The sequence below is a fragment of the Pogonomyrmex barbatus genome, unplaced genomic scaffold, assembly GCF_055798465.1.
Source record: "Pogonomyrmex barbatus isolate J1 unplaced genomic scaffold, ASM5579846v1 scaffold1, whole genome shotgun sequence".
NCBI lineage: Eukaryota > Metazoa > Arthropoda > Insecta > Hymenoptera > Formicidae > Pogonomyrmex > Pogonomyrmex barbatus.
The window spans coordinates 6,965,275-7,027,577 of NW_028297098.1; the positions used below are offsets into that span (position 1 = coordinate 6,965,275).

The following is a 62,303-nucleotide window of genomic DNA, read 5'->3' on the forward strand; positions in this document are numbered from 1 at the left end:
ATTTGCTGATATGTGCCGTAAGAGGAACTCGGTATATTCAGAAATCGATGGAATCCGGCAAATAAATACCATCGATGCATATGTTATTTGTATATGTCTGCTTCTTGTATCGATCGATAAAGCGAATTATTCACCGAACGCTGCACGATAATTAAATCATTTATTGATAAAGAGATTGACTCTTGTACTTCCGGTATTCGATAAAAAGTACAAACAAAAAAGACATCAAAAGAAATATTGTTGTCGAAGCAAAGTAGAGTTTAGAATAATAGCAAAATAAAGCTATTAGGCATGTATTTCTTAATATCAAGGCTGTTATAATGAGCGCGACTGAAAGCTGATTCACTGAAAGCTGCCGGGGACGGTCGTATAACGAGTGTACAGCATGTCTCAAACTTCTCTACATTTCCTTTCGGAGATCTACAGATGCTTTCATCGATAGTCGGAGTTGCTTAGCAAAGAATATCGCTGCATCTTTTTACAATTCCTTTTTTTTTTTAAACAATTGTTATTTACAACAATTGTTAATCAATTTCGATTTATTATTTTTCTTTGCAGTTAGCTTTTAATGAAGTTATTAAGGTTAAAATTATCAAATTATTAATTCAATTAAATATTTTAAATCGTTTAAATATTGACGAGGAAAAATATAAAATGTATGTACAAGTAAATTAAAATTCTTTTTAATTCCCCGTTCTCTCAGAGAGTTAAAGAAGGATTTACTGAAAACTGCTTCAAGGATTTGTACACGAAAAAGAAAAATCGCGCGACAGCATGTGTACCGTGCCCTTCAAAAGCACGCGTCGCGCTCGTTTTCTTGCCGCGTTCATATCGTCTCGTCCCTCTTCCTGCCTCCTTTCCTTCCGTTCCTTCTCGTTTCTCCGCTAAAGCCCCTTGGCATCGTTCTCATCGAGTTATTATTACACAGCATAGGGTCACTATCGTCGTTACTCCCGCGGAAGGTTCTCATTCGTGAGAGGCGCGTCGCGTCGATCGGCAATAAAAGATATCCGAACTCCGGCGAATAAAATCGAAAGAGAACGAGAGAGATAGATAGATAGATAGATAGATAGATAGAGAGAGAGAGAGAGAGAGAGAGAGAGAGAGAGAGAGAGAGCCTCATCTTGCAGATCAGAAGTCACCTTGACGATGGCATTCAAAATAAAACCGGTTCTCAGGATATACGAAATTGGGTCCCTGTTTTGATCAGGCGCCTCTTAATCAATGTTTATTTCCACATTTATCAGGCAGGAAAAATGCAATGTCATTACGCGGCATTATCAATACATATAGATTGTGTGGCCCACCGATTATCTATAATATATACTTAAACATGATAAGTGCGATAAATAAACTTAAAATAAGCCTGACCAACTAGTTTATAATATAATTATATAAGCGAACAGAAAAATAATATTAAAAAACAATATAATACACGTTTTTTTCAATAGCATTTGACTTTTCGGTCTTGACTCGTTGGTTGGTCGTTAATTCGTTTTATGTTAAATACGATACTTCCCTACTCGTTTGCGATTCGAAAATAAAATTTTACGTAAAATTGTTGTTACGTTTCCAATTTGCATGTTCTTTATGTTGTCAACGCTTGTAAAACAGTTATAAAAGCGGACGAACCGTTTCTCTCTCATTTACGTAATATTCGTTTTAACGATGTTGCACGTGATAGCGTTTACGGCGAGTCTGAATAAACTAAACAATTAACGCAAATCGAGAAAAAAAAATATTTTTTTTTTTACAAAGGGAATAAATTATAAAGTACATTTGTATCGGAAAATAAATAATATTGATATTTAAAACATTGCGGAAATTTTATAATAAATTGTTAAATAAAAAACACCGTGATGCAATCTTGTGTATAAATAATTCATCTTTAGATAACAAGGGAAAATAACGTGGGGGACGCATGAAAACAGATTATTATTATAATATTTACGAAGTTCCTTCCATCATTCTTGGAATTTTCGAACGATGTGATTTCTGACATGATCAAGGTTTCATATTTCCGGGACGAGGGATTTTTCCAGTCGCATCTCTTATAGCCGTCGACGTTACAAAGCAGTTTCGTCGATATCGGCATAATCATCCACGAGTTCATAACTCGCGAATCACTGTCTTCATTAAAGTTTACGACGCGCGCCTTCGACGGCCTAGGTTTACAAAACTAATTACGGGACGAGCGCGGAATGTCAAAAATCACGCGACCTCCCGCGTTATCGTGTCGGCAACGACAACAAAATAATATTGTAATTTCGACACGGGGTATTAGATCCCCGAAATTGTCAACAATTGTTGTGGCGAAACGATTTTACGAGTCCAACGAGTGCGTGTATATCCCGCTCTTATGCTCAATGAAAATAACAACAAAGATACGAGCTAAAACGCTGAGAGAGAGCAACTTTAATTATATTAAAATCTCATTACGTTAAATTAATCCGATCCGACCAGAAATCGAGAGAATTTCGGTAGATTCGGTTATCGATTTGTTTGTACGCACATTTTTTAAATTTCTAATTTTTTTACAATTAATATGTAAAATAAAAATTATTATATTGAGATGATATAAAATTGAAAAGAAAGTAACATTTTAAATAATCCCGAAGTGAAATTTTCATTTTAAATGTCTTAATTCTCCCTTAAGAAAACAGGAAAAAAAATTCATATCAAGTTTTTCTTTGTAGTAGATAAAGAAGAAGATAAAGTAGCATATCAGTGATCACACGTGACAGAAAATCGAAATCTAAAATTGTAATAATATTAATTCACATTACCGATCGAGCAAACAGCGCCGTCTCATCGGATTCATTTTTGCATTTGCATGCAGTTTCGCGCAGATAATGCAACGCGCTATTGCAGTCACGATTTCCCAATCGTGCACGGTTGGAAAAGTGAACGTGCGGAGAGGAAAGGAGAAGAGAAATATATTCTGTCGACTCTGGGATTTCTCTCTCTCTCTCTTTCTCTCTCCCTCTTCCTCCCCCTCCCCCCCCCCTCTCTCTCTCTGTACGCGCATATGTACGAGAGATACATAGAAAGAAGACAGAGAAGAGGGGCATATTCACGCTCGCACGCGACCTACGCATGCGTCCGCGCACGCATACAGAGACACGGGCACGTACGGCATACATGTTATAGATTTCGATATCGCATTATTATTAAATTCTAACGTAAAGAAAAAGAGAGGAGAAGAAAAATATTATTGAGCGGCCGCGAGCGAGCGGCTCGCTCGAATCGCATTTATTCCTCTTTACCTTACGTAATTGTAAAATTAAATCAGAGCGCTCGCGTCGTAAAATTAACAGGTCGCGATAGGCACGGCGAATCGCCATTGAGAAACTTCCCGAAGCAAAGGAGATGGTTATCTTGTTTAGTTGATATGATGATTATCCTATATTTCTTGTTTGTTTGTATTTTTTTTTTTTTTTAATCTACTCGCTCGAACCAGTCTCTCGTGTGTAACGTAAACTTGGCTCGAGATTTTTATAAATTTAAAAACACTACTTAACTCGCATTAGCCTCGGACTCGAATTAATCCGCGCCATTAACGACAACACTGTTAAACAACACTCTCGAGGTAATGACGTTTACGTTGCCACGTAATGTGAAAGAGTGAGAGAGAGAGAGAGAGAGAGAGAGAGAGAGAGAGAGAGAGAGAGAAAGAGCGAGAGAGATTCCATGGATCATAAAAAAGAAATGTAATTTTATGAATTTCATTAGGAGTGGTCCCATCAGCTTTGTCGCGCCACGTTGTTTAATTTATATTATTTTCTTCGTTATTTTTTATTCTAACTCTCCATGAAGAGATTAATCTCGCCCCACGCCAGCCCCGCGCGACTACCCTCTCTCTTTCTCCTGAAGCGCGCCCCTCTTTTCTCATATCTTCTCTCTCAGCCCAGATCGACTCTCTTTCCGAGCATCTTTCCTCTCACCTACCCGTTCCATCGACTGGATTCAATTCACTTTTCTCCGAAGAGCAACTCTCGCTGAGCGACTTCTCGCCTCGTTTATTTATTTCTTCCGGCTTGCGCTAGGCGTTTCCGAATATGAGTGAATTCGTGTTCAACAATAAGAAAGAATGCAATAATAATTTACAATAATCTAATGTTTCTCTCAAATACGTACGCATCGCAAATTCGTTATTGATTTTCAAGTGGACACATTTTCTAAACCAGCTTTTATGTATAATCAGAATTTCCAAATTAATATAAGATGAATTATGAATGAATTATATATATATATATATATATATATATATATTAAGATAAACAAAATTAAACTAATATTCCAAGCAAACACAAAATAAAAATTTTTTTCATTAATTTCTAATTTCTGTAAAAATATATAAAAATAAGTGATATTAAAACAGTATCTTATCATTTTACGTGTCGCGTAATAATCTGATTTCGATAATAACTAAATATATTATATAAATATACATAGTCTAGGTGTATAATAAAATTTCGGACTAAAATAATAACGTCGAGTAATGTTACTTTTTTCCTCGGGGAATATTTTAAAACACATTGAAAAGTGTATAGAGAGAAAGAAAGAACAAGAAAGCGGAGCGAAGTGGAGGAAATGCGGATACGAAGGGATCGGAGACAAAAAGCTGTTCCATAGATGGTGGCTGTGTGTATGTATACGTGTATCCCAGGCGACACCCTAGGGACATCGTGTTAAATAAACTGACATTCAAAAAGCAAACAGTGGTGACAATTCGAAGGCAGGCGAAAATCACAAATCTCCGGAGATGTTTTCGTAATGAATTTAAATTTAAGTTCGAGTTCCTTCAATGCAAAACTATTTAGCATCGATGAACGCGCTGAACACACGCGGATCAATGTCACATCTCGGCGCGATGATCGAACAGATCTTGTAATCCAAGCGCTGTTTATTCTTTTCGTAAGCGTGCGCTAATCCCCTTCGCGAGATAACGATATTTGTGCAGCAAGTTAACTGCACTCTCCTAGGCGTAGCCAGCGCCGTGCAAACAGAACCGAATGCATTTCATTCCATCGTTCCGTCGACTGTCAACCCGTCGATAATGCATTCGGGGAATCGCGGGATTATATGTGCCATCCAGTTTCTATTAGACCGTAAGAAGTAACGCGAGTTACCCGCTACCATTATCCTTTTTTCCCCCGGTGACGAGAAAGAGAGAGACATAGAGGTGAAAAGAGAGAGGTGAGAAAGAGAGAGCAGGAGGAGAGGGCGGGGAGGGGGGAGAAGTGATTTCCCGCTTCGTAGATGCTGCACGATGATTGTATCTCGTCGCATCGCGCAAACGTCGCGCGCGTATTCACAGAATGTTATGCACGCGTGCATACGCGTGCATTACTTGCCTTTTTCTCGCACGGAGTATTCTCTCGCGGAGTATATAAACGCGCGGGCGCGTGCGCCACGCGACATACATACACACACAGAAACGTGCGTATGTGTGCACGTGCACGCGTATACGTATACGTCTGGAAACAAGCGCGATATATTTCGCGCCGGAGAGAGAGAGAGAGAGAGAGAGAGAGAGAAGCGGTTAACGTTTATATTACATCTTGCAAAAAAGCGACCGGATCGATAAAAACCTACCCCTCTCTTCGTAAAACGCGTATTATTTTTCAGAATAGTTCAATTTACCATTTCTCTCTCTCTCTTTCTCTCTTTCGGTCCCGTTCTTCCTTCCTATTTCTTTTTCTCCTTCTCGCTCTCTCTCTCTCTTTTTTTTTTTAAATAATAAACAACGGGGATATTTTATCACTTTTTTGTTTGTGCTTGTTTTGCCGGGCCCCGCGTCGGATAGGAGGAGTTGACGATCGATAGAATGCGCGCGAATGGCGGACAGGAATTTTCGGAGGCATGCAATAATGCAATGCGATTGAACGTTTTATTATCCTGAAAATACAGTCGTCGTTGCTCGTGTTCCGCTGCGAGGCGACGCGCGGCGCGGCGCGGAACGATTATCATAACTGTCACGATGGTATAACAGATACGTTATCGTCGATTATGCCCGATTCATCCGTACGCGAAAGATGGGCAAACAATTTTTTACAATGCGATAATTAATAATAGCGACGGAAAAGAAATGAGAGATCATTATCAGGAGTGACACGTTTCGTCATCGTTTCCCGTCACCGAAAATTCCCAGCTACGCTTTTGCGCGATTAAAAATCTAAGAAAAGATAATAGACCACCTCCTATAAATCAGCATTATTATTATTATAAATCACGCCACATTTCCGCGGCAAGGCTAAGCAAGAATGGCGCATATATGTACAGTTGCATCAGAATAGAAGGCTCGACGATCCGTGTCGCAATTCATTGTTCGTAACGCTTGAAATAATTTTGGAGATGACAACGTCGCACACATTTACAATTTGCGGACAATACTATTTAATAATGCGCAATTGCGTTATCATTATCTTTAAATAAACTATTATTCTTAATATCAAGAATGCATATTCGCGTCACTCAAGTGACGTCAAGCCTGATAAATCACGATTAATTAGTAATGCGCGCGTTTTTATTGTGAGATATCGATTTCTCACGTCTCATATTAGCACGTATTAGTGATGCCGATAGATGCGAAAGATGCGATTAAGGTCTCAAATTATTATTATTATTATTATTATTATTATTATTATTATTATTATTATTATTATTATTATTATTATTATTATTATTATTATTACTACTACTACTACTACTACTATCAATAGGACAATGCATTAAAAAAAAAAAACTTATTTCATATTATAAAATGTACATTACATCTCTAACACAATTGTCCGGTGTGCAACGTGTGTCATTCAGATAAAACCGGTTTTTGTTGTGCGAGAATCGAGGGGAAAAATTCGCGGCCGAACATCATCGTCGTGGCATCATTTACCAGATTCATCTTGTCTGAATTATTTGTTAAAGTTCATCGCGAATCGTGATTCTATTAACAAAACGCCATACACACACACACACACACACACACACACACACACACACACACACACACACACACACACACACACACACACACACACACACACACACACACACACACACACAAGAGGAGGGCACGGCTCTAACAAAACCGGCTTGCCTTTTCGCAAAAGCTTGGTACAATAATAGAATACATTTTCCATTGGTCCAATTCCCAGCAGTAATTACATCGGGCCTTTCTATCGGCTTTGCCACCGTACATCGTCTTCGTGTGCTCTCATCCTCCCTCGTCGGCGTCCACCCTCGCTGCACCATTCTCGCCCTCGTCCCGCCTCCCCTCCCCCCCCTCCCCTCGTCCCACCCTCCCGAATCTCCACCGTCAAAGCAAAAATTGCTTCTGTACACATTTTCGGTGAATTCTCGCACTCTTTGCTCGCGCGCGCGACAGCAACAGGGCTCGTTATAAAAATAAAGATTTATTTCGGACGCGAGTCCGAAAGGCGTACTTTCGAAAGTCGAATCAAAACGTTCGATCAGTCGATAGCACTGTTATTAAAGCCGTTGCCGTGAGACGACGTTAAGCGGGCACTGCGAAATGAAAACTTAATTAAGATTAATACGGGGAACATTTATTTAACCAGCAACAGGGTGAAAGGGGGTACCTTCGTCCGGGGTATCGATTTTAACGGCACGCGCGAGGGGGCCTGTCGCCGTCAATCCCTCGTGAACGAAATCGTCGGTCGAACAATTTTCCCCACTTGACCCGATTCGACGCGGCTCCGACTCTTTACGCGGAAAACGCTTTGGAAATGAGTAAGAAAAAATAGTGAGACGGACGGAATCGGCATTGTCGCGCGATCACAATGCAACCGGGTAATTGACTGCGGAGCAATTTTGTAATTGTATGCAAATCCGGGAAGCTTGAAATTATTCAATTCAGCTGCATAAAGTTTCTCTGTGGGCTTCGTTTCCATAATTATGTTAACAAGATAGGCAAAGCTGCTCTAAACAATTTATTCGATCATTTCGTAACCGATGATTGAAAGATCTCGCAATTGTGAGGAACATTTTTTTTTTATGAATATCCAAAATAAGTATATTTTAGTCAGGAGAGCGTGTCTGAAGAGAAGATTAATTCGTTCTGCGAGATAACGTGACAGATTTTTACAAGTAATATTTTTCAAGAATATTCTTTAATATAACGTTTCAATAATTATCTCATATATATTTTAAATATATTTTTAATATATTTTATTATATACTAATTCTAGAATAATATTTTTTTGAGTTTGTTTTGTTTCTATTTTTATCTTAAAATAATTACAATAAATGGTTTCAGTTCTCTTTTGTAATAGAAAAATCTTTTAAGTAAATACACGCTTATCTACTAAATAAATGCTTATCTACTTTCGGCTATTCATTTGCCGGAGTTCCTTAAGTAACTTGGAAAAGTTTTGTGCCGTTAACGATTTGATGCATAACTCGGAGTAAAGATTTCCAAGTTCTTGATTTTACATTTTCGTGCTAAACATTATTAAATAAGGTAATTTTATCTAATACAGATATATCGCTTATTAAAATATAAATATTTAAAGAGTGTAAAAAAAATAATGCGATTAATTGCACACAGGCAATTAATCAAGTTTCGCAATAAAACCGAGTCTGTGAAAAAAACAAAGAAGTATTCTTCATAAATCGCGAGTAAACAAATGTGGAAATTCCGAAAACTTGGACAACGGCGTGCTCGATGAACGCGGGATTAATCTGTTTTCCTGAAAAGCCACTCATCGCGTTTTCACTCCACCAATTAAATATCGCACAGCCGTTCGTTGAAAATGGAACCAGATAATGGATACAGTGTCGCAGGTCGATACCGCGCAATCAGGACACAGAAACGCGGTATTCTCCTCCTCCCCCCCTACTCCCCCTCGACCAGCTTACATAACTAATATTCTGTTACAATGGAATACGGCGTATTCGTCCGCGCATCTCTCGGCATAGACGTCGATTTTGAGTCATGTCTAAAAATATCAATTAGACGCGTGCATATTCGGCTGCCTATTGAGCGAGATTTTTTTGTCGGGGAGGTCATTTCGATCGCGTGATACGTTTGCTCGCGAATCGATAGATCGCGATAAAATCAACGAGATACCCGATTCGAGGGCCGAGGAAATTTATTGCCAATTACTTTTTGCCTTGTGTACGGATACCTCACTCCCCGGTGACTACCTGCCAGACTGCGTTGGAAACTGCTGATGAGGAACGGGACGAGGCGAATGGAGGAGGAAAGAGAGGAAATCGAGAGCAAAGGAGAAGCCCGATGAGACGACGATGTAACGCTTATAACGGCTAGACTATATTCGGCTGCTAAATATGCACCGCGCTTTCTTCGCATCGCCATACCAGAAATAAAGAAATAAACTCGATCGGCACGTGTGCCGCGATATAAATGCACATCGAAATCATGACGATTTAGAAGACAATACGTTAAACCTACAATATTTCTACATAATCGCTACAAAGTATTTCAAGCACGCAATAACAAGATAAAATATAAGATTATCCTGAATTCATGGAACTTTCTATTTTCGAAATATTAAATATTTAAATGAGAGAGAGAGAGAGAGAGAGAGAGAGAGAGAAAATTGAATTTTTCATAAATCAAAATTTATAATAAAATTTTAGATAATTTAAAAATAATAGTTTATAAATATAAAAGTTGAGAAGTTGATTTCGTTATTCATACGTTTCCAACTGAGAATTATCTTGACAGAAATAATTATATATATGTAAAGAAATGTATTTACTGGTACATTGTGAATCCTGAATATTTCGTATAAATGTAAATACGTAAACCTTGTAAAAAGGTAATTGCGCTGAGAAGATTATTATAATCTATCACATTATTATAATCAAGTACTTATTCACATATTTAGCGAAATGGCGAAATCTCAGGTCGGACAATGATGTAACGACCGTTCCTGAACTTCTCACAGTTCCGTCGATTTCTCCTGAATTCATGACATGTATCGATTAATCGCCAGAATACGAGAAGGCTTGTGCTACAAAGTACACAGTATTTCATTTAGTACTTCAGTGCGAAATGCCTGATTTTACGTTTAGAGGTATTACGCAAATGCAATTTCTTACGCGACAAGTAGCAAGCAAATTTCGCAACAGTATCGTCATTCAGACACGTACATAAATATACATCTCATCCTTACTCATCTCGTCATTGACTTTAATTTTAAAGACTGAAAAACAACCGATGAGAAATGAAAAATAAAATGAAATATTAATGCTCGGATAAAACTGTGGAAACATTAACGTTATTGATTTTAAAATAATAATGCGTTATTAATGTAGAGATAATATTTATAATAATAACAACGTGGAGTAATATTTTGTAATAATAAATCATTACAACATACAATTATTTTCCATTTCCAATTAAATTAATTTAAAATAATATTTCAAAAAATTATAATTTTATGATATTCTCGTATTATATATATATATATATATATATACATATATTATTACTTCGTACCATAATATTAATTATTGAAATTGTACGTCCGCGGATCTGATGTTTTGTTACAAACTCCAATATCTATTCCATACCCGCCGTGTCTACATTTCATTTTGCCTCGATTCTGAAGCGCATAATCGTAGAGCTCGTTGAGTGAAGTATTTTGTACATATACAATACACACGCGGAAGACTCACCGACGAAATTCGTGAGAAAGCAACGAGGAGAGAATGTTGCCAAGACTCATTAAGGCCGTTTTAGAACGGGTGACGATATCGAAGTGGCAGAGAGAGCGAGAGAGAGAGAGAGAGAGAGAGAGGGAGAGAGAAGAGAGAAGAGAGAAGAGAGAGAGAAGAGAGAGAGAGAGCAGCTCGATAAGAGTGTACGTGTCAAGGCTGAATAAACATTAATTCGACTGTACGATGTGCCGACCGATGAGGCGACGTCGGAAAAGAATAAAGAACAAATCGCGCTTTATCGCCGTTTTACGCGAACAAACATACGTCTAATTGCGGAAAACCGGCCGAGTTTCACTTCTTCTCCGCAAACGCGTGACATATGATTTAGCCGAGTGGCGGGCCATCGATTGGCTCTGACTCAAGTATGTGTCGACGGGTACGTGCAAGCAAGGAAATACAAGTGTTGAGACGCCCGGGATCGATAGCATTGTAAATGTTTTATGGCTACAACTATGTGCAGCATCTTCGTAGCTGTATATCGCTTTATCCTGAAAATAAAGCGGCGTATGAAATTTAAAATATGATAAAAGCAGTTTAAAAACGCGTTTCCGCAACGCTCCGGGAAAGTTTGAAAAGTTATAATTTTTACTTTTTTTTTTTTTTTTATTTACTTCTTTTTTTTTTTTACTTCGTTACAGGACGACGTAATACGTGATACGTTTTGTCGATCGATTTATGTCGAAGGCGTTTTACGAGAGGAGTGCTCGGAAAAACATTTAAATCGCCTAACGAGCACGAGCGTGTAGGCACGAAATTATATCTTATATTATTTATCGATGATTCGACACTCGTGATAATGCAGTCGGAAACTTTCACAGATAACGGAACGCACGTCATAATTCATGTAGATAAAGAAGAATTAAGTCAATATACGATCGCCTTCCTTTTACATTACTAACGTGCTTTTCGTTTTCTCCTCCTTCTTTTTTTTCCTTTTTATTTTTATTTTATTTTCTTTTTTTTTGGGGGGGGGAGGACTTTTTTGTTTTGGCCGATTGAAACAAGCAATGTAATCGTACGGACGTACACTCGCGTATAGATGTACAGTCTGATCGGCAAGTATAGCCGAGTATATACCTAGGGGCAACTGTAATTTGTTATTGATCGATCAAAGAGGGAATATCGTAAATAAAAAGCATCGCACAGGGTAGCGTCCGCCCAATAATGAAGAACGATCGCCGTATGATGCGTATATAAGGCATAAGTATCCAAATAACCGCGATACTTTTGTGAATTAATTATAAAAAAAAAACTTTACGAGGTATCGTTAAACAGTCGCTCGCGATAAATCATAACGTAGAGATGTCGAGACATACACACTTGAATATTAAGTGTGTAGAATACAATTTGATAAACGTGGGTAAAAAGCGTATGGATTTTACAGCGCAATAAAATTACGTCTTTTGAAATAAGATCTTTTATGAAACGTATAAGCGCGCTAATGCAGGTACGTGGCAAACGAATCGGAAAAAGAAGGTGGAACGGTAAGTAATATGAAACGAAATGTGTATAAAAAGATTTAACGAGAAATGTAAAAGGAATTATATTACGATTATGACCGTGGAATATCAATGCGGGAACAGAAATGGATGATGACATTCCCATCCAGGTGAGCGACTGTCGAACATGGCGGGAAAAAAAAAATTATATGTTAATTGTCTCATTAAAAACGAAAAAAGAGAGAGGGAGAGATAGAGAAGAAACAATCTGATGCAACATTAATGACGAAATATTATTCAATCCGATGCCGCATTACAATTTCCAGCCGACGTGAATATTATCAAGACACTGATAGAATCGGATACGAAGTAATAAATAATGGAAATAATAATTCTCTAATAACAGCGCGGCGGACTTTAAATAGCAATGACGCGTCCGTGTAATTGCGAGGACGATCATAGCGAGTTAACGTGACTAATGACTCAAAGTGGAAAAGCATTTGGTATCTTTATCTTTGTAATGACAAAATTTCTACACGGCCCCGAATCTAGATTAAACTGGCTGTTAACAAATGACCGATGGTTTCATATGTGCTTTCATGATTATTCATCTGCCGGCTGCAATTGTATCGCGGTAAAATTTACCAGCGCCACCGTTATGTTTGCAGCTATAATCACGATAACTGCACCCGCGAATGTTGGCCTTGCGCGCGCTACATCCGCGAAACTAAATGAACAAGCGAATTAATTTCAACGCGCGAGTGGAATCGATAAAAAAAAAAAAAAAAAAAAAAAAAAAAAAAAAAAAGACGGAAAAGCATGATAACGCGCTTATTAGAGAAGGACGTTTATGTAAACCGCTACATAAATATTTGTAGAGCCAAGAGCAAAGTGCTCGTATATTTATCAGCGCATTTATCGACGTGTAGATATTTCACATTGTGATATCCAGTATTTAATTTATTTTACGATACGATGTTTATAATGTAAAAAAAAATTACTTGTGATATTTATGTTTAATTAATAACAGGCTCCGGTCAATATTATTCATGAATAACCTTCGCAATGTTATTCCACGTTGGGATTATTATTTTAATTATACACGATAAAACATTTTTTATTAATTAACAATATTTAACCGGTTAATCTATTAATTATTTATCTCTCGGGAAAAACTACTCGGTATAATATAAGTTCTCGCCTACGTTGAATTGATTTCATAACTTTCTTGCTTAGAATCGCGGTCAGCCAGACTTTCTGACGTGACTGTATCCCCTCCCGACTAATTTTACCGATTAGAATTTTAGCATGATGTACAGTCCGCTACAGAATTTCCGTGAGTGTTAGCGGCTTCCTCGACTGGTAGTTTTCCCTGGCAATGCGGTGCCACGTGGCACAATATCTAATCGCAATGTATTCATTAACTCTATTACATTGGACCTAACGTCTGCGCGGCCCGGCGCGGGAAATGCAGGCTCTTTAATGTTAATATTATTTCATGATGTTCGTAAGACTAAGAGATATACACAGACGCCGCATACGGGCGAATCTAGCGAGGCGCGCATAATTTGCTATTCGGGCCGACAATGTTTGGAATTTTTCGATGTTGATGGTTTCGAGTGAATCATCGCGCGCCCGTCCGTCTTGTTTCGCGCCGGCGCACGTTATCATACTCTCTGAATAAAAGATTCTTATCGCCCGCTCCTTATTTTGACGAGAATCTAGCGTGCGCTCGCGAACGCGAGTCTAGAAGGAGAAATCTGAGCTTTGCACCGATTAAACAGTTTAAAGAAGGGAGGAGGCAAGAGGAGGTTAGGGGGGGAGGAGGAGGAGGAGCATAACCTTGACGTCGCTGCCGAGGCGACAATTTGATGAGGAGAGTATGATACGGCTTACCAAAAATCCCGTATTTACACAACAGCTAAAATTATATCACGAACGATGCGCCAGATTTGCTAGTTAAGTGCCATTCAAACGACAACGTTCAATTTTGATATAACAAACGATTCCTAATCTTCGATTAATTAACCAGTGTCGACGGACGACTCTCTCGCTCTCTCTTTCTCTCTCTCTCTCGCTCTCTCTCTCTCTCTCTCTCTTTCTCTTTCTCAATCTCTCATAATGCAATTCAGGCCGTGAGCTCGAGGAAGCTTCAAAAGTAAATTTCATTAAGGCAGCAGTGGGTACTTCCGTTTAATGTCGTTAGCTAAGAGAAATGGAAAATAAAAGAGGTCGAAAAAGACGAGAAACGAGTCAAAATCAACGTCGAGGATTTAGATTAACGGCGTTAATATTTACAGACATTGACGCGATGCTGCGATGAAAAGGCTGGAGAGAGATAAGCGAGAAGAGGACAGAGTAGGTAGGGAGAGGGTGGGGAAAGCAAGGCAGATTCTATGGATGGATAATGGGTGGCACAAAAAGATCAATAAATGCACGCACGTCCGTGCGAGCTATAAATTCGAATAAATACGCTGGGTGAAACTTTTTCCATCAACGTGATTAATTTTGTTTTTATTCTATTCGCTCCCAGTTACTCTGTATTTCAATCAAGAAATAGCAGCTTCGTAATAACACATATACATATGTACACATGTATAAATTGAAATATATTTTATTTCATATTTATTTCATTATTTGTGATGATTTATCATTTTTATAAATTATATATTTTATTTTTTATTTTATTATTTATATACTATATTATTTATTAATTATATATATATATAAAAAATTATGTTATATATTATATGCTACATTTATTTTATATAATTTTATATATTTTATATAATATTATATAATTTAAATTAAAGGTAATTCAAAGGGCACTAATTCACTGGCATTATCAATTTTGCGAATGAATGATTTTTAAGCACGGTGAACTGATATGCAGATGTACTTGCAGCACATGCAGCCGCATCTCGGGGAAGCCCTCTTTCTTTTCACGACATAAAAGGGTACTATCGTTGTATCGTTTGTTACGCGCATCGTACTTTCGCGTTCTCGAACGCTCGCATGTTAGCTATTGTCATCATCTGGGACACCTGTCCCAGTCCCCGGCCAGCTGAATTTGATTCGCCCTGTACAACTCGGCCTGCACGCGCGCACCACCATGCGCGCGCACACACACGAATGCACACGGATACACACACGGGCGCGCGCACAAACGCGATCCCAATGATTTCACACAGAGATACAGGCGTGTAAACATGTCGGATATGCGACTCCACGTAACAGGCTATGTATGCACGCGCGATTACTGGATAAATTAATATAAAAAAGAATACTTGGAAAACAGAGGGACAAAAAGAAACTCGTCTACGTGCTACGCCTTCACGCTAATAGGAAGGACAGTTTCCGCATGCAGGTGCAAATACAATCGCGCGGGCGGCATATATATATATATATATATATATATATATATATATATATATGTGTTTTCTGCAGCGTGTATCTTCTGATGTATATATTATAATTACAAATTTAAGCGGGAATTAGCAATTTTCTAGCTAAAGCGGAATATTGTCGGCTGTCGCGCACGTTGAATGTATAACATTTAATTATACACATTATTATAATTCTGATTTATGGAGAAATATAGAAACGAAGAAATTTATCATTCTCTGGCAAAACCAATAATAATTCATGAATAAATGAATAAATGCAAATACATTATATTTGCATTGTTTAAATAACAATAATAATATTGGTAAAGATAACGATATACAATTTTATCGTGATAATAGTGTAATTTGGAATACGCGATGTGGATTAAAAAGAAACAAAAGAAAAATAGAAGGGAGGCTTGAAAGAAAAACGCGAAAGTTTATTCGCTTCTTCCGCGCGATTAGCGCGACGAAAATATTAAACTCGTGTTCGAAACGTCGCGTTTGATGTCTCTGCTTACGTGCGATGAACCGTGATACTCGAGCGTTAATGTTGTGATATCGCTCGAAAGCTCGGTGCTCGATACAATTTCAAAAACAGAATCGACATCGCGATTAAAGTAGCGTTAGGTAACCTTGCGCGTAAATAAACCGCGAGAAAACGTTCTCCGCGACTTTATTACACTCGTGAAGAATATCCGCCGCGTCACTGCGCGAATTTCGAAACATATATATATATTTTCTATCGCGAACCGGTTACCGTTCTTTGCCTGATCGTTAAGGGGGGGGGGGGGGGGGGAAGAAAATGTCCGATTTTTATCGGCGACATAATATGATGTCGTATTTGTCGCCGGGCATGTCAGAGTGCACAATGCGCTAAAATCTAGTATTTTTATCGCCTCTCCCGTGCAAGGTGCACATCGATTTTGTGCCGAGTGTGAAAACACAAAGGGGAGACACAACAAATCGTCGGGGGCTATTATTTTTCTACGCATTAGTTTTACGATCTCCGGCGAAACGATGCATCTCTCGTCTTAGTAAATACGTGACATTACGAATGCAGCCGCGTGACCTTCTTCTTCGCGACATTTTATTTAATATATCTCGCAATCCTTTCGTGAGCTAAACGTGAAAAAATAATCGGGGTGAAAGGGCTCGGCTCGGTGCATAAAATCCTGCCACACACACACACCACACACCACACACACACACACACCACACACACACACACACACACACACACACACACACACACACACACACACACACACACACACACACACACCATTTATCCGATTTTGTCGAAAAATTTGTCGGCGGCATGGAGAATTCGGGCGAATTAGACGCGACGATGTAAATCACCACCATTGTTTTCGATGCGCGCAAATTTTATTTCCGCGCACGATTCGTTTGCAGCTCCGATCCGATGCAAAACCGAGCGAAAGCAAGGACAACTTGAATCGCGGCGCGATCGTCTTCCACCTTGGAATTTGATTTCGTCGTAGAATTCGTTCGCGAGAGACGATTTCAGGCCGGCACTGCTCCATTGTTCGCGCGAGTGAAACACACGAGTGTAACCCACATCAGCGATGAATATAGAAATCGTTAAAAGGTAACATACACAGGCAATATGATGTTATCTCATATACGGTACACGTTTACCTCGACTGCGGCTTAAAACAAATTATTATTATTATTATTTAATAGATTTACATACATAACGTAATTTAATTTAATTTAATTTAATTTAATTTACGTAATGTGTATCTATTCTCTGGCAAGATTCCCAAAATCCAATTTCGCCGCACTCTCGAAATAGATAAATAAGTGATAACGTAAATTGAATGCAAAACCGTCGATGTAATAATTGCGCTACAATTTCGCGATTCCTCGTTTATCGATTTAATTCTCAAACATATACTTTCAATTCGTCCGCTAGAACGCGAGCGATAGGCGGGGAGGGAATCAAGGGAGTCGGGGGCGCGCGGACAGCGAGAAGGGGGGATTTATAGAAGGAGGAAGGAGGGGGAGGGGCGAAAAGAGTTCAAGCAGAGCACCACGCACGGGGGAGAGCACACTGAAAAAAAAACTGCACCCCCCTCAGAAAATCCTGTCACGCGCGCGCGCGCGCGCGTATGCACTCAGCAGTACCACACAACACACACACACACACACACGCGCGCGCGCACACACACCCGCACAAGACATATTTATTCGTATGACATATATTGTCAATGACTTGCCGTGCGTATTGCAAGCAAATAACCGGACCAACGATATTCCGCGTAAAGTAAATAAACACGATGTATGCTCCGACTCCAAGAGAGAAAAACGATGTATCGTGAAAATAACACTTTCCTCGCGATCAACTTTTTCCGTGGACTGTACATGCCTTTTTCGACAAAGCACTACGAAAACATTTCTTTTTTTTCCCACCCCCGCTGCCACCGCCACCACCGTCGCCGCCATCGTCGACGTCGTCGTCATCGTCGCCGTCGCCGTCGCCGTCGCCGTCGCCGTCGTCGACGTCGTCCTCCTAGACGTAGCTGCGATTTTATTCGCGAGATGATCTTAAAAACACCGGAATTGGATTTGTATGCGCGCCCAATTCGATACACGATGCGCGAAACGCGGCATATTATTCTGTCCGCAATAACAATGTAACCATTCTATCGATTCGACTCTTGGACATATGACGGATAAATGCCTCTCTACTGCCTCTCTATTATCTTTTGTTTTTTTTTCTTTACTCTCTTCTTTTTTTTTTCCCTCCTGTATTCTTTTTATACCGAGTCGACATTTGTCACACGGCGGGCGCGATATTATCATTCGGTGAAAGCTGATTCGCGAATAAAGGAGATGAGGAGCCGAAAACAATGCAATTTCTCATTAAATAGTCGTTAGGACAATGCGAGTTGAGGTGGCTGCGTTAAATCGGGTTAAGGCACATCTATAAATACCTCACTAACTGAGAATGAGAGGGAATGAGAGGGAGAATGGTATGGTGTATAGTCGGCACGCGAGAGACAGAGAGAAGGGGAGAGGGAGAGAGGGAGGGAGGGAGGGAGAGAGAGAGAGAGAGAGAGAGGGGGGGGGCACAAAGTGAAGTAGGCAAAGCAGGAACGTGAGACAAACGGAGAAAGATACAAGAGAGAAAGACCGAGTAAGTAGAGAAAGAGAGAGTGAGGGAAAGAGCGGGAGAAAGAGAGAGAAAATACCGAGAGTGACAGAGAGAGGGAATAAAAGGCAGAGTCGGCGGGAGACGCGCGAGCGAGAGATAAGGACGGAATCATAAACTTGACAGAGAGGCTCAAAAATGAAACGGAGATGAACGGATAGACGATGACGGCTTAAAGAAGAGAGAGATAGGTAGGAGGATGAGGAGGGAGGGAGAGAGGGGGGGGGTGGACCGGGAGGGAGAGAGCGAGAGGTAACCAGTCTATCTAATAGTATGGTACACATCGAAGATACACATACAATGGTATTCGTTGCCAGATGTCTAACTACACGATCATCTCCCCACCACCGCGGCTACCCCTTCCCCCTCCCCACTCGTCACCACGCTGTCACTTCTGCATTACGGTCGAGCGAGTATTTGCCGAGGTAAATCTGACGGTTATGTGGGAGGAGAAGGGATGAGAGGGTACGAAAGAGCGCGGGGGAGGGGATTAGAAGCGGGGGAGCGGGGGTGATTATAAAGGAGGAAAAAAAACACTGAAAAAATGGAGGAAAAAAAAAAAGAAAAAAAATTGCGAGAGATGTGGATAGAAAGAAAGAGAAAGAGGCAGAAGAGAGGGTTAAACGCGAAATTCATTTGCGGCACAGTGTTGACGGTGGGGGGGGGGGGACGGGAAATTCGTATCCACTGTATATGTATATGTATACCCGGCTTCCATTCGGCTCTCACCTCTATCTTTTCCATTTCTTTGCTGCACGAGTGTCACACACTATTTCCACAGTCATCTAGGATCCCTTAGTGCACACACACACTGACGGCACATAGCGCGCGGATAATATATATGTATATATATAATGTGTATATACATATATATATATATATATATATATAATATATATAATATATATATAATATATATATTTATATATATCACATATACTATCTCACGAGAGCACGGTGTGCGTGTATCAGAGCGATATAGGTTTGACGCGCTCGGACCAGCGACTCACGGTGCGGCGCACGCCGCTGTCCCATCAAGACTACTTTGTATTTACTCTAATTATGTGACGTCACGTATACACCACTCGCCCCACCATCGCCCGGCGGAGGCAGCCGAGCGCCGGCGAGCGCGGCCGAAGACCGGCCGAGAGCGTGGCGACGGCGCGCATGGCGCGGCGTCCAGTCGGCCGACTAGTCACCTGTCGTTTCTCCTCGGGCTCTCGACTCCGCCGTCCGCGGCGGCGCGGCGTCCCGTTCGGTTCTCCGCGTTCGCAGTCGTTCCCGCACGTCGCCACGCGTCGTGTGCTGCGTACCGTCGCGTCGTGTTGCGTCGTGTCGCGTCGCGTCGCTCTCTCGCGATGAGCTAAAACGCGCATTCGCGATGCCGCGCCGCACCGCTCGGATGAGACGCGTGCGATTCCGACGATATTCGGCGTCCTCCCGATTCACGATCTACGTGTCCGTTTCCGTTCGACAGCCGCGACCCGTGCGAGTCATGCTGCGCCGAAACGTTTTTCGGGAATATGGAGGCAGCGAGGGACCCTCGATGACTTTCCGCGACGTCTCGGCTACGTGAGTGCAGTGCGCATTCGTTCGCAGCTGGTATCGCGAATTTTACGATCGGTTTGTTACGAAATGATGTGTTCGTCGTTCTCGCCAGTTCGTCGTCGGAGCCAGCAGTGGTGTCGCAAACTGTGAAGCGCGTGAACTATATGCGTCACAGGATTATCCTCGGACGAAAGGGTAGACCTACATCTAGTTCTGTGAAATCTATATGAGTGAAGTTGCAGTATATGAAATTGCAAAATAATCTGGTAAATATATCGGACAAAACACTGACTCGGAGTGACTTGATATATCTAGCTGTATATCTCTCTCATTTTCTATTTCGTATTGGAAGGAGAAGGAAATGTCGATACATCAAGAAGAGACACGTGGCTGTATCACGCGTCAGTTCACGTTAAATGTCAATTAATACGCGAGTTTTTGCAGAATAGGAGGAAACATGTGTAGAATAGTGCGCGACATTTAACATACTCGTCTGTCAATCGCGCCGGGAACTTGGTATCTGAAAGTCAAATTCTGCATTTCCGGATAACAATATTACATATGTAAATCTGAATCATAATAATTAGCAAGTTGCCACGTGAGCATTCTTAAACCTTTCCGTTCAATTTTTATTGCGAAAGGAAAGTGCGTTCGAACGTGCGTGAAAAGAGAAAACATTCAGACGCTTCCGTCCTGCCGTTTACAATCCGTGGAAGAAAGTAAAAAGTCTGTCCGGTCAAATTTATTCGGTCATGTTTGTCAAATTTTGTTGTTGGTCTTTCGTCTTTGATTTATTTGGCCGAATCGATGTGCCATTTCGCAAAGCGAAATTAACAACACGGTAGAAGGTGCGTAGGGTCCGTCGCCCGGCAAATATCACGCTGCGATTAAGCGATACGAAAGAGTGTGTGTGTGTGTGTGTGTGTGTGTGTGTGTGTGTGTGTGTGTGTGTGTGTATGTATGTGTGTGTAGTAATCAGACGCATAATAAACGACACTATCATTAGAAAAATCATATTTGTTTGTCCCATTTATTATCCAAAGCTCTTGTATCCAGTTTTCCAATATCGTCCACACTCCTCACAAAACTACCGATACTCGCGACTGATCTTCCCCCTCGCTCAGACGACAAAAAGGAAACGGAGGAAGAAGAAGATTATTACGTCATCGAACATTGTTCTCTTCGCGATCGCTCTCCGTAACAACTAAATCCGAGACATAGATCCGTTTTTCACATCGGCAACTTCGGTTACTTCGCTCCTCGCAACTTTTATAAATTGTAGGACTGAGGTTTCATTTTGCGGTTGTTCTAGGTAAAGGTATCTTTTCGTTTCTTTTTTCTTTTTTTTTTTTTTTTGTTGCAATAGAAGGCAACGTGCACGAGAAGGAAAGAGGAATGACGTATGCACTTATAATACGCAATCGGACGCCACTTCGGGCGGAGTTTAGGTTTAGGCCTAATTCGCGAGACACACTGAATTAATACAGCGCTAGGATTAGCATACTACGTACAGGCTGGTATAGTAGCGTGTAGTAATAAGTTCGTTGTTCTTTATTTTTTTTTTCTCTTTCTCTCACTCTTTCGTTCTCTTTCTCTCTCTCGCGCGCGCGCTCGTGATGATCCCCGTAATGACTTTCCGTCGCGACGATTTGACAAGTGGGCAGAAACACACCGGTGCAACGACGCTGTTTTAAACGCTGACAAATATGCTGGTTCTGGTGTAATTTTAAAAGGAGCGGGATCCTCAAGGAGTCTTTGGGGATGATCGTTTTGTCGGATGATCCCTAACAAATTAATCGTGTTGATATTGTGCGTGACATACAGGAATCTCTCTCGCGTCTTGGAGACAAATGAATTCGAATTTAAGGATTGCAGCTAAAGCGAAAGGAAGTTAAGTGGTTCGTTCACTTAAACCTTTGTGTGACGCGCAGGTACAATGAGGCCATTGCGAAAAGCTCAATTGTGCGATACGTACACGTATGTCGTTTTTAACGGTACCACCGTCTAATCTCTCTTGCTGCTTTTTATCAGCGTTATAAAAAATTGCGACTCATCGCGGCACGCTCAAAAGACCATCAACCGCGATCGTATAGGGATAGCTACATCGCAATTGCAACTGCGACTGGCAATCGTTGAGCGAGAGGCGGACGAGGGGCGGTGAAAAAGTCGTCGCTTTTACGTCACGTCGTTGCGCAACGAGTAACGTCTATTAACAGCTACAAGTTTTAATTGACAGGATCAAGTATGGCATATGAGACTCTTGAGTTTTCCGTAATGGCCCAATTCCTCTTTGTCACCGTGACTCGTAAGATTCCGCTCGGTTTCGTATACGAAAATCGCGCTTGCGGAGCAAATCAAGGTAACGAGCGGTCTCTCAACTTCGCTCAAAACTCGAATTTCTCGAGCTCGAGATTTGGCGTATTGGTTTGGATTGATTTATTTTCGTATGTTCAATTCGCTGTACCGCTGAGTTGTCGGAGGAACTGAGTGAACGGTTACGAAAATAGACACCGTGTGTTTGTTAACACCCGAATCGCCACCGACGACTTCGATCGAATCGATTGCTCGCGCAAACATTGAATAAGCTCTATCTCTCTGTCTCGTTCTCTTTCTCTCTCCTCTCTCTTTCTCTCTCTCTCTGTCCGATTCGGAATCGACGTCGAGATAACGCAACGCGCAAAAGATAAATGGAGTTTGTCGAGTCCTAACGCGCCGCTAACGATGGTTGATCCTCGCCTAGACTAGATTTGGTACCACGACCAGGGTGTAAGTGGATTGAGTAAAGTATCACAGCTGGCCCCCGGCATAATATCAAAATCAAAAATAAACGAGGGATTTTGGGGAAGGGGGCCTTACGCGGAGTCACGCGCTCGTCCCAACTCCGTTCCCACTCGGAACCGATTTCTTACACGTTACCCGTCTTGTATTTATTGATAAGTCACCTATGAAACGTAGAAAAAATTATACAAATAGTGGCTATCTAAAGATCTCGGGGTCCCTCGGGAACGGAGCCGAGCCGATCGGACTCCCCTTTTGCGCGTTATTTATATATGTATAATCGTTATTATTAATAATAATATTAATTATGCTCTATCGTTATCATTAATATTATCATTATTATTAACTCGCACGCTAAGGTAATCGCTGTGACGGTGCGTAATAAAACGTACAGAAAATTATACTCGTTAATTTTCCGCGGTCGCGAAGCAAAGCGTTTTTTTTTTTCTATAACAAAACTGTGTCTCTTGGTATATCTATAATATGTAAATTATGAAATAATGTGTACATATTGAGGAATATCAGATAGATATCAGCGTGACGAATTCCTGTCGAAAACGACTCGCACATAATTTGTATCTGCACCGACACAGCAAATTACTTCTATATGTCGAGAAAAGCGTGTCGAGATCGCACGAGGCTTCGTCATATTTTTCTCTCGAGATTCTACTTTATACATGAAAATTATAATCACAGTTTGAGTCACCTCGCAGATTTTCGGATCTTCGCATTTGATGAAAACTAGCGCGCTCACAGCTACTCGTGTCGATTTAGACTTGTAAACTCATGAAACAGTTAAGTCTAACTCCCCCCCTTATCTCCCCAGCTCGCACAACAAAGTCTATTTATATTTTAAATAGCTAAAAATCAATACGTAAAATTTACGAGATTTATAGAACTCGATAACGATGTAGAAAACATCGATACAAAATTTCCTAATAATTATACATCGTCATCCGCCACATATGTATCTATATTCTTTACGTCATAAATAATGTGACGTCAGACGAGAAACACGGAACAAATAGATAAAACGCATATAGACATAAATCTCTACATGATAATTCTATTTAATTTATTTAGAAATATTTGAATATATTTATATATATAAACAGACGCGTTTCCGAACGCATTTCTATGACGCATCATTGATAACATCGACGATCTCTTTTCCTCAAATTATATATTTATCAACGTAATAGAAGAACGATACAAGATAGACTTTAACGTGATATAACATTGGCAACCCAAGTGTACGTAGCTATTCAGTACCTGAGATTTTCACGTTTTGGAAAGAGTCTGATATGAGGAATCATACGGGGAACTTTTTATCTTTCCACGTATGAAAATATTGAAGCCTCGCACGAACGCGGTGCCATATAATGTTGAAATCTCTTAAAATATTTTCTATCTTTGACTCTCTCTCTCTCTCTCTCTCTCTCTCTCTTCTTTCGTTTCTATCGCTCGAAGAAGGCAGCTCCCCTCACACATACGTACACATGTCGCTATGTACAACTGAAAATCCCGTACAATACGCCTGGTGCTGTTGTTTTGTAAATGCCATATGTTCAATGTATATTCCTCGATAATAATTCAAAAGTAATGTTACATCATCATTCGCCGTGAGTCATTATTATGTGAATATAATTCATATAAATCATCTACAAATGGACGTTTATTTCTATCGAACTAAGCAGATTTCAAACAACTGTTAGGAAGGATATATACAGCAAGTCCTGCGTACCATTTCTATCTAAGAAACTTTCGGCACTCGGTAATTTCCGTTCGGTAATTTTCTTAAATACTTTGCCGTTTGTCAAATGTTCCACGGCGAAGAGCGTGTCTTCGAGCAAACAAAACGTGAATTATGGACCGTCGTTTATCGCATAAACGTTCTCTAGAAATTTATTCGTCGCCACCGTTCGCAGCATCCGTCTCGCAAGAGCCGTTAACTTCCACAATGTCCGGCGTATCTTCGTTTGTTGTGTCCCCCGCGTTATCCTCCGCGATGTCTATCCTCTCTTCGGATTGTTCCTCGATAGTTTCGAGAATTTCCTCCTCCTCTTCCTCTTCCTCCTCCTCCTCTTCCTCCTCCTCCTCCTCCTCTTCTTCTTCTTTCTCCTTCTCCTCCTCCTCCGCCTTCTTCTCTTCCTCCTCCTCCTCGATCTCGTCTCCCTCAGACTTGTCGACGATCGGCTTGCCTTCCATACTTCCCGCGGGATCTCGTATCGTTTCCTCGCTCTCCTCCTGACCCCGTAACGCCGTTATTACCCTCTGCTCGATTGTGAGCTGTCTCACGGCGTTCTCCAAGTTATCCCTGAGAATATTCGCGTCGTTCTCGTTCTTCTGCCACGTGAAAGGCATAAAGATCATTCGAACGAGTTGGTAAAGCCGTTTGAAGCCCAGCTTCTTGTACAGACTTTGGCTAGCTTCGTTTTCTGGACGTATAACTACAAACGGATAATACCCTTTCTCGGTTACGCGTTTTGTCAGGTACCTGAAATGTCAGACATACATTTAATTAAATATCATGCGTCTTAACTTCGACGTGTACATAACAATTATCGCGTAATATAACATTTAATTGACATAAATAAATCAGGGGTATATGTATATTTATAAAAATAACTACAATTCTCGGGTTAACCGTTATTATTGGCTGCGAATGCTATAATGAAAAAATATTACAAAGTTCGAGAGATATATAGTATTACGAGAGCTCTTTCCTACCTTGCTAATTTCGTCCCATAACCCTTTCTACGATATTCCGGCTTGGTCTGCATGGAGAACATAGCCCCGTAGTAAGATTGAACCATCCAGGCGGCCAGGCTACCCTTCTCGAACACCCCGGCCGCGGGTAGGGTTCTGATAAGTCTAAGGAAAACCTCGTGACACTCCATGTCGTTCGCCGGATACAATTCGTGGATTCCCTCGGCGTGTTCGGCTTTGAGGGGCCGCACCTGGACGTCAGGATCGGACATCTCGTCCGGCTTTTCGCTCTCCTGCTGCTCGAAGCAGGCGAAGACGTCGCCCACCACCGTTTCGATGATACCGGTACCTTCGTAGAGGCGCGTTAATTCCTCGGCGATGTCGTTATGAACGAAATTAATGTACAAAGGTCTCGACCAGTCTATCAGGATGTCCTCCTCTCGAAGAAGGCGAAGCAGCTCCAGCCGATCGTTCGGGCAGAAGACGCCGACGCTCTCGTACACCAAACCGTGGGGCTGAAATCACGACAGAAGGCAGAGGCGATTAGCATCTCTGTGGTATCGAGGGAAGGACGACACGCGTCATGAGCGATCTCGGAGTTCATAAAATCTTTACGATCTGTTTACGGCTGCCGCCATAACTCACACGCGGCATTCCGTAGGATATCTGCGAGAGCTCGGGGACAGATTAGATACTTGGCGCGTCCATGACACGTGTCTCATATTTAAGGTCGAACGATGAAATTACAGTCCCGGGGTTTCACCCTGTATGTTTACGTACGTGTTGAAAAACACTCATGCGGAATAGCCGCTTAACGTCGAAATCCGACGAGTACGAAAGTGCGGATCGACGCGGCGCGGTGCTAAATGTCAAAGGATGCAGTGCGGTTCTTGGCGCGGTGTAATTCGCGAGATAATGCTTATGCATACCCGATGATCAACGAACGAGCGAGAATTTATGGTGCTGCGGATGCGGTAATTAACTAAAAAGCATAAGCGAAATCATCTTCGAGGAGGGAATCGAAGAGCTGATATTAAGTCGCGATACGCGTCAGCGACGACAATGGAGGGAGGAGGGGGGGAGGCGAAAGTCTGGCGAGATGCCAAGCCTATGGGATGTGGGCCAACCCACTCTTGCACCCTGAGCTACTGAGAAACGGCGCGTCCGGAAGCACCAATAATGAATTTCTAGTATTATTTGCATCAAGGATATTTTTTTGACGTTTCATAAATTCGCAACACTGCTACTGACAATGGCACTACATTTTCTAATCGAAATAGTCCAATCAGCTTTATTGTATTTTTTTTTTTTTTTAACGATCTACTACGTTTCTCGATGTAAAGAGTCAATATGTAAGAAGTACAAAAAAGTTGCGGGTATGAAATAAATCAGATAAATTGGAGGAACTTTTGGAAATACGAAAATGTAATTAAGAGAGCAAGCGGGAATGTTATCTCAAGTAATAAAATACTATTAGAAATCAGAACTTTGTTTAAGATTGCATCGGAACAAACTTCCTTCTCCCTTAAATCTCAAAGTAGAAATTTAATTTATACTTACAGATAATGTCATTCCGGGAAAATGTAAGCAGATTGCATGTTCGGGCCAATCGTTAGCTACGTAGAAATGAAATTCCCAGACTCTATCTCGCATGTAAGTTAATACGGTTTGTTGAAACTGCAAGAAATATTATAAACATCAACGAAATGTAATCTCTTTTTAATTAAACAAATATAAATTATATTACACGACATTGTTAATATAAAGAAATATTTTCTATGTAAAAATATCATATGAAGAAAAAAGTAAATTTTTTTCAAATGATCTATGAAACGTGGAATTGAACATGACATTTATATGGGGATGAATAGAAGTTTATTTATATTCGTATATATTAGCCTCAGCAAAAACGTATCTAAAATGAAAGGGTAGATATTTTTGAGAAAGTTGTCACACACACACACACACACACACACACACACACACACACACACACACACACACACACACACACACACACACACACACACACACACACACCATATAGAGAGAAGATAGCAGAGTATCTAACCAAAGGCAATGCCCGGTCCGTTGAACCTTAAGATGACCACTCAGTGCCACGTTTGATATTCTTTTATGTAAAGTTCTCTTTCATTGACGATGTAATATACAAAATACACCGTATAAAAACATCTTGAGATTTTTAGGATACTTTGTTTTGATAAAAAAATTATAATTATTGTTTATGAGCTGAATTAGAGGGTACAGTTACTCCATTCAAAGTAAGTGTTAAACGCTAACTGCGTATTTGTGTCACATCCAACAGTTCCTTAATTGGATACACCGGATGAAAATAACGAGCGAAACGAAGCATACATAAATCTCACCCAAGAATAGAGCGCGAGTAGCCAGGCTAATAGTTTAAGAGATAAGAAAGAGCGATAAAAATAATTGCACTTTTGCACGACAGCTACTTTTGATTTTCCGAATTATCGAGTTGACGTCAAGTCTGATGATTATATCGTTTTACTCTTAAACAGATTACGTGTAAAAAACTTTTTTATGAACGAAAATAAAAGTTGTTTTTATTTAATAATATTTAGAGAGAATTTATTTATTATTAGAAATTTAGTATTTTAAATATTTGGAAATATTTATATAACGAAGTGCAAATATTGTAGAAACTATAAAATTTTAAGTATTATTTAATAGCATAAGATAAACGTGAATCATCGATTATATTAGATAAATGGTTCATATATAAGGTGACGTTTATGTATAAATCATTTTGTGAATCATAAATAAAACCGCAGTGATTAACGATATAGCAGCATTATGGCCGTAGATCATTACACCAAGTCATCACTTTATGTGCATTCTGCGAGTAAACGACGAAAGAGATTCGTGACAAACTGACTCATATTTCAAAGCCCAGTCAATTTCAAAGCTATGTGACTAGGTATGTGACTAGTGAAAATCGTATCAACCTCTATATATATATATATATATATATATTTCATGCTATTAATTTATTCTTTAATTGGATTCATCTGTGCGGTATTTTTTTTTTTTTTCACGTTATATTTCTCGTCGCTGTGTCGAATACATAAACGATCCTCTCTGCTGACGTTAGTATATTCCGACTCAGAACATCGCCTAGATTTCCATCTCATCGATACGTTATCTTTCTTGCAACCTCGATTTTCTTCGCGGTTCATGCCTTATTCGCATGCATTCCTTCAGGACTGTTAAAGCGGATGGAGCTTTCGGAGTTACGCGTCTGTAACGCCGTAACGAGTCTCGCGTACGATCGTCGTCGCAAAAACCTGCCGATGACGCGATTGCACGCGGCCGACACGCACGCGGGGGTTCCATGGGAACCGCGAGAGGGAAGAATCGACGGCTCGCCGTTACACCATTGGATCGGAGCCGGCACGAAAATGATTGTGCGCAGGCCTTGGCAGTTTATCCCGGAATAAACCGCAGACACTGGTTCCGTACAACGTACAGGCGGAAAGGTGTTCAGGGGGTCAAGGTCGCGTGTCCTGACGCACACGTAATGTCGTCGCTTTTTCGTCGCCGCACGTAGCGAAATCGATGCACTTTGCATGCGGCGTATCGTCAAAGTTTACTGATGATTGATCGTTACGATAATAACGGTGGTGTCCATGCGATCCGCCGATCGCGGCGCGCGTTTCCTTCGGCTCCTCTTTCTCTCTTCTTCTTTTTTTTTTTTTTTTTATCCGGAGAATTCTGACTGCTTTCGCCCACCCACACATTTCTCGCTTGTTTTTCGATAAATAATTTGTTAGGCGAGCCGCGATTGATTCCACCGTTGACTGGTTCGGTCTAATCCACCCTCCGCGCCGCGCGAGACGCGAACGGGGGAGAAAACATGTGCGGCGGAAAAACCGCGAGACAGCCCGTTCAAATTGAACGATATCTCTTTGCGGCGCGGCTGGTACCTCTCACTGTGATGATTGAAAAGCGTACGCGACCTTTCACATTGAAAACAAGAGCGTGCTCTTGTACTCGCGGTACGAAAATATCTAGGGTTTTAGCGTGACCATTTATATAATCGAATCAATAAATTGATAATACGAATACTCCGTCCGTCTTCCCTCGAGGCACGTAACGCCGCGGCTTTTACCTCCTACCTAAATGTGATTTCAATTTTGATGATAACGTTAAGGTCGCGGGGCCGCCATTGTGTGCTCACACAATTATTGACATTGATAGCGACAGGTACTCTCTCCGTGTTCTCCTCTCGGAGGAACCTGTCGGAAGGGGCGACTCCGTACTAATCGCGGATGCCATAGTAGCTCGAGCGAGGTCACGAGATCGGCACTGCGGCGACTCGCGAATAACACTAACACGACGACGACGACGATGACGACGATCGCGGCGTGTGCAAGCAGTGACCCTGGCCTTGATTCCAGCACACCTTACGCCACGATTTTTCGATTAGGGTAGCGTGATAACGCGTCATAACGCGTTGATCCTCCTAACAACCGGGAGAAATGAAGAAAATTTATATGCGAGTTGGTACTCTCGTAATCCGGCAGTTACATCGGAAGGGAAGAAATGAGACATTGCTCTCAACATCGCCGAAATGGACTACCCGGCAATTTTACATAGGAAGTAAGAAAAAGTATAAACTATATCCCTAAGACGAGATAATTCAAGTTTTATTGGATGTGGAATGTGTTAATTTAAACGATCAAGTTATTTTTTTTATCATGGTATTAACACATGGAGGATACTTGTTTTTAAGATTAATGAAGAAGAGAGTGATGTTGATATTTATCTTGAAGCAGAATAAAAATAAAAAGGCGGAGTAGCATAAGCATATACAATTATTCCTATCTATCCTACGTTAAATATATGCTCTTTGTAGTTTTACATGTGTAAAAAAAAGGTTAAGTACATACATATTCGCACACATACATATATATTACTAAGCTTTCTCTTGAAGAAAGATATTTCTCATTGTTAAAATAAAAAGCAGAGATTTTTTAAAAAAAAATTTAAGTAGCGGCTATTTATTATAATATATTAAATAACCGAAAGTTTAAAAATATTGCCAATAATTGATAGAAGAAAGCAATTGGATATCCGCTATATTTTTATTGATTACTCCAATGTATGGTTTAAATTATATGATCATGGACCGATCAGATTTCACCAATGTTTGGACATCTCTTGAATATCATGATATCGGGATATTAATTTCGCGACATAAAAGGTACGTGCAACGCGTACAACGTTAACTTTAACCATCACAACTAATCGGACTAGCTTGCGAGGATTACGAGGCGGCTTGGGTATCGCTTCCTTCATAGCGATAATCTTATCTCATCAATGCGGGAGATTGATTCCTCGAGAGAGAGAAAGCCGACCTACCCCGCGGTTACACCAGCGCGATCTCTCGTGAACCCCGTGTCTGAATGAAATACCAAAAATTGCGAAGACTCGAATGACAAATCCAAGCTCGATGTGTTTAAACCGTCCATGTGTTTAAACCCTCCATGTGTTTAAACCCTCAAGGTTACATACTCCCTTTATAGAAGTTTACATTTTATCCTGGACTGGAAGTTTGCTAAATATACGCGCTCACGGCGTGTGCTGAGTTATATCGATTCCGAGACATTGTTGTTACATCGAATAAAACGCGAGACGGCGATGCATGGGGTGCGGGAGCGGGAGCGTTCATTACAAAGGTTGCAAAATAATGGATTTGACATTAGTCTGGCTCCGGCGCCGTATGAATTCGCATCGCCTTTTATGGCTTTAATTGATTATTGATCGGCAAAATAATCGTTAGTCCAATTTAATGTTCGAAATGGAGACTGAAATCGTTTACAGAGGGGGAGGGGGAGGGGGGGGCTAATTTGCACGCCGAATGGAATAATTAACCATCGTCAAGAACAACACGATCTTTCTCTCCTTCTGCTTCCTTTTATAAATATAAGAAAATTTAATATTCCATTAGGTCTTTAGAGAGATGATTTTCGAAAGATGTAAATGATGAAAGACAAATTAATGCTCGAAAGTAAATTCGAAATTACAAACTTGTCAAATATAGGGCGTATAATTATATTAATGTAATTTTAATGTATATATATATATATATATATATATATATATATGTATTTAATGTATATATATATATATATATATATATATATATATATATATATACATCAAAATTACATTAATATAATTATACGCTCTATATTTGACAAGTTTGTAATTTCGAATTTACTTTCGAGCATTAATTTATCTTTCATCATTTACATCTTTCGAAAATCATCTCTCTAAAGACCTAATGGAATATTAAATTTTCTTATATATATATATATATATATATAAAAGACACACACACACACACACACACACACACACACACACACACACACACACACACAAAATAACTTAAAAACTTTAAGTATCGTAGTGAGAAACGCAATATACTATTTTTTTCGATAATTCTGGCAGAAAAATATTATTCATATATAAACGAAGTCTCCTGAAAAGAAAAACTTTTGCTATATATTTTCAACATATTTTTTCATCAGGAATCACTCCCTTTTCGGTTGTTAGTTCAGAGATCCTATATATATTCCCCTACGTTATTCTCCCTCTTTACTGGACGCTGGGAACTTTTACTCTTCCGTAATACTTTTTCCGCTTTCATCAACATCAAATTAGAAGTTGACGACGCTTTATAGCTTCTTTGTCGAACGTGTTAGTAATTTCTGAGATAATCGTGTAAAAAAAAAAATACAAAATGACAAAATGCAATATTTTAAGTATAGAATTATTTTATAATAAATAAAATGAGAAATACATAACACCTTTCCTAATAATTTTTCCTGTCGCGTTATTATTGTTATGAATAAAAATGCAGATATGTACAGATATGATGTTTTTGTAAAAAAAGTAAATTTGAATTGTACGAATTTGCGAATAACCGAGACATTTACATTATTAATTGTAACAACAGCAATAACACGCGGGATAATGATACATACCTTCAACGAATCAGGCAAGTATCCCGTAAGAAAATCTAAGAGTTTAGACAACTCCTCTTCAGCGACTAGACGAAAATTCCGACCTCGTTCTACCGCCTCGGGGCACTCCATGCTGAAACTAATTACCGAAAGATTACTGCGTAAGTGGCGTGTAAACTTTCAATTCTTTTTATGAACGCCGGTGATGTTCTCGGGAAAACAAAACTCCGATTATCTCGAGATTGATTTCGGAAGCAGATAATTCCAGAGCTCCAACCCCCCCCCCCGGCGTAATCGATACTAATTTAATTTTTTTTCCTGGGGATTAATACGTCACTTTCCAAGGACGTTAAATCTTGTGGCGATACCGTACTCTGATCTTGTACTTTGGGAACACGTGAAAAGAGTCGTGTGGTATTAGCGGAGGCACGCGACGTGGCCTGCTTATCTGTTATCGTAACGTTGGTTTCAGTTTCCACGGATTGTTCGTTGATGCATATCGGCAAAATATTATGTATAATCATGAATCGCACGAGCGGTTTGACGAGCTTGGCGTTAATGCATGTTATTAGCGAATGATCTATAACTCGAACTTTTCAAGGCCTGGCACATTGTTTGCAGCGATTCACACCAGAGACTGGCTAGACCTTAAGCTAATCCTCTTATCCATAATTAAACAGTTTAAACTATCCTAATGCTATCGACAAACTGTGATTCTTAATCGCACAACTTATTGTAAGGCATTTGACGAATCACGACCAAGATACATATTTTGTTACCGACACGCAGCGACGAATGTGGATAAACCGAATAGAAATCCAAAGAAGAATCTTCTTCATAGAAATGAAGAAAAAAATCATTAAAAAGCTAGTTGTTTTTCCTATTTTACGTGATTATTACACAGCGGCCGCATTACAATTTATATTTGTGTTTATCAAACGATGGGGACAATGCGAACAATGCGAGACATGCAATTTACGTGAATATATACGCAAAAACTGCCGGCGTTATTTATGTATACGTTAGTGACATATGGGTCAGCGTAACCTTCAGCGAAATTTCCTTGGATAAATACGGCTTCTTACGTGTTTCAACAACGCGCACAAACTTATCGGTAAGATTACTGATTCACAGTGTGTGACACGCTTGCGTTACGCAAACTCATAATCATCGACATTATACAGCTTGTACAGCAAGTGAAAAAAAAAAAAAAAAATGAGACGCCCATCATATCGCTTTACGTTGAAGAGTAAAAATCCTACGTAGTTATGCCATAGAAATTAAATGGAATGCGTTATTTTTGCAAATCGGTTTCGGATGAAATACTGCGGAAATCGCACCAGTACTCGTGGTGTAATACGTGCGTGCAATACGAATACTCCGATTGGCGATTGATTACGCAACGTAAATTTATAATAGATTGATTGTCTTTCAATACTTCCGCGGATGGAACCCGAATGATCTCGCACGTTAGTGATGCAACGCCGATAAACAAATCCTCGCGCCCGTTTATCAACCGTAACGAATTGGTTATACGAGCGTGATTGTTTACAGATAACGGGAGAAGCGCCGTAGTGACTAGTATCGTGTTCCTCGACGATTCTATTCTCGTTGCCTTTACATCTTTATCGGCCATCGACCCACTTTTAGTCACGTCGTCGATCACGCCGAATTGTACACCTAAATATTCCTGAATATTCCTGAATTACCCCCTCGAGATTATCGGCGTCGTGTCCGCACGTTTTATCGTCGGGTCTAAACTAAAGCGGCGAGAATTCATTCGCGTCACGGCGAAAGTGCGCTGGACACTCTCGACGATGATCATCGCCGATAACTAAGCTGCGTTATGTATCAACGACCAAACGTAACGCGCGCCGGTAACGCGAGAGATTGCCGATATTTTAATAATAATTACGTATATTACGTGCATTACGAGGGAGATGATACGATCGTGTGCGATTGCCATCGGAGAGACGCACACTCCTTAGCGACTCGATACGCACCGGCGATGCGTCACGAGACCGCAAGCGGTACGCCGTGCCGGTCCGACAGCCAGTTGTGTGCGTGTTGTGCAATTCCCCCGTGTGTGGTCCTCCCCCTTAAGTCGCAGTCTTAATTAAAGAAGAAATCCGGATATACACCATAAACGTTCCTCGTAGCTCGGCGTCGTCGCGTCTTGGGCCGATATCTCGTCTCGCCGGTTTTGCGTCTCACGTAAATGCGTAAATTTACGTGCGTATTTTAATCGATTTACCTGAACGAGCGGCAGTCTGTCGTTCACGTCCGAGCACGCCGTGTTGGATCCCCCTCCCCGCGAGGAGGACGACGGCGACGTCTCGTACCCGGGATCGTCGGGATTGATTTTGCACCACTGCCCGATTGATCGCGCGCGCGATTTCGGTGTGCGAAACCACGGTGTGTGTTCGAGGCACGGCGTTGCGAAGCGGCCTCACCGCTGCCGTCGAGGGTGAGAATGGTCGCGGGCTGTTGTCAAGGGGTAGTTCCAACGGAGGAGGCACCCACCCTCGCCGCCCCCTGAACCCGCACTGCCACCCCTGGGCCACCGTCGCCCTCCGTGCACCGAGCGCCGTCGAGGCGGACGGTGCGCAGGCGTGTGTCGGAAACACCGGCAGTGCCGCGGTTCAAACCGTCAGCGCCCTTCGAAGGTCTGCCCTGCAGAGCCGTGATGACGTAGTCCGCGCGATTCGAGACAGCTGAGTCAGCTCTCGTCGCGCGATCGTTCCTGCCAAAGGAAACGGGACGTCGCGTCGCGACGGCCGAAGCATTTTGCATGATACACAGCCGGGTGATTGTGCCGCGCGTCGTTGGACCGGAGCAGTTCGTAATTATGGGTACGAAGGTGGCACGAGAGATCGTTAAAAGCGGCACGCACACGAATGCCAAGTTCACGTCTACGGGCGATAGAATTTATTGCGGACCTAACGCCTAACCGCTCTCGCGATTGTCACTCCCCCTCCCCCCCGAGAGTAAAAACGCGCGCGCGCGCGCGTGTGCGCGCGATTCCCGGGGACGAGAGACGGGAATCGCGGCTGATCGCCGTGAAATCGCGATGTAATACGAACTCGTCTAAGAAAATCAATGTAATAAAGAAAATAAAGAAAAACGTCGAGCATCGCGATGACAATTATGAGAAAGACATTATTTCCAGAACTCCCCTGGTGCCGCACGCTTGGCTTCTTCGTTGCGCAGAACTACAGAGTCTCCGCATTGCCTCTCTCTACCCCCAAAAAAGTTGCACCAGAAACTAGGATTGCAGACCGAACTGTCGCATAGGCGATGAATTTATGAAAAATTAGCACGTGACGCACAATTTTTTATCAATTTCTAAAACAATTAATATTGTTTATGTATTATATATAAAAAAAAAAAGAATTTTATCTTCGAAAATAGATGTATGTACGTAACGAATAAGTACAATTAATTAATTTTTTAAAGCGATACAAACTAATTTATTCATATAACGCTGATCTACTTTATAAACTTTAATATACACATAAGTACTATTAAAAATTATAAAGTAAATGAGCATTAAAAAAATGAATAATAATTATTGAATTTCGAAACGACCGTTTCTACGCGATGTGAAAAATATCTCAATGTCGCGGCACATTTTCATTTAAATGTCGAAGATGCAACTAATTGCCGTCCTTTTAGGTTAGTACGCTGTCGCTGAAAGAAAAAAAATTGAGAAAAGACACGCAAAAAGCTTTTGCAAAATTTAGTCACGTATGTTACTAAAGGTAATAAAAAAAATGACATGTATTTTCATTTCTTCTAACTAAAATATGCACACGCTATTTATTTTTCAACACATTTTTTTAATTAAATATACATATATATATACATATATATAGTTAATATCATTATGTACTATATAATACATATATATATATATATACATATATATAGTTAATATGTATATATATATATATATATATATATATATATATATATATATAGTACATAATGATATTAATTATACATTTAATACATATATGCGTATGTTTATGCGTACTTATTTATGTATGTGTGTAGATGCATTATTCGCGAAATATATAAAATACATTTTTTGGTAATTCCTCGTGTGAACATTTATATGATATTATAAAAGAAATGTAAGCGATTAATGGAGCGAAACATTCCACATAAACTCTGCAGAACGATATTTTCTATGTGACATATGTTTTTTTACGATCATGCCGCAATCTTTTCATTATAGAAAGAACAATAACAAATCCATTTCTAAATCAAAGCAGTAAAAGTCTACGAAACATACAAATTTCTTTATCAATATAACATTAAAATAATATAATAATAATAAATATAGTAAAACGTTTTTATTTTACCAATTAGATCCTTTTTCCCTCAATGCCTTCCCCAATATTCACCATCCCTCTTACAATGTAAGTCCTTTCTCTTGTAATTACTAGTCCCCAATGTATGTTATCGTAACTTTCATAACTGCTTTCGTAACTCAAGACAGAGACGCATTAAAGACAACGCGTTTTGTGCACGTGATGCCGCGCCACGAGGCCTATTGTCGCACAAAATGCAGCCAATATGAATCCATTTTATAGTGCACGATCACGAAATGTTACGGCACGTATTTTCAAAAAGGTTGTTCGATCTCTTGTACTTTATTTAGCATAAATGTAGAAAAAGATTGGGCATTCTTTGTCCTTCAGTTATATCTCACGTTTGAAGCGTTCGGATCAACGTCTGAGAAATGTAGATTTTTCGGATTTTATCATCAATTCCCATATAAAATCCCGTCTAAATCGGGCTGTGACTTATTGCACAGACTTGGCTTGTATTCAGGTGAACATCTCATTTTCCAGATACGTCCTATCTCCAATCCGGAGATCTTAATGTACAAGCTGCAAGAGGCCGCGGCATTTTTCGACTTAACTTTATTCGGCATCGTTGACATACGATTCCCCTCCGCTTCCTCCTCGATTTCGTCAACGATTTTCGCTGGCATTTATCGTCGTGGTAAACACGGCGACTCGGCCTGTTTCACTGCGCATCCCGGCGTGCGATTCACCCCTCGCGTCCCCCTTCACCCCGACGCCGCACTGTCATCGGCGTCGCGACGCAGGGAAAGGCACAGCCTCCTGCACTCTCCCAGATCGATCCGTCTGGCCGACAAAGCAAAATCGCCAGGAAGTCTCCGAGGCCAGAGTCTGCTATGTCAACGAGGGACGGCACGTGCAACGTCGATCGCTATGCCAAGCTACCGGGGATCCATATTCGGTATGAGTAGTCCGATATGTGATTAATCATTAGCAATCATAAGCGCAACTCTAACCTCGGGGCTTGTCCATTAGTGAGTGGAAATTGATTCTCGTGTGTTCGGATATACATATCCTTCCCTTCTCACCAGTCAACCCACAACTTTAATAAACAATTCGAGACCGATATTTTCAATTGCTCTTGCCTTCTGCGAGTGAGTCGTCAAATGAGTCGTCAAATTTTAACTCGGATCAATCACGCAGATTGTGTTTTCGAATGATATCACAAGGGTAGAAAATTTTCATCCGGATCTTTATTAAATTAACGCGTTAACTCTTGTCACATCTCTCTTATGATTTTGGCTGCAATGACATAATCACGCAAATGGACTATATTAAGTCGGATGCCACGTTGGCGTGTATCGTATAGTTAAGACTTTCAATTTTTTTCCCATTGCAGGCATTGAATTACGATTTACTTATGCAGGATTAAAATAATTTTGATATATTAATTTTATCATACATATGTGGTGACATATTCAAAAGCTAATTTACTTTTCTATGTTGCAAGAGAAAGATCTTTGGTTTCTAATGTCGTAATCCAATATGGCTGCAGTGGATAAAGAGAGTCTTAAAGGATGGATGAAAATACATGGCAGCAATGCGGAAATAAAAATTCTAAGCAAAAGTGTCGTGTGAAGCATTTACAAAATATTAAATCTAACATTAAGCTAAAAAATTGCATTGATTAATTTATAACATTTTACATGATATTAATACAGCATGTTACGATAAAATTATATATATATATATATATATATATATATATAATTATAAAATATATATATATATATATATATATATATATATATATATATATATATCGTATGTAATGTATAAGAACATAACGATATATGAAATATACAGGAAATATATTTAAAAAGATATAAATTTGTAAAAGCGATAATACAGGTAATGAAGCTTGTAAGAAAATCAAAACCTTTATAAAAAGATGAAAAAAAAAATAATTCTATGATTTTTAATCAAAAGAAAAATTTCAATTAAATACGTTACAAATAATTAATTGCAATCGATGACAAAATTTAATATTAGATTGATCATTAAATCATTAGATGATGATATGCACCTTAATCTATATCGTAAATATATAACTTTTCTTCATTTCTTTATCTTATCACGGTATGTTAATTACATTCCAACGATAGAACAGTTTATAATTTTAGTACTATATTGATTAAATAATCAATCACATTAAATAACATTTGTGATATTTAAAGTCCGTTGATATTAATGGATTTGTATGTTAAATATACTTTTTTCTTCATTCAATTTCTGTCACAAGCATATGTTAATTGTATTTGGTAATAAATTGCTCAATCGATTATTTGATAACAATTGAAGTCTATCGAGTAACGAGTTTCTAAAACTTCATAATTTTCTTTACTTCTTTATTTCATTACACATACACGTACACATTAACAGCATTTAATAATGGACAATTTACAATTATAATACCAAATTAATTAATCTAATTAATTAATTTAAAACCTATTGATTTAACATTTGTATCTTGAATAATTTCTTTTTCCTTTTGATTTGCTGGAAGAATATATTAATTTTATTTGATAACAAAATAAAATTAAATAAAATTTATAATTTTTTTTCTAAATCAATTATAACAATTAAAACGTGTCGACAGAAAGTTAACGAATTCCTGTATTAATTTAACTTTTCTGGTTCTTTATTTGATTTGTCGTTTCTATCGAGATTTCTCCACAATTTACTATCGTACAATTTTAATTAGTTCTTCTACCCTTCCTTCATTCTGTCTGGGTGATATTTTTCGCAATAAATTCCTTGGAGGGGAGGAGATTTAATCGGTATTATTAAAATTGATTATCGATTTATTAGTAGGAAAATGTAATTCCGGCTTTGGGTCGCTCGTTTCAAGGCCGTAAAAATAACGGCACGTGGCTGCTGGTAAAAACAAATTGTTATCGAGAGTTTATATATAAATTAAAAAATTATTAAAAATCCCGTCTTAATCGAAAAATGTCCCCCGATCCTCGGTCTGTACACACAAGGCCTGTATTTTATAGCTCAACTTCCTGCGCTACACTTCTTTTCTCTTTTTTTTCTCCAATGTGGGAGAAGTTTAACTAAAAAAAAAAAAAAAGAAAGAAAAACAAGTCACGTATTTATTCAATTAGTACCTTCGGTCATAGATAGCAGCGGCAGACAGCGAATACAGTAACGGCATCTTTGAGCGATTTGACGAACCATATTTATCACTCATGCACAGTATTTTTATTGTGTGCACGACGGCGAAGCTATACGTTTGACGTAACGTCTCAACGACGACGTGTGTTCTGATTCATTTACGAGACTCCTCGACACACAAGTATGAGCGTCGCGAGATAATTTTATGGTAATAAAGTGTATTATTCATATTCGAATATATGCAAAAGGCATCATGCACAAGCAAAGAAATCTCCAACGCTACGTCAAAATTGATGTAGAGAAAGAGTTGGGTGGTTGAGGAGGGGAGGGGAAGGGGGAAGAATCGAGGGGAAGATCGAAGAATTCTTTTTATTTTTCAATAACGCGAGGTTTACCGTACATGTCATTGCCGAAGTCACGATATCCTCCTTCTCCGATGCGATAATCGAAGACTGATAGCGTGATGATGTAACCGGCCGATGAGCCAGCGCTTCGCGTCGTATGACGTTTCTCTGATTTTAATGCATCAACGTTAATGCGATATAGATGTCGTCCGGATAATTATTTTAGCGCGCACATGTAGAATTGGCAATCGGTGCGTTTGACCTCCGCTTCCTCTTTCTTTTCTCTTCTCTCTCTCTCTCTTCTTTTCTATCATATATATGTATAATTTCAAGTGTTGTGTACTTTGCATTCACAGATTAAAGAGCTTCATTCAAAAGTTTTGGACAATAAGAAAGAGGACAAGAAGTAAAAAGTATTATTTCTGACAAGTAATAAGATGTTTTTGTTTTTTTTTTCAGACTATATCCATAGGACGAGTATGTGCAGAAAGAAAGTTCGAAGTGACAGACAATTCGACAACGTGGATTATACACAACTTACAGAAACCGATAATGGTTTCTTTGATTCACAGGTAAATAAAAAAAAAGAATACAACTCAACATTATGAGACGATGTAGTTTATTAGGATTATTATTGTTTATTATCTAATCTTAATCTTCTTTATTGGGTATTGATGTGAGTAGTCCAAGTTAGTCATACACAGATAACACGATAGATTTTTTTTTTTAAAGCAAAGCTATATTTGCAATTGATATTATATAAAATAATAAAAAATAAAGATAATCTATTATGGATAACTTCTCATCTCTTCTCAATTTAAGGAGAATTTAACAAAATTTAACAAAAATTGATATTAAGAGTCATTAGACTACCAATTTAACAAAATAACATACAGTAAAACATTATCTTAATTAGCAAAACATTTTAATATCATATTTCAATTAGCAAAAGCAATTTCTTTTTTTATTTCAGTTTGTAAGTCCACCAGTGAAGATACCATGGAAAGCTATCACATTAGCAGCTCTCCTATTCGTTGGAGGAACTATTATGCTCATTATGGGTAGCCTGATTGTGAGTGGACACATTGATTCAAAAGTAAGGTTTTATTGCTATGAATTATATAAAATTACATTGTCTATCTCTTTTCAAATAATCTTCAGCGAGTATACAAGTATGAAATAATCTCTTATCTCCAATCTTGTCCAATAGATAAATTTAAAGATATAAACCTTGTATTACTTTAATATCTATCGCATTATGTTCTGATCATGTTGCAGTATTCAGATCGAATGTGGCCAGTGATAATCTTAGGGGCCTTGATGTTTATACCAGGGGCTTATCACATGAGGGTAGCTATTTTAGCATATCAAAAAGTACCTGGTTATTCTTTTGATGACATACCTGAATTTGATTAAGATTTATGTATATGTGCACATAGTACTTATTTATTAATTCCAATTTATTGTATTAAACAAATCAGATAAGGATTTTTTTTATTTAGTAAATTAAGTTACATAAAAAAAAAATATATATATAGTAATATATATTTTTTTGTGCCGATATTTTTTTTGTATAGGCAAAGTAGAGTGGAATGAATACATCTCTAGCGATTCATGACCATTACAAGCGTGTCCCCTTTATCAACCAAATATCTTTTTTACTTGCACGAATGTCAAAAAATGCAATGAAATATTGAATTATTGAAAACACAAAAAACTTTAAAATAAATTTATAAAAGCAGCTGCAGCTGCTTTTATAAATTTATTTTAAAGTTTTTTGTGTTTTCAATAATTCATTGAATTGTTTCATAATAAATACAAATTCAATAATTGATTGAATTTGTATTTATTATGAAACTTTGAAATTATATAATTTGTTTATATATGTTCACACATATTATTCTCTTACACCTGATAAATATATATTAATGTAAATTAATTATGCATTTATTTACTTATAACTTTATTTATTATATATAAATTTATACATAGAGTAAATACATTTGATGAGTTCAGATATAATAACAATATTCATATATAAGATCATATGTGATGTATGTCTGTTTATGTTTCTACATAATATTGTTAAATTACAAAATATAAATTGTCATGATTGTAAAAAATAATAACTAAAAATCAACTTTGTTATTCAATATCTCACATAATATAGAAATTACATAAAAAATTGTAAAATTGTAAATATATGAAAATCATGATATATTTTCTAAACATTTTGTGCGTACTATTTTTATATTAATATCTAATTCTAATAATTAAAAAAATTGTTTTAATATATATAAATATATATAAATATAATTTAAATATATACTTAAAGCATAAAAAAATGCTCTGTGTCAAATAAAAGCTCTCGAATTTTTTGGGATAATAAAACAATATTTCATTTATAATTTTAAAGTACTAATTTTAAAGTATTAAAAGTTCTAATCTCTTGTTTGAAATAATGTACTATTGTTCAAAGATGGATACAAGTATAACTTTAATTACAATGTTCAGTCTTTAAATAATTTATGAGACTTTTGCTTTGTAGTTTATACATTCTGTTACTAATTTTATCTTTCATTAATAATATAGGCGGGTCAAATCGTTTTTTCAAAACATTTCTAATTAATGTCTTTGTATTTGTAATAACTTTGTTATTATAATAGGTCTGCCATTCTGCACTATAAAATTGTTTATTATTCAATTTTACCTGCAAATTAATATTTAAATGTATGATGTGAATAACTAAGAAATAGAAAAGATATTAATATTAATATGTACTTATTATTATACTAGGTGTATAAAATATTCTAAATATAATTTGTAAGAATAAAAAGTTTTTACCTCCATGATAAAGTATACTCTGATTTGTTTGGTAAATTCAATTGCATGTCCACAATTTAACACAATAATTTTTAATAATTGCGAAAACGCCAGATATATCTCTTCTTCCGTTAAATCAGAATTTATAATTATATATGTTATTGGCCACAACTATATTAAATAGATGAATGAATACATTAAGAATTTCTATTAATCTAAAAGTTTCTAAGATATTAAAAAAAATAAAAACAGAATATTAAAAAGAAATAAAAAAGAAAAATATTTTTCATAAATTAATTTGTAGTTAGATTTTTACTTTATTACATTACTCTGTAAATGAAACCAATATATTTACCTTCACAGTTGAGTAAATACCTAAACCTTCAGCATAATTATATATCTGCTTGGCTATATTTTCATCCACATGAATTAATGTTGAAGTTAATGCTCGACATGTTTTTGTACTTAACATAAAAGTATACTTCAGTATTAAGTTGGCCATCTCTATGATTAAACTCTTATCTTCATTTAATAAAATTAATATTATTAACTTGTCCACATAACGAGACAAATCTAAAAATAATAAAAGAGGATAAGTTTTATAAATATTGAAGATATTGATATAATTGTATAATAATTAATCCGTGACATATGATAATATGAATAACGAAAAAATGCATTTAAAATTTTACTTTACCTATTGGATAATATTGACTGCTTTGATCTTTAAGCAAAAATTGAAAAAGGAAGAAAGCACGTTTAACAAATTCACTACAAAATGAATCCAATAGGATGAGCATTATTTTGCTTCTTACATATTCGTCATTAATGGTACTTTTAACATACCATTTATCACGACTCGTATATATAATATTTTTGTCTGAAAAAATTAATGTAACATGATATATGAAATATATTAACATAAAATGAGTGAAAAAATAATTTGAAATGTATTGGTTTTTTGTAAATCATAACAAATTAATTTATATTTATAAAAATCACAATATAAAAGGATTTAATATTATGTGGTTATTTTTATATTTATATATTTTTCCAATATATAATATTTAGCCAATTTTCCAATATAATATTTTTCATGATGTATTGATATCATTTACAAAAAAAAAAAAAGATTGATTTGCAAAAAACTCACTTTTAAGTAAATCACATGCTTCTACTGCCTTCTTGTTAGCTAAATAAATTTCAGCTGATAGCAAAAAATATTGAGCATTATATGGTAAATCGTATATTTTAAGCGATTGAATAAACCATAGTGCAAGCCCCCAGGCTTCCTTGTCCACTAAATTTGTCAAAATGTTTAAGCTTATGTCAAACAAGATTTTGCCTAGAATGTTGAAGACATCCAGTTGGACTGTAAAGTCCAAAATGAGAATTAGGTAAAATTGTAAATAAAATTTGTAGTCTCTAAAGTTCATTCACATTTTATTTTATTATAATATATTACAATGTCATATTACATAAAATATATTTATATTATTATTTAATTCATATATTGTAAGTTACTCAATATAAACAAAGAATATTCCTGTTATAATTTATATATTAAATAAAAAAAATACTTCAAATTATTATTAAATAAAAAAAGCTGCAGAAAAACCTTAGCATAAAATTATTTACTTTTTCATTATATGTAACTATTGATGCTTAAAATTTATAAAATAATATGTTACATGCATCTGTTTATATATAAGGGGTATTTTAGAATCATAATAATAATTTGTAGATGCAGAACATCCTCATATAAGAACTATTTGATTACGAAAATAAAATATATATAAAAAAAATGGAGAAAACAATTTCACTAAAGAGAAAGTGTGTCATATACTTTATAATAGATATTTTATATCATTCGAAAATATATCAGTAGTAAAATATTTATTACCTGTACGACGTATGATGTTTGCTAAGTGGTATTCTGATCGTGTTATCTCTTTTCGAAGTATATTACAACAGGAACGAATAAATAATGGAGTTTCATTTTGTTTTTCTACATATTTTTTCAAGATATCAATAACATAATCATAATCCTTATGTTCAAGTCCCTTTTTAAATCTATCTAAATCTACATAAAATTTCCAGAGATGTTCATGATCTCTATAAACGGATCGTGCTTCAGGTAAATTATCTACAAAAAAATATATTCATATTATGTATAAATATCAATTATATGTGTATTCCAAATATTCTCTATAAAATATATACATATTTTTCAACAATAAACTAAATAGAATAATTACCGATAAATTGCATTATATAAGTTCTCTCTTTTATTTCGGGTGTACAGTCCTCACCTTCATCTGCAATTTCATTTATAAAAGTATCATTGCAAATCGATTGTTGAGAGTTTGTACTTCCATCGGGAGAAGCGATGGTTTCCGACGCTAAATTTTCTCCAAAATTTTGAATGATAGAATGAGAACTTTCTGCAGTTTTCTTGGTCAACAAATTCTTAAAGCGTTCTATTATATTTTTATCCAACGTTGATATTATCTCTGGAGGAGTTTTACTTATTAAGTTATCATTAATATCTTGAATATCAACTGTTTTTTCATTTTTTATGCATTCTATTAATACTTGCACGATGATATATTTATCCGATGGCAATCTCAAAATTAAAGGTTTTAGGGTATCCCAATATTCACCACATTTTACATATTTTTCTATACATGTGAATATGAATATGAGATTGTTTGTAGTAGTCGCAGTATGTTCTATGAGATGATTCACGATCATTCTTAATGACATCTTTTTATTAATTAATTCTTTTATAACTTTATGAGTTAGACTTTTTTTTTTCTTAATTAAGTGATCATTCATTTCTAACCTATTATAAAATGTCTGGTATGTTATTAAAATCTGATCAACAGTTAATCTTGATAATAATGTTTCATAAAAAAAACAGAAACCATGATATGATGCTTCTTGAATTATATCCAATATTGTTTTGAAATCTTGTGAACAAACTCTATTAATGAGATACTGCAACTAGAGATAAAATTTTATATAAAATTAATATAAGTGGCTATGTACAATAAATAAAATAATGGCAAAACATATACCTACATCGTGTCCGTATATACATGGTATATTGTAACACAAATTTTTTCTTAATATCGAAAAACAATATCCATTGAAAAATCTTTTGTTTTGAAAATTTTGACATTTTGATATTTCCTCGTTTTTTATTTCAGGTACTAATTTTGATGTAGTTGCGATCCCAAGCATATCTTCCGTACACATAATCTGTTCCTTTTGATCATTAGATTCTTTATTTACTTTATTTACTTCATCAATTTTATTAGACGTTACTATACTATTTTCTATACATTTTGCATACTCCTTATTAAATTCTGTTGCATTCTTTTTCACATATTGATCAAAACTTTTAGCAGTCATCATGTACGGCAAATCAGAATGAATAAATTTGTATGGTTTCTTCTCTTCACTTAATGTTTTTTCAAATCTATAAAAACAATTAAAGTTTTAGTTATTAGGAATGATTTGTACATCACTATCCAGTTACAAAATATAAAAAATATTTAAAAGATTATTAACTTTGTAAAAAATAACTTATAATTAAATCATGTATTATCAGACTTTCTCTGATCTACACTTACATAGTCGTATCAAATGATTCTGCAAAAAGAGAAATGCAATCATCATCTTCTGTGCTATTCATATGCTGTTGTATATTAGTGTTTTTATGAATACTTGTATCTAATTGATTTGCGTGTTGCGTCTTTTCTGATGAGCTTTGTAATGTGCTAAGATGATGCGACTGATCATTGCAAATCGAATCTTTTTGGATATAATCTTTTTCTTCTTCTTCAGATGAACTTTTACTAGAAGTTGATTCTTCAAAAGAAAGTCTTCTGCAAACTCTCTTTTTGATATTTCTTGTACTAACTTTTGATATTTCTTGTACTAAAACACTTTTATTATTTAAATTTGTCTGCTCAGATTCTGCATTATTTCCATTATTAAATTTGTTCCCAAATGTAGGTCGATAAGGAAATTGTTTTGTGTCCTTTTTATTCAAATATTCACGCAAATCCATATCTTCCTCAAAATCACTTTTTTTAGATATATTTGATTTCGCTGTTACCACTGTATTAATTTTTGGAACATCATTAAGTTGTTTATTTATCAATTGAAAACATAGATTATGCTGCCAATTAGTTCTATTTAATTTCCTTTTTTTATTGTTCTGTTTAGTATCTGTAGTATTTTCTTCTGCAATACGTTTTTGACCCTGTTTCACAATCTTTTCTTTATTTTGTAATTTATTTTCTTCTCTTAATTTATCTTGTAATTTATTGCTGTCATGTACTCTATCATTATCCAATTTGTTTGATTGTTCTTGAAGTTTTGAAGTGTAATTTTCATATATTTCAGTTGTATCACTGTTAGTATCACGACTGTTTGCTTTATTATAAATATCATTTTTTATTTTCTTTAAAGAATTTAAGATTTTATCATCAATTACTTTATGATGGAGCTTACCATTAGTTAAATTTTTATCTTTCATATCAATATTATTGTTAGGAATGGACTTTGATACTTCTGACTTATCAATTGACTTATCATTCATTTTAGATATAAAACAGTCTTTTTTTCCAAGTATATTTGTAGATTTAAGTGTCTTATCAGTATGCAAAATTTGCTTTGTATTGTTATCATTTTGTTTCAAAGAAACCTGCTCAGAAACATTGCTCTGCAAACTTTCATCACTATTCTTTTTTAAAATCTTTACCATACCCTTAGGTAAAATATGGTGGTCAGTTATTATTGGTAGATTTTTTGATTTTTCTGTTTTGATTATCTTATCTATACATTGTTTTTCAATATACACTTTAAGATCAGGTAGTTTATTAATATAATCGATTTTGGATGTTTTTGAATAGATGGAATTTAATTTGTCAAATGATTCTGAAGCATTGATTTTTTGCATATTATTGACAGCTAAAGATATAGGTTTGTTACTCGATTTTTTATTTGCATCCTTTTGATTTTGGTTTTCTTTCATCTTATCACATGAAATGAAAGTATTTTCAGACAACATTGGTAAAGATTTAAAACTCAACTTAATATCCTCGGCTGTTTTATTTATAGAACTTTTCTGTTTTATATCTGTGTTGATTTGATTCAATATTGCTGAAAAGATATGTTATTGTTTAAGGATGCTTTAAACTGGATTTTCAGATCTTTTCCCTTTTCATATATTATTTTATAAGATTAATGATATTTCAATAAATGTACCTTTACTGTTTTGATGTTGCTTTTTACATTGTTCCTGAATTGATCCATTGGTAACATAAATTGTATATAAATCATTACTTTTCATGATGGATTCACTGGATATTTCTTGGCTCTTGCTATTATGATCAGTGTCAGTTAAATCTTCCTCTTTCAAATAATTTTCATCAACTGAACTATCTGGAGTTAATTTTATAGCTGCAACTATTTATATAAAAAAAACAGATAAAACAAACAATACATTGATAAGACAAACAGATAAGATAAACAGATAAAATAAAACTTTATAATATATATATATATATATAAATTATAATATACAAGTTTAACAGAATTACCTGTTTTCTTATAGGATTTTTTACATTCCCAGTTCAGTTTTTTCCTCCGTTTTCTAATACCAGAAAGCTTTTTATTATTTTTTGATACAGTTGATTTTTGTATCTGATTATAGTAAGAAGATGAGCTAGTAGATGTAGTAGGTTCATAATAATTTTTACTTGAAAATGACTCAATACTGGTTTCATCTTGTAGCTCCTGTTTCAGATGTATAAAATCTGATTGAATTATTTCGCAATATTGATTGTGTAATGATATGTCTCTATTTATTCCTATATTCTTACTGTTTAACTGAAAATTAACATTTTTACTTTCTTTTTTTGCCAATTTTGTCGAATTTCTTTTAGTTATATAAGAAATCTTGTCCTCTGAAGTATTATCTTTCTGCACAATTTCTTTTAACACATTATTAGAATTTTTAGATGTGTTAATAGATAATGTATGTTTTGATGATTTTGTTTTTCTTAACAATAAATGCAATTGATAAAATTGAACTAAATCTTTATCTAAAGCAATATCACGCAATCGAACTGTACATGGGCGAAGATTTTTTAATAATTTTAATTTATCATTATTTTTCGTTTCATTATTGCTTTTTCTGGTAATTTTCATTTTATCACTTTTTTTTGTCATTTTGTTTGTAATTATTACTTAATAATATTAACATATGTTGAGTATATGTTGAGTAACACTTTGTGAAAATCACTTCTCAAACCTCTTCTCCACTAAATAAAATCCTTTATATGTCTAACTCGAAGGCACATACTTTCATGATCCTAATGTTTCTTTTTATCCAAGAAACATCGTTATACAGTACTTTTCTTCACTACATCATAGACGAATTGTGTGAAAGCGATGCAGATATATGCAAGCCAACCTAATAAAAATACATCGTTACATCTTTAATTAAAACTTAACGAAACAAATAACAAAAAAATTATTTGAAAAAAAAAAAAAACCTATTATAGTAGGATAGGAAAAGGATACATCGAAAGAATTATCATGCGTAATGAATGCGGTGATGAGGTGATCTTTCCATAATTTACCGTTCAAGTTCATCTTTTCCATCCTGTAGTTTTTTTGCACACTGACACAATATTATTTTTATATTTGTTACCTGTACACAGGAATGCACGCGTATGTACGTCACGTTCATATATGTCTCGATCAGACGTCCTCAGAAAGCCGACGAAGCCAGTAACAAAACGCGGGTCACATTACCGCATCCCGTAGAAAAGTCCATGCTTCGCCGCGAAAATATTCAAGTCTTCACTTCGAGAATCGCAAGCGTTAGTATCGATACTCAGCGACGGCAGCGCCATCAGCTTAAGCTACGTTCCATTTGACGCTCGCGATATTTTTGTGGGAACGTCTTTATCTTTAGGTCTGTTTTTTTTTCAGAATCCCTAGGGATTCTAGTTCTTTTCAGCTGAATTTCATGCATATAGTTCATCGTTTCTCCTTCTCTTTACATGTCGGAGAGAAAAGGAAGGAGGATAAAAGGTGGAGAAGAAAAAGTCTGTCTAAAAAACAGTAGATCTTTCATTTTAGGGAAAAGCTGTAAATTGATTGGTTATTGCAATACTTGAGACATTGTGTTCTAGAGGCAAGGACCAATGGCCACGTTCAGAAGAATCATCATCAGTTTCGAATAGAGGGAGGTATGTGTTGCTTAGTACGCCATCTGGTATCTGTGTGGATCTTCATTTCTTGAGCTTGGTAACAAGCTCTGCATTTATCGATAATTATTGATATTAATATTTGTGTGTGTGTGTGTGTGTGTGTGTGTGTGTGTGTGTGTGTGTGTGGGTGGGTGGGTGAGATATCATTGGTATATTAAATAAATAATAGTAAATATACAGTATAACGCTCTTTTCTCTGATTTTCTTATAATTTCATACGCATGAAAATACACAAATGAAAAATATATTTTTATCAATGATCTAATCGATTTTAAATATAATATGTATATTGTCAATATATTATAAATTCAAATATTGATACAATATATTAAGAAAGTAAAATTTATATGATACATAAATTTGTATCTATAATATAACTTTTTAAAATATTAATAAAATCTATGAGTTAATAGATATGAATTATTTATATACTTATTTGCTGCATTTTAATATTAGAAAAATGTTTTAATGTGTAAATTTTATGAAGATGTGCATGCGATATAATTTCTAAACAACTTTCAAAATATACTTACATGAATCAATTAATTATTTATTTCCTCGCATTTCGTTTTTAATTTCTGAAGATTATTTCTATGTGTAAAATTCTAATACGTATTTTCGTCCTTACGATTTATAAAATTAATATATGAATTTCAATGGAAACTTAAAATTCATTAAAATAGAGAGATTTACACTTTACGAGTTCGTAACGAATAATTGAGTAAAAAAAAAAAAAATAATGTTCACTAGCTTGAAAGAGCAAAAGAAAGAAGAAAACGTACAAATAGCAACGTAAATGAAGCTCCATTGGGTTATTTTTAACAAACTCATTTATTAAAGTACTAAAAAGGGTGGAAACGAACAAAATCGAAAAGTTGCACATATAAATATTCAAGTAGTAAGAGTAGAAGAATAATATATTACCAACTATATATATATATTCGCGCGCGGGGAAGGGACAAAGGAGGCTAAGGACGAACGCGCCTTTTGGCTCGCTCGTTTTTACATTCGAGACGTCATAAAACATATACATATATATCTCGTTTCTTTTTTTTTTTTTTGCGGGATTATTTGTCGAGGAATCGAGGATGGGAGATCGAGAGTTCGAGTGGTTCGGAGCAACGAGTCTTCGTTAGAGCACAGTTGAATTCTGATTTTGAATTATAAAAACGGACGTTTTATCCGGATAAAGTTTTTTTGGAATTATCTTACAACAATCTCACGAATTTACTCTCGCGTCTCTCTCTCTCTCTCTCTCTCTCTCCCTCTCTCTCTTTCTCTTTCTCTTGTTCCGAACCCTTCGATCGATTATACACACGTGAGCAGAACTAGTACGTCTCTCGCGGGATCGGAAATGCGATCGGGATCGGGCAAAAGTAACCAGGACACCGTATATCCATGAAAGAATTGATCTATTTTATAGCATTTCATTTCGAGAAAAGAAAAGAAAAAGTGACCCTTATAATTATAACAAACACGTCGTCAAATACGAAGTAGATCTTTTTTTTTTCTTTTCACACATTCGACTTTTCGCGGCGTCTGCCTGTGAGAGCGCCGCGGAATTATTTAAATCCTCTCCGCCTCTACCGTTTCCCTTCTCCTTTTCCCTTTTGTTTTATCGTCGTTTTGAACATCATTTAGTCTTGTTTTTTTTTTTTTTTTTTTTTTTATTATTATACTTTCCCGATACTACCTCTATATCCTTTCTCTCTTTCCTTTCGGTTGATATCGCTTTCTTTTCTCCCCCTTTCTCTCTCTCTCTCTCTCTCTCTCTCTCTCTCTCTCTCTCTCTCTCTCCCTTTTTCTTACGATATATATATATATATATATATATATATATATATATATACACATATATAAATATACATATATATCTTTAGCAGGTTCGTCACGAAGAAATTTCGTCACGCGCACGCGCGCATTTTTTCTTTTAATATAAAACATAAAAATCATCGTCATTATCGTCGTCGTCGTCGTCGTCGTCGTCGTCGCATCATATGTTCCAGAGAAAAAGTAACGCTACGTCGCTCTTAAGAGATATTAACGAATTTTCCTCCCCTGTGAAACAGCACGGACCGACAGACAGACAGACAGACGGACAGGCAAACCGACAGACAGACAGACAAGGAGACAGATTAAGACAAGATTACACAGACAAACGGTGGACTACATTGTCGACAGTCGTGGCTTCTTCTTCTTCTTCTTTTTTTTTTCTTCTCTCTTTTCCTACTTTCACAAAAATTGCACATACACGCCATACGCTCACTCGCGTACGTTTTCTGTTATCTATTTTGCATTACTCATCTTTTCTCTCTTTCTCCCTTGCGTACTCTCTTTCACTCTCTCGTTACTTCTTTCTATCTCTCTTTTTCGCTCGCACACACACACACACACACACACACACACACACACACACACACACACACACACACACACACACACACACACACACACACACACACACACACACACACACACGATCGCGCGCATACATTCGCACAAAACTCGCGCAATAAGCACATTCGCACCGAAATTCCTCTTTCTTTCTCTCTCTCTTTTTTTTTTTTTTTTCCGTTTCTTTTTTTCCTCTATATGTTTCTTTTCGCCGTCGATGTAGCTCCTTTACTCCGCTTTGAACACTTTTTTGGGGAGGTGAGTGTCAGACTCTGCCATTTTCTCTCGTTCCGCTAACGATTATTATACAAAATAATTAGAAAAATGTACAAAAATTCATAAAAATAGTAATAGTTACATAGTACAGTAAGTTTAGTTTTTGGATAATTATAATAATGTGTATGCGTGTACGTTTGTGTGTGAGTGTAAAGTGTCAAGTGTGACCGAGAAACGAGCATGAAAGTACGACCCTACTGATAAATTGCTCCAACGAGACGCGAGTTCGGAACGCGCCGTCGCGAAACGACTTCCCGAAGGAGAAACCTCCCTTAAGGAAATCATCCCGACGGAATATCGCCCGCTCCAATAATTAACAAATATTAATGTCGTTGCCTACGTACGTACATGCGTACGCGGAATGTCCCATTATCGCCTAGCTATTCAGTCAACGACAGTCGTCTCGCTTTCTAAAAACACAAATAAAATTTCTAATAATGCAATAATAATAATATTTTGCTAACCAGCCGTATTAATAACGTAGCAGTAGTGAGGCTAAACGATCAACGCTGCCATGAATACATTCCGATCATAGGAATAACTTCTAATTTCGTTTCACAGCCTCGGCGTTTTGAAGTTCCGAGGCAGGACTTCCCTAATTTATTCCTCGAAAAAGACTATCGTTAATAGAGAGCGTTTCGTAATAATGGTCCATTTCGTGAATGCACTTGACAACATGTTCTCTTTTCTGTTTACACATTATTATTCGCATGTCCTTTCTATCGCTCTCTCGCACACACTTTCTCTCTCTCTCTCTCTCTCTCTCTCTCTTTCTCTCTTGCATTCTACCTTTCATTGTAGGTCTATACATTTATGTAATATGTACATACACATTTATAATAATGCTGTGTCAGCGCAAAAAACGATTTCTGCCCTGCTGCATCCGCACCGTGTCACGTGCGGCAGCCGTAGTCAAGGAAGAGCAGAAAAGAATTGTGAAAACTCGAACTTTACTAATAATTATTACATTGTCGTTACAAAATTTATTTATATCTGATTTCACATCACGCCCGATCGGTAACGAGACGTATAATTTCAAAAAAATAATAAAGATCTAACGATATACACTTCGCGGCAAGAGCGGCGAGAGAAGAACCGCGCAGGGGCGGACCGACTCGGTGTCTCGCGATCGCGAAGAGCAATTTACGCAGCTTGCTAAAATTCACAGTAAAAATATTCATCTTCTCGATTGCAGCAAGTCGAGAGCTTATCCTACGCGAAACCGCACGTATCACGGCTCTCTCTCTCTCGCATATATGCCCGATATATCTTAATGTTATTAATGCCACAATATATATTCTCCGCACGCAAGAAATCCTCGCCCGTTTAGCGCGTCAAACGCGCTCCTCTCGGATTTTAATTATAAAAGAAAAAAAAAAAAAAAAAAGAAAAACGAGAAAAATTATAGATATTCGTGGATCGAAGAGATCGCGTTTAACGCCAAACCCGCGAGGATTCGGTGAAATTCGCAGACTGTCGCGAAACGATGCGTGGAGATGTGGAGCTGCTGTCACAACCTCTCGTTAAAAACGAGCGTTCGTTAAACACGCCCGAAATCGTCGAGAAAAATTCCGGGGCAGCCGAGCATCGATGAAAATCCCGATTATCCTTAACGAACCGCAAAGCACGAAGGAATTTTTCGAGTCAACACCGCGCCTTCTTTAATTTCGGCGAACGGCTCGAGACGCCTTTAAAAAAATTAGAGAATCTCGATTTTTTTTTTTCTTTCCAAATCCGTCAGCATTCATCATACAGCCATCACGGTTTTAGGGTGGGTCGTCGCAGCGATTCCACATCCTCTTTCGTACGGAGTCGCACGCACACATTGGTAGCTTTCGACAGTTACATGCACGCAATTGAACGCAAAGCGAAATACGTACGCATATATACGCGTTTTACTCTTCCGCACAGATTCCGCATGACGTACTTCCTTATTCTTACACGAAAGGTACACCTCTTTCTCTCACACGTCTCACACGTGTATCACTCACACACGCGCGAACACACACACACACACACACACACACACACACACACACACGTGCACACTCACGCACACAGAGGCATGCAATACGCGCACACAAATGCTCTCCCGGCTAAATATATTTATAACAATATTCTGCGACCAAAAAATAAACTCTATTATGTGTTACGCGCTAATTAAGCTACGATTATCGATCGATCACGGCTATGTTTTACATTCACGAAGGTTCCGTCGACTCCGGGGGATATAGGGGGACATATTGGGTTCCTCGGTTCGTTGGCCTGGTGCGGTTGCTCTCGTAGAAGCATACTTGGCCTATTTCCTCTCTCTTTCCCATCTCTTTTTTTTTTTTTTTCATTTTTTCATTTTCATTTCCTATCGGTCATCGGTCGCCTCTGGACGAGGCACGAGCGATCGTTTTTTTTTTTGAAGGAAAGAAAGAAAAGCGAGGGATCGCTGTCGAAGCGACACGCGAGACGTCTCTTTCGCGTGTATCACGTGTAAAAAAAAAAAAGAAATCCATAAAGGATTTCCCGCCGTTGTCGTCGCCCGAGGATGCGTCCTAAGCTCGTTGAGCTAAGCTAAATCGCGTTCTCTCGCTCCTTTTGCTTTCCGACTCGTCCGCGCGACTCCAACGATCGGTCATCAGCGACAGCTCGCCGCTAAAGAGTTAACGGATTAAATTGAGCATGGTCGACAGAAGCGATCGACAAATGCGATGCGGAGGATTGACGAACGCGACACGAATCTCGTTGAACGATCGACGTACGCGGAGCGCGTTGCGAAATCGAACGCGAATTATCTCGCCGCGACGATCTCGTGCAAATTGCACGATCCCTCGAGGGGTCGAAGGGTAAATGCGAACAGACGGCTGTCTTCTCTCCCTCTACGGGTAAATAATACTGCGCTAGTGATTCTCTCACGGCGACGGGAGCTCGAAAATTACATAGCCGCACGACACACGATGCATCTATTTCCATATCACGAGCTTTCTGTATGTAACGTACGGTTTCGCAAATAAAAAATATTACATTATAAAATATCCTTATAAAATATAACTGTTAATTTGTTTTTCTTTACAGTAGACACACACACACACACACACATTTCGTTTATATATTAAATTAATAAAGTATTTATTAATTAAAAAAATAGATATCGTTATAAAATATAATTGTTAATTTGTAGTATTCGGTTTGTATATATTAAATCACTAAAATACCTGTTAATTAAAATAATAAAGACAACGGTGTGTTTAAACGCGCGCGCGTTGATGCAGACATCAAGGATAAACGACGAGATGACGACGGATTAAAAAAAAAAAAAAAATTGCTCAAATTTATTATCGTACAATAATTGTGTGCTGATCTTCTGGGCTGTCTTTATTACAAATTAATAAAGAGAGGATGCTGGTTAATCAGGAAAATAGATCTGAGGCGCGCATTGACACAACTATCAAAAATAATAGTCTCGATATAACAATGTGACGACATGTACAGAGATTTAAAAAGAATATGTAAAAAATAATTTATTCTCTCTACGCACGCGACCATATAATCTATCGAGCCTACGGGTATTCGTAATAAGTTTCGACGATGACTTTTGCTACAGTTTCATTACAAGACATGCGACAGTGTAAAATGCTAATAAAAGGTGGAGCTCTCAAAAGGGATGTGTCAGCGACATCGTCATTTCGTATTTATATGTATATATATATATATATATATATATATATATATATATATAATATATGCGAGAAACACAGTTCCCTAATACTTTAAGTCGCTACGTACGATTGACGCAATCATCAGGAAATTGCATCTTGAAGTCACGAGATAAAAATTCGTTATCGGACATGTGAACACAGAAACAAAGAACACGAAGAAAATCGAAATTGTCACTTCGTAGAAAATGAGATCCGGAAGATTTAGCACGCGTCTCCCACACGATCCGAAGCTAGAAGATACTAACTAAATATACACCTCCCTCTTCCCCCCCCCTTCCCTCCCGGCTACATTCTCGAGTTAGATATCCGTGCCATTCGCTACGTGTGCAACGACTAATCGAAGATCGATTTCTTCGCATTCGCAATTCTCTCTCGCTCTTCACGCGCGCGTTCCCTCCCTCGCGGTCTCTCCACCCCCCCTCCCCCTCCCCTACAAATTCCCCGCATAAATTCTCGCTTCCTCTCGCGCGCGAAACGCACTCACGCACCAGGCACGCTTGTGAAATTCCTTATTCTGCCAGACGCACGCTCCCGAAAATCCGCGAATATATCGAACATCAACATGTGCTACTAACACCTTAAGTCGATTGACATATTTTAGAAAAAGGTAAAAAATCATCGTCCTAGATTATCGCGTCTTTCTTTTTCATCTCACTCTCTCGTTATTCGCGCACTCGATGTGACCTCGCGCACCCACGTGTCGATCCCATCCGTCCACGTCCGGTTCTCCTTCGGCGAGAAAATTATTTCCTCCCCCCCCCTCCTCCCTCCCATCTCGTTATCCGCCTCGCGTCTCCAAAAAACGCAAGCGTCGAGAGATCGCGCAAGCGTCCCCTCGCAAAAGACGCCCCCGACCGGTCGTATAAAAAAATATCTAATGCACGAAAAAGGCTGCTTCGTTTATTCCCCTCGACCTACCTCGCCCATGTCGAGAAACGTGCTCGATTCGAGGTGAAAAGTGGTCAGAGTGGTCGAAACAACGGCGCGATTTCTATGCGAATCGAGCTTTGCGAAAAAGAGCCGAACGATAATCAAAGCATTCGATTCCCGATCGATCACCAAAATCCGATTTCATCGGGAATCGAGGATTAATATACTCAGAAATATGTCTCGTAAACGGTGCGAGAAGCTTTTCCTCATCACATTTTAGGGTGCGAGTTTCCGCGACACGAAAAATCATGACCGTTCTAACTTCTCGGAACAACAGCTCGATTTCTGAGCTTCAAAAAATGCGCTCGTCGGCTCTATATATGTGTATGTGTCCCTTCTTCTTTTCGTCTGACGTACACCCCAGACTTTCGTCTCCTTTCTCATGGAGAGAGAGCAGAGTTTACGCGGACAACACGAATGTCCAGACGCCGTAAATATAATTTAAAAAAACGTTCCGATCTTCTTTACAGACGTCCCCTAGGCGGACGTACGGTCCTGTGGAGAGCCGAAAGACGTCCCGAGCTTTCGGACATTCCTCGAACATCCCACCCCCTTCGAGGAGGGAGGATGATATCCTCCCGATATTTCCGTGCCGTTTGAGTCTCGAATGTACGCCGAACCGATATTCGGATTACGTCTGTCGCGTTTCACAGCCGTAAGTGTCGCGCGTCGTTCGTCAAACGAGCGATCCATCGATCCGCGATGTTACTCGATAACGATCCGACACCTCGATCACGAAAAGTCGCCGTCGCCGGATCGGTCCTCCGAAATCGGGTTTCCGATGAAATTGCGAACGGCGAGGTCGACGCCGCTTCGACAACGAAACCTGTCCTCGTCTGTCCGCAACATCCCGTCCGCAAAAATGCGCGTGTCTGTCATCATTACTCTTATCGTAATTTATAATAATAATTATTGTTATTATTATTATTAGAGTCCCTCGCGACAGGTAGCGTCGAGGGAAACGCCCTACGTTTCATGAGCTAACTGTAGGATCATCAATCGACCCGACGAATCTCTCGCGATCGTCTCGGCGGTCGTTTGTGAAAAAATTCGCTACTACTCTTTTTTTTTTTTTTCTCTTTTAGACTCGTGTGTCTCTCTGATGGACGCGCGCGTCGAGTGTCGCGTGTTTAATACAAAAGTCTCTCGTTCTAAGCATATATAGAATTACACATTACAATATAAAGAGATTATTTAGAAAAAAGAACTGGTAGAAAAAAGGACTGGAGCAAATTGGCTAGCAACGATCGCGCGCCGCGTTTCCTTCCACCTTTTACTATTCCTATTTATTTATCCGACTTTTTTTTTTTTTTCCTTTCGCCGCAGGATCGCGGGCGCGCTCTCGTGTGATTTATCATTTTACTTAGTATTCCTATATCAATATCGACACGCTATACGCTAGCTGCTAAGAATAATCAATGAATCGGCATGAATCGCGCACACATTTCTCCTATCTACTATTTCACCTCTCCTCTTCTCTCCCGCTCTTTCGCGACCTCTCTCATCCCATCGCATTCATCCCCGGCGCGTCATCCCTCTACTTCCCTCCCGTTTCCTCGTCTCGTGCTCTTTCTCAACATACTTGTTAATCACAAAAAGTTTCGAAACTTTCCCCGAGAACGTTACGCATAGTTAAAAAAAAAAAAAACGAAAAAGAAAAAGAGACCAAAAAAAAGACGAGTAGTCTTTGCTACGCTAGTCGTCGTCGTATTACTCAAAAACACGAAGTATAATGCGGACACGTGACAGTGCCGTGTGCTCGTGTGTTATGTATGCTCACGTGTTCGGTGAATGTGTGTCGGGAATGTGTTTTGTGGGTGTGTAACACGGCGCGAATGAATTTCGCCGCCGTGTATCGTACGTGCGTTTCGTCTACGTAATATCGACCGGTCGACGATATAAAGGCGATCTTTATCTCGTTGAACCGAGGTCGAGATTAGTCTGAAATCGCGCTGGAAAACGCACGCGGCGGCTTACGCCCTCCCCCTTCCCCCCCAATTCCCCCTCCCTAAAAGATATAATATCATTTTGTCATTCGCTAGATCCGCAGGATCACCGACGTGATCCCGTCGCGGTAATTTTGCTATCTCCATCGAGTCGTGTCGACATTGGAGGATAAGGACTCCCCTCATCGAGAGCCCAGTTTAAATCTTAAATGCTTTTCTTTTCTTTTCTTCTTTTTTTTTTTTTTTTTTTTTGAGAAAATATCGCGTCTATTCTTCCTAAAGATTTAAAATATCTCGTGAAAAACGTAACTAATAATTTATCTTCTCTTCACGAACATTTAATTTTTTTCTTAAATTTTGAAACGCTATTTTATATGTTTTAAATGCTCTGGGAAAATATCGCCTCTTTATTTCTTCCTAAAGATTTGAGATATATATATCTCGCAATGAAAACATTTAACTAATTGCAAGAGTTTGCTTTTCTTGGATATTTAATCTTTAGTTCTCGCGTAACTTCCCTTCTTCGAGAATATCTATTTAGATATGAATCCTCCCATCCTCAAGAAACATGTAAAAATCGAGGGGACGAGATTGAGTATTGCAAAAATGCGAGAGAATCTGCCGATCGAGCGAAGAGACTCGACTACAGAAAATCGTACGAGATAAAGAATAGAAAAAAAAAAAAAGATTGAAACGCGCATCGAAGATAACGCGTCTTACGTTAGCAACGAGATTAACAGACCTCTCGTCTTTTTATACAAATAAATAATATTACATAAAGATCACGCCGTGACAATTTTTTCTAGGAAGTCTCTTAGTGTAGAACATTTTTGTAATGCCCAATGTACGGAAAGTTAGTAGGGGAGGAGATCATAAGAATATTAACTTGCCCTCCGAGCAAGTTTCCTTTTCCAAATAGAAGCTAATAGGAGAGTTTAAGCAAATAACTTGCCTACTCGATTCTCACTTCCTCGCCTCGGCACGGCGCGTTCGCAGCTCTAATTCCAGGTGAATCGTCATCGTAATCAACTTATCCGAAGTCCGCGCAGGAGAAATCGAAAGAGGAGATACCGCGGATAAATTGCGTTCGTGTGGGATAGATTATTATAGCCAGATTACCCAGAGGTGGGCAAAACATGGGCACGCATACCGCGCGGAAGATTAATAGACATTTTATTAGCGAGCCTGGCGGCTCAGGGGAACGATCGAGAGAGAAGCAGACATATCAATATGCACGCTTCCTTTCTTCCTCTCTCGTTCTCTTTTTCTTAAATTTATGGTATTTGCTGCAGGCTACTGACGTAGTGATAACTCGATACGTAACTTAGTATGTAACTCAGTACGTCAAAGTTATACCTTCGATTTTTCTCCGTGTAATGCATATATGTATGTATGTATATATATATATATATATATATATAATTTATATATTACAAGATCATAGAAATTCGTTATTCACAATTACACGCTTAGGACAATCTATATATATTATATATATATATATATATATAATATATATATATATATTTATATATAATATCTTAAATATATATATTAAAGATTAATAACAATAAGCCGATTCTACAAATACTTGACGAAATACACGGTGGCGAAACGCTCTCGCTCTCCCTTTCGACGCGGCAATTTTATATGTATATACATATATTCATATACACATACATATATACATATTATATGTATATATTATATATTTTATATATATATATATATATATATATATATATATATATACATATAATTTGCTCGCACGGCTCACGGGAGTCTCATTTTTTTCTAGTTAATGCAGGTACAGGATTCGCTAATCGAGGTTTCGTAGAAATTCGAGATAGTATTTAAAAAACATGCTACTTTCGCACCTAAGAGGGACTATTTGCATTTCTTTACTTTTTCCTCGTGGTAATTCGACTATTTGGGTTCGCACGTCCGAACATGGGACATGCTGGCAAACCCGATTCACTCAATTCTCATCTCCGTCTCTTTACCTGTGTCCGTGTACGTGTACGTGTACGTGTGTATGCGTGTGTGTGTGTATGTACACGCTATAAATAAGAGAGAGAACTGTATTATCTATAAAGAGACAGCGAATCGCCAATACACGGGGATGGGATGCGTGAGGAGGTCATCAGATGGGATCATCTTCACTTCCGCTTTAATCCCCGGCCCCTTAAGAAACAATCCTAATCTTCGTCGATTTCTTTCTCTCTCCTCTCTCTCTTTCTCTCTCGTTTTGCTCGCCTCTGGGGATACTGGACGTGGTTCGTCGATTTCGCTTTCCGCTTCCCTTCTCGCGGCCATCTAATGTTGGGCCAC

General features: G+C 37.8%; 4 protein-coding genes across 11 annotated transcripts in view; 1 reads left to right on the forward strand and 3 right to left on the reverse strand.

Annotated features, from left to right (window-relative positions):
- Positions 1–19,910, reverse strand: part of LOC105432511 (uncharacterized) — a 131,925-nt gene extending 112,015 nt beyond the window's left edge. Inside the window, exons 1-2 of one of the 3 annotated variants that reach the window (XM_089085340.1) lie at positions 19,662–19,910; positions 19,443–19,524 (exon numbers count right to left, since the gene is read on the reverse strand). In XM_089085340.1, the coding sequence (XP_088941466.1) occupies positions 19,443–19,457 (15 nt within the window). In that variant the 5' untranslated portion in view covers positions 19,458–19,524; positions 19,662–19,910. Of the gene's footprint in view, positions 1–7,099; positions 7,151–19,442 lie in introns of those variants that run through there. The other 2 variants (XM_089085339.1, XM_089085338.1) reach the window with 2 other exon arrangements.
- A 1,353-nt stretch (positions 19,911–21,263) lies between these two features.
- Positions 21,264–35,302, reverse strand: LOC105433199 (uncharacterized). 3 transcript variants are annotated; one of them, XM_089085344.1, is made up of 6 exons: positions 35,016–35,301; positions 34,765–34,872; positions 32,783–32,900; positions 27,309–27,425; positions 25,770–26,263; positions 21,264–25,536 (listed from the first exon to the last, which is right to left on the reverse strand). In XM_089085344.1, the coding sequence occupies exons 3-6, from the start codon at positions 32,891–32,893 to the stop codon at positions 24,945–24,947; spliced, it is 1,314 nt and encodes a 437-aa protein (XP_088941470.1). In that variant the 5' UTR covers positions 32,894–32,900; positions 34,765–34,872; positions 35,016–35,301; the 3' UTR covers positions 21,264–24,944. The 3 variants fall into 3 exon arrangements, with proteins under 3 accessions (XP_088941470.1, XP_088941469.1, XP_088941471.1); XM_089085343.1 differs by lacking the exon at positions 34,765–34,872 and having other exon boundaries at positions 35,016–35,300; XM_089085345.1 differs by lacking the exons at positions 32,783–32,900; positions 34,765–34,872 and having other exon boundaries at positions 35,016–35,302.
- A 2,557-nt stretch (positions 35,303–37,859) lies between these two features.
- LOC105433184 (transmembrane protein 230) lies at positions 37,860–43,454 on the forward strand. 2 transcript variants are annotated; one of them, XM_011648353.3, is made up of 4 exons: positions 37,860–38,035; positions 41,058–41,170; positions 41,572–41,694; positions 41,877–43,454. In XM_011648353.3, the coding sequence occupies exons 1-4, from the start codon at positions 38,008–38,010 to the stop codon at positions 42,012–42,014; spliced, it is 402 nt and encodes a 133-aa protein (XP_011646655.1). In that variant the 5' UTR covers positions 37,860–38,007; the 3' UTR covers positions 42,015–43,454. The 2 variants fall into 2 exon arrangements, with proteins under 2 accessions (XP_011646655.1, XP_011646656.1); XM_011648354.3 differs by lacking the exon at positions 37,860–38,035 and adding an exon at positions 40,302–40,462.
- On the reverse strand, positions 43,048–51,379 carry LOC105433198 (uncharacterized). Of its 3 annotated transcripts, none has more exons than XM_089085337.1 (12): positions 50,152–51,379; positions 49,037–49,911; positions 48,702–48,902; positions 47,060–48,596; positions 46,506–46,905; positions 45,680–46,427; positions 45,325–45,567; positions 44,575–44,793; positions 44,119–44,301; positions 43,777–43,994; positions 43,443–43,592; positions 43,048–43,308 (listed from the first exon to the last, which is right to left on the reverse strand). In XM_089085337.1, the coding sequence occupies exons 2-12, from the start codon at positions 49,665–49,667 to the stop codon at positions 43,096–43,098; spliced, it is 4,743 nt and encodes a 1,580-aa protein (XP_088941463.1). In that variant the 5' UTR covers positions 49,668–49,911; positions 50,152–51,379; the 3' UTR covers positions 43,048–43,095. The 3 variants fall into 3 exon arrangements, with proteins under 3 accessions (XP_088941463.1, XP_088941461.1, XP_088941462.1); XM_089085335.1 differs by having other exon boundaries at positions 50,081–51,379; XM_089085336.1 differs by having other exon boundaries at positions 49,994–51,379.
- Positions 51,380–62,303: the final 10,924 nt, after the last annotated feature.

What these genes read in the sequence shown, in the direction of transcription:
- LOC105433199 (XM_089085344.1), bottom strand. Translation starts at nt 32,893, where the DNA reads ATGGAGTGCCCCGAGGCGGTAGAACGAGGTCGGAATTTTCGTCTAGTC. An exon ending in ACTTGCCTGATTCGTTGAAG is followed by an intron (nt 27,426 to 32,782) that starts GTATGTATCATT and finishes TATTTCTTGCAG; the next exon opens with TTTCAACAAACCGTATTAAC. An exon ending in TTCCCGGAATGACATTATCT is followed by an intron (nt 26,264 to 27,308) that starts GTAAGTATAAAT and finishes TCGTGATTTCAG; the next exon opens with CCCCACGGTTTGGTGTACGA.
- LOC105433184 (XM_011648353.3), top strand. Translation starts at nt 38,008, where the DNA reads ATGCCAAGCTACCGGGGATCCATATTCG. An exon ending in CTACCGGGGATCCATATTCG is followed by an intron (nt 38,036 to 41,057) that starts GTATGAGTAGTC and finishes TTTTTTTTTCAG; the next exon opens with ACTATATCCATAGGACGAGT. An exon ending in GTGGACACATTGATTCAAAA is followed by an intron (nt 41,695 to 41,876) that starts GTAAGGTTTTAT and finishes ATCATGTTGCAG; the next exon opens with TATTCAGATCGAATGTGGCC.
- LOC105433198 (XM_089085337.1), bottom strand. Translation starts at nt 49,667, where the DNA reads ATGACAAAAAAAAGTGATAAAATGAAAATTACCAGAAAAAGCAATAAT. An exon ending in TTATATAATGCAATTTATCG is followed by an intron (nt 45,568 to 45,679) that starts GTAATTATTCTA and finishes ATTTTTTTGTAG; the next exon opens with ATAATTTACCTGAAGCACGA. An exon ending in CAGTCAATATTATCCAATAG is followed by an intron (nt 43,995 to 44,118) that starts GTAAAGTAAAAT and finishes TATTATTTTTAG; the next exon opens with ATTTGTCTCGTTATGTGGAC.